The 72,089-nt window shown below is 40.9% G+C and overlaps 1 protein-coding gene across 1 annotated transcript; it reads left to right on the top strand.

The window, feature by feature from the left end:
- Positions 1 to 13,274: 13,274 nt before the first annotated feature.
- On the top strand, positions 13,275 to 48,403 carry SLC16A9 (solute carrier family 16 member 9; the record flags this gene model as incomplete). The annotated part of the gene is made up of 5 exons (XM_082673531.1): positions 13,275 to 13,470; positions 28,320 to 28,463; positions 40,999 to 41,094; positions 46,652 to 47,569; positions 48,216 to 48,403. 5 exons carry the CDS (start codon positions 13,275 to 13,277, stop codon positions 48,401 to 48,403), a joined length of 1,542 nt encoding a protein of 513 aa, XP_082529657.1.
- Between the last annotated feature and the right edge of the window lie 23,686 nt (positions 48,404 to 72,089).

The raw sequence follows: 72,089 nt of genomic DNA, 5'->3' as shown, positions 1-72,089 counted from the left end.
AAATGCTTATAGAATTGTAGATATAGAAATATATATGTTCATGTGTATATATAAAATAAGGATGACAATATGATTTTACAAAGAGTTTTAATAGTTAATTTAGAAGGACAATAGGGTGGGTTCTCTTTCTTTTCCTTTAAAAAATAATACTGGGGACTTTCCTGGTGGTCCAGTGGTAAAGAATCCACCTTCCATTTCAGGGGACACAGGTTCAATCCCTGGTCGGGGAACTAAGATCCCACATGCTGCCGGGCAACTAAGCCCACGTGCCGCAACTACTGAGCCCATGCACTCTGGAGCCTGCACACCACAACTAGAGAGAAACCCGTATGCCGCAACAAAGAGCCCACGTGCCGCAATGAAAGATCCCGCATGCCACAAGAAAGATCCCTAGTGTCGCAACTAAGACCTGACACAGCCAAAAATAAATAAAATAATAAAAAAAATTGATATATAATTAAAATTGTTTTACTTTAGAGGAGAAATCATAAACTGCACTGATTATGAAATGTCATTGGAAAGTGACAAAATTGATCCAGTGACTATAACTTTTGAAGGACTAATGTGCTAATGTGACTTTGTTCTCTAATATATGAATCAACACATAGGTTCACTTGAAAGTTTACGTTTTTTGACCCGGAGGGAATTTATATATTATTTTAAAGCTTTATATTACTCATAAATTATCAAAAATCAGTCATAACAGTGTTGACATTTTTGCTACTGATAACTGCAGATGCTGCACTTTTCATCCGTCAGACACATGGTAGAATGGAAGTGCTTAAGAAATAGGAAAGTGAAAGTAGAAGTGGAATAATAGCTGTGATAAAAAGAGGACTCATTATTTATACATCATTATACATCTTATACATTATACATCTTATACATCATTATTTATACATCTTTTTTTTTGGTAATAAGTCTGTTTTGTATATAAGTTCATTTGTATCACTTCTTTTTTTAGATTCCACATATAGGTGATATATGATATACCTCTTAACTACCTTGCTTATACTGTCTCCCAGTAAATGAAATTTAATTAATTTATGTTCAACTATGAGCTTTAGTATGTATTAGTGTATGTTTGTTTATATTTTAATAGAATTCACAAAGAATTATTTGCTTACCTTCATTTTTATTACAACACCCAAAGAATGATTTGTTTACCTACATTTTTGTTAGAATTCCCAAATAATTGTTCCTCTCAATTCCCAGAATACCTTTTTCCCAAACTGTGGTGGTGGAGAATAAATGATGCATGGCTGGATGGGCAAAAGGCACAATAGGGGAAGAGCAATACTAACACTAGAACAGTTCTGGCCGAGCAGGTCTGCTCTTTAGTTTGAGCAGAAACTTGTTACCTGTACTGGAGTCAGAACTGAAACATAATTTCTAGGCATTTTTGTGGTTTTCTAAAAAAAAAATTTTTTAATATTTAAAAAATATTTTTAATATTTATTTATTTATTTGATTGCACTGGGTCTTCATTGCGGCATGCGGGATCTTTAGTTGCGGCATGCAGGATCTAGTTCCCTAACCAGGGATGGAACCCGGGCCCCCTGCATCGGGAGTGCAGGGTCTTAACCACTGGACCACCAGGGAAGCCCCTCTAGGAGCTTTTGAATGTGTTTTCTTTTGACAGCTTTATCGAGATAAAATTCACATATGGTAAAATGCCCCCACTTACTGTGTGCTGTTGAGTGGATTTTATTCAAGAGTTGTGCAAACTGTACCACAATCTACTTTTTTTTTGCGGTACGAGGGCCTCTCACTGTTGTGGCCTCTCCCCTTGCAGAGCGCAGGCTCCGGACGCGCAGGCTCAGCGGCCATGGCTCACGGGCCCAGCCGCTCCGCGGCATGTGGGATCTTCCCGGACCGGGGCACGAACCCGTGTCCCCTGCATCGGCAGGCGGACTCTCAACCACTGCGCCACCAGGGAAGCCCCTGCCCATATTTATATCAGGTTGTTTTGTATTTTTGGTGTTGAGTTGTATGAGCTGTTTATATATGTTGGATAGTAATCCCTTGTCAGTCATATCATTTGCAAATATCTTCTCCCATTCAGTAGGTCGTCTTTTCATTTTGTTTATTGTTTCCTTTGCTGTGCAAAAGCTTTTATTTATTTTTTTAAATAAATTTATTTATTTTACTTATTTATTTTTGGCTGCGTTGGGTCTCTGTTGCTGCGCGCGGGCTTTCTCTGGTTGCAATGAGTGGGGGCTACTCTTTGTTGTGGTGCGCAGGCTTCTCGTGGTGGCTTCTCTTGTTGTGGAGCACAGGCTGTGGGCGCATGGGCTTCAGTAGTTGTGGCTCACGGGCTCTAGAGCACAGGCTCAGTAGTTGTGGCGCATGGGCTTCATTGCTCTGCGGCATGTGGGATCTTCCCGGTCCAGGGCTTGGACCTGTGTTCCCTGCATTGGCAGGCGGATTCTTAACCACTGTGCCACCAGGAGAGTCCTTGCTGTGCAAAAGCTTTTAAATTTAATTAGGTTCCATTTGTTTAGTTTTGCTTTTATTTCCTTGACTTTAGGAAACGGATCCAAAACATATTGCTGCAATGTATGTCAAAGAGTGTTCTGCCTTTGTTTTCCTATAGGAGTTTTATAGTATCCAGTCTTAGCTTTAGGCCTTTAATCCATTTTGAGTTTATTTTTGTATATGGTGTTAGAGAATGTCCTAATTTTATCCTTTTCCATGTAGCTGTCCAGTTTTCCCAGCACTGCTTATTGAAGAAACCATCTTTTCTCCATTGTATATTTTTGCCTCCTTTGTTGTAGGTTAATTGACAATAAGTATATGGGTTTATTTTGGGGCTTTCTATCGTGTTCCTTTGATATATGTGTCTATTTTTATGCCAGTACCATACTGTTTTGATTACTGTAGCTTTGTAGTATAGTCTGAAGTCAAGGAATTTGATTCCTCCAGCTCTGTTCTTCTTTCTCAAGATTGTTTTTAGCTCTTTGGGGTCTTCTGTATTTTCATACAAATTTTAAAATTATTTGTTCTAGTTCTGTGGAAAATGCCATGGGTATTTTGATAGGGATTGTACTGAATCTGTAGATTGCTTTGGGTAGTATGGTCATTTTAACAATACTGATTCTTCCAATCCAAGAGCATGGTATATCTTTCTATTTATTTGTGTTGTCTTCAATTTCTTTCATCAGCGTCTTATAGTTTTCAGAGCACAGGTCTTTTACCTCCTGAGGTAGATTTATTCCTAGGTATTTTATTCTTTTTGATACAATAGTAAGTGGGATTATTTTCTTAATTTCTCTTTCTGATATTTCTATGTTACTGTACGGAAATGCAGCAAATTTCTGTATATTAGTTTTGTATCTTGCAAGTTTACTGAATTCATTGATGAGCTCTAGTAGTTTTCTAATGGCTTCTTTAGGATCTTCTGTATATAGTATCATGCCATCTGCAAGTAGTGACAGTTTTACTTATTCCTTTCCAATTTGGATTCTTTTTATTTATTTTTCTTCTCTGATTGCTGTGGCTAGGACTTCCAAAACTATGCTGAATAAAAGTGGTAAGAGTGGGCATCCTTGTCTTTTTTCTGATCTTAGAGGAAATGCTTTCAGCTTTTCACCATTGAGTATGATTTTAGCTGTGGGTTTGTCATGTATGGCCTTTATTATGTTGAGGTATGTTCCCTCTGTACTGGCTTTATGGAGAGTTTTTATCATAAAATGGATGTTGAATTTTATCAAAAACTTTTTCTGCATATACTGAGATGATCATATTGTTTTTATTCCTGTATTTTTTAATGTGGTGTACCACTTTAATTGATTTGCAGATATTGAAAAATCTTTGCATCCCTGGGATAAATCCCACTTAATCATGGTGTATGATCCTTTTAATGTATTGTTGGATTGGGTTTGCAAGTATTTTGTTGAGGATTTTTGCATCTGTGTTCATCAGTGATAGTGGCCTGTAATTTTCTGTTTTTGTGATATTTTTGTCTGGTTTTGGTATCAGGGTGATGCTGGCCTCATAGAATGAGTTCTGAAGTATTCCTTCCTCTGCAGTTTTTTGGAAGAGTTTCAGAAGGATAGGTGTTAACTCTTTAAATGTTTGGTAGAATTCACCTGTGAGGCCATTTGGTCCTGGACTTTGGTTTGCTGGGAATTTTTTGGGTTTTTTTTCTTTTTGCGGTACACGGGCCTCCCACCGCTGTGGCCTCTCCCGCCGCGGAGCACAGGCTCCAGACGTACAGGCCCAGCGGCCATGGCCCACGAGCCCAGCCGCTCCACGGCACGCGGGATCCCCCCAGACAGGGGCACGAACCCGTATCCCCTGCATCGGCAGGCGGACTCTCAACCACTGCACCACCAGGGAAGCCCTGCTGGGAGTTTTTAAATTACTGCTTCAATTTTAGTATATGTGCTGCTGAAGTGAGCACTAAATTACTGCTTCAGTTTCATTACTGGTAATTGCTCTGTTCATATTTTCTGTTTCTTCCTGGTTCAGTCTTGGGAGATTGTACCTTTCTGAGAATTTGTCATTTCTTCTAGGTTGTCCATTTTATTGGCATAGAGTTGTTCATAGTAGTCTCTTATGATCCTTTGTATTTCTGTGGTGTTGGTTGTAACTTCTCCTTTTTGTTTCTAATTTCATTGATTTGAGCACTCGCCCTCTTTTTCTTGATGAGTCTGCTAAAGGTTTATCAATTTTGTTTACTTAATTTTTAATTTTATTTTATTTTTTCTTGGCCATGCCACGTGGCATGCGGGATCTTAGTTCCCCATCCAGGGATCGATCCCATGCCCCCTTCAGTGGAAGGGTGGAATGCTAACCACTGGATCACCAGGGAATTACCATCATAATGTATATATTTGTTTTTGTTGTTTATTTTTTCAAAGAACCAGATTTTAGTATCATTTTATGATATTTTCTATTGTTTTTTAAATGTCTATTTCATTTGTCTCTGCTCTGATCTTTATGATTTCTTTCCTTCCACTAACTTTGGGTTTTGTTTGTTCTTCTTTCTTCAATTCCTTTAGGTATAAGTTTAGGTTGTTTATTTGTAATTTTTCTTGTTTCCTGCGGTAAGCTTGTATTGCTATAAACTTCCCTCTTAAAACTGCTTTTGCTGTGTCATAGGTTTTGGATCATCGCGTTTTTGTTTTCATTTGTCTCTAGGTATTTTAAAATTTCCTCTTTGATTTCTTCAGTGATCCATTAGCTGTTTAGTACCATGTTGTTTAGCCAACATATGTTTATGTGTTTTGCAGTTTTTTTCTTGTAGTTGATTTCTAGCCTCAAAGTGTTGTGGTTGGAAAAGATGCTTTATATGATTTCAGTTTTCATAAATTTACCAAGAATTGTTTTGTGGCCTAACATGTGATTTATCTTGGAGAATGTTCCATGTGCACTTGAAAAGAATATATATTCTAATGCTTTCAGATGGAATGCTCTCTCTATATATGAATTAAGTCCATTTGGTCTAAAGTGTTATTTAAGGCCTGTGTTTTCTTACTGATTTTCTGTCTGGATGATCTGTCCATTGGTGTAAGTGGGGTGTTAAAATCCCCTAGTATTGTGTCATGGTTGATTTCTCCTTTTATGTCTGTTAACATTTGCCTTATATATTGAGGTGCTCGTATGTTGGGTGCATACCTATTTACCCTTCAAGACTAGCTGGTTAGGCCTGGCCCAGGCTCTTATCAAATTACCGCTTTTTCCCTGGATCCCAGTGCCTGTGAGAGTCTGTGTTCACCCTTTAAGGGTGAAGTCTTTATTTCTGCTAGTCCTGTGGGGCTGCCAAAATTAAACCCTGGTGGCCTTCAAAGCCAAATGCTCTGGGGGCTCATCTTCCCAGTGCAGAACCCTCGGGTAGGGAGCCCGATGTGGGGCTCAGAACCTCACTCCTGTGGGAGAGCCTCTGCAGTACAGTTATTCTCGAGTTTGTGGGTCACCCACCTGGAGGTATGGGATTTGATTACATCACAAGTCTGCCCCTCCTACCCATGTCACTGTGGTTCTTTCTTTATGTCTTTAGTTGTAGTGATTCTGAAAGCTCGACCTCTGTGCACCAGTGTCAGATCGAATCTCAGAGACAGGGTTTTGGGTGAAGTAGGAAAGAATAGCTTTATTGCTTTGACAGGCAAAAGGGGACACAGTAGCGTCCCACCCTCAAAAACTGTGTGTCCCAACCCAGGGAGATTTGGTGAGGAGTTTTATAGCAAGGGTTCAAGGGTGGGGTTGCTGATAAGACTAAGATGTGTACAGGGCCTGCACTCCTTTAATCTGGTCTCAGGTAATCTTTTAATGAGCTTCTCTGGTTCCTTTAATCTGGTCCCAGGTGGTCTTCTCTGGAATGAAGAATGCTGACATCTTCCATTTGTTGGGGGCTTTAGTTCTATAAATTGCTCAAAGATATTGTTATGTGTATCCCTTCAGGCTGAACCAGGACCCTGCCCCAAGGCTGCACTGTTGTTTCTTAGCTGCTCCTCCTTCGTCTCTGCATCCCCTCCCTTCCTCCTGATTAGCAACTGTTTGAACCTGCCCTTTGGGGCTCAGGGAAGGTCATGGAGGTCATTCCCTACAAGGAATGGGGGAGAGAAAGGGTCCGTGCCCAGGAGCCCCACAGGGTCCTGCTCGGTTTCAGTAGAAGATCTTTTCTGATAGGTTCCAGTCATTTTCATCGATAGCTGTTCTGCAGATAGTTGTGATATTGGTGTGCTCATGAGAGGAGGTGAGCTCAGGGTCTTTCTACTCTGTCATCTTGGCTGCTCTCCAGAATACATTTAATTTTTAAGTTAAAGATAAGAAATACACTTAAATTATAAGTTAAAGTTAATTTTGTGATATCCCATCAGACTCTGTCGTGTGACAAAACTACCCCTAAATTACAGTGCTGTTCAAATTGTCTTTCAAAATGGCTTCTAATTTTGAATTTTATAAGATGTCTTGTCATGCAGAGTCTGAATTTGTTAACACAGGTTAAAAGATTCCAAATTCTCAAAGGATGTACTAGAATATACTACAATGCATGTGTTTCCTAGAAGCATATTTTTATAGAGTCATATGAATACATTCCCAAACCTTTGAATATACTCATGGAATAAAACAACATGTTCTGGTACTTATTGATCTTGCTAATTTTTTAGGGAAAAAACACACCACTTAGATAATATAAATGGGTTATTATTAGTGCCAGGGTTTATTAGAAAAAGTGTAAAAAGAATCCTGTCTTGGGGCTATAAACACAGGCCTCTTGAGACACTTTCCCGTTAAGTTTCAGGAATTTCTAATTTTCCTCTGGGAGCCTTGTAAGGTCTGCCCTCTTCACTTTACATGAAACCTATTAAGCCTTTTCCTGATTCCACACCCATATTAATCTTGATCCTCTTGTCTGAGCCCCCCTTTCATGAGTCTCTACATTATTCTTTAGAACGAACCTGCTTTGTGAGGGCTTCCACTCCTGCTCCTGCCTTGATTGCTTTCATTCCCTCTGACTCCTGAAGGTTTACCATCTACCCACCTCTGTGTCACTTAACTATATACTCTCTTGTGAGCGTATCTTACCTTCCTAACGGGGTTATAAGCTCCTAGATGGCAAGGGCGATGCCTTATCTTCCTTCTGATTTCCTTTGGTATTGAGTGCAATATAATTTAAATTGAAAGTGATCAAAAAACTTTTTCAATGAAGATTCCATTTTTATAACACTGCATTTCTGTAAATATTAGGATAAGTGGGCTTAGTGGAAAATTCAGTTAATTTAGACTTTTTATGTACAAGGATGCCAGGGAAGGCATTTTATCATATTGGATCATAAGTTGTCAAGGAGGAGGATTAATAAGATGAAATTTTCAGAAAAAAAGGTATAGCGTATCTATATTTCCTGTATTTGTGGTCATAGACTATACTCTTAAGCTTAACCTTTTGCCCAAATAGGATCAAGCAGGGTATGGATGGTTAAAATAATCAACTTGAAATTACTGCATACTCACAACATGTTTATTCTGTTGCACTTAAAAGAAACAAATACCAGCTAACTTAACAAAATAATTTACTATGTTAGCTCATAGAATGAAATGGAAGGCTGGAGAAACCAAGCTTGGGTATCCCTAGGGAGCAAAGGTAGTAGGATCTGACAGAGGGTTTCTTTAATGCACCACCACTGGGATCAACAGACTCCAAATATTTTTCTTTTATTAGAGGATTTCACTTGAGATTCAGGATCCTGGGAGAGAGGTCCTACTGGCCTTGTTTGGATCAGGTTCTACTCTATAGGTCAAGATCAAGGAACCTTGATCAATAGTCCCACCAACCATCTACCCGTGAGGAAGATCCACGTGCTCCAAAGGAAATTGAGCACCATTACAGCAGGGAGGAAAGGCTAGTCTATTTGTGAAATCACCTTACAGAACATAGAATATCAGAGGACTAGCAGGTGGGCGACATCTAAGGAATAGCGGAAAGTACAGGAGAAATGTTGCCCTGACAGAAAACAAGAAATCACTAAATGGTATTTTTCGCCATGTTCTCTTCAGGCTACAAGTATCTCAAACTATGTGACAATTAAAGGTCAGAAGCTCTTAGCCAACCCTTTATAAAAACTCGTCTTTCGAGTCTAAGTTGATATATATGGAAGCTTTGTATTTCAAAGGTTTGCTCTCCCAAATATTTACTGTGAGAAGAATTTCTCTGGCTTCTGTCCTATGTGTTGAAATGTCACCTGAGGCGAGGCAAAGCAAAACAAAGCAAGGCAAAGGTACTTGGTGTATAAAGGCATTTCTGTCTGCTTCGGTTTGCAAACTGGCAAGGGAGATGTTCCTCACCCTTTCACTGCCTTCCCCCTGCCCTCCAGAAAATACTGGCTTTATTTATGATCGTGGTGCTGTGCTTTGTAAGTGTACTTTTCCTGGAGTGCTGTAATTTGAAGATTTCAATGAAGGACAGTGTCTTATGCGTTTGTTTTTATACAGCCTTTTAGTCTCATTAGGTGTTTGGCTATTGCTACCATATATTATCTAGTTTAGGAAATTAAGGCTATCTTTTCTTTAAAAGGCATTCTAAACAGGAATTTCAGAGTACTACGTTGTCATTAGGAGGAACAGAATTTTATTATTTACTTTTACAATAGAGTAGGTACTGGAGAGAGTAAACTTCTGATGAAGGGGCATATCTGAACACTTCAGAGGGTTTTGCTATTTGGAAGTTTAGAGTATTCTGCCTGCTAACACAATCGTGTTCTGGGAGACTGGATTTTAGACTCCACGCTTTTGTGCACAAATTGTAATATCTTTCAGTTTTCAGTTATGAAATATTGAAAGTTAATTCGTACAAAATCCTGTGGCAGGTGGTGACGTGATTTTTCCCCAGGGCTTTGAATGTCAAAATGGAGAGATTCACTGAGGCTCAGGTAAATTGATGGGTGTAACTAGGACTCTCTAAGGTAGCCACATGCCTCACCATCTAATTAGGGATATGCATGAACGGATGAATGATATTCCTACTCTCTTTACCTATTATCTGATGAAACTATAGCCAAGGGGATGGTTTGGCAAAAATCTGTGCGCAAAGAAGGCTGTTGAACCTGACTGTAAACCTGGCATGGTGAAGAGAGACAGGAGGTGAGGGTTAAGTGGGAGGCCCTGTTGGGGGCAGGAAGTTCAGGCCTGGGCCTCCAAATCCATTGCCATGTAAACTGTTTCAGAACTTCGAAAGAATGAATGTTTCAAATTCCTTTAAAATATCATTTTGATACCAAAACCTAGTCAAAATTAAAAACAAAAAGAGACAAATCTCACTTATGAATTTAACCCTCCCTCAAATAGACTGACATAATCCAAGTAGGGGATGAACCAGGGAGGATTTAGTCTACTGATTCAAGTATGGTTCACTAGTAGAAATACAGATTTTGTTATATTCAAAATTAAAAGGAGCAAATCATAATTGTCTCCCTATGCACTGGAAATGCATTTCAGAAAAGTTTAATAAACATTCTTTATAATAGGGCTTCCCTGGTGGCACAGTGGTTGAGAGTCCGCCTGCCGATGCAGGGAACACGGGTTCGAGCCCCGGTCCGGGAAGATCCCACATGCCGCGGAGTGGCTGCGCCCGTGAGCCATGGCCGCTGAGCCTGCACGTCCGGAGCCTGTTGCTCCGCAACGGGAGAGGCCACAACAGTGAGAGGCCCGCGTACCGCAAAAAAAACAAAAAAAAAAACAAAAAAAAAAACAACTTTATTATAATACTCAAAAGTAGAAACTTTTTTTCTTAACTTTGTGAAATATATCTATCTCAGCCTCGGAAGCAGCACCATGACACTTGAAGGCTTTCCCATTGAATTTAGGAACTAGACAACGATGTGTACTCTTATTATTTAACGTTATTCTGGATGCTTGTCCCACTCAAAGGCAAAAGAAGGAAGTTAGATAGACGCATAAAAATCCAAAGTTGGGGGTAAAAACTACCACTGTTTGTAGATGGTTATATAACTGTATTGTATTAAAGATTGTATGTATCCAAGAGAATCATGCAAAAATCTACTTCAAACAAGAGATTTTATAGTAACGTAGTGGAGTCCAGAATTAACATACAGATAGTAATAGGTTTTACACATACAAACGGAAGACAAATCAAAGAAATAAGCCCAATTATAATATTAGCAAAAAGGATAAGATATATAAAAATAAAATAAAAAGAAACGTTGGGGAAAATTTTAAACACTAAGAACACAAAAGTAGACTTGAACAAATGGAAAGATTTGAAATGGAAGATAGAAAGATTCAACATCATAAAAGGAGTATTTTTCTTTAAATCAATTTATAATTTAACTCAGTCCTAATGAAAACACCATCAGATTTCTTTTAGAAGCAGACAAAACTGATTCTGAAGTTCATATAAAAATGTAATCAAACAAGAGGAACCAAGAAAATATTGAAAAGGTGTGCAATGATGGAGAGAGAGGGAAGGAACTATTTCCACTGGGACTTAAAATATATTAAAAAGACTTAGGGAATTCCCTTGTGGTCCAGTGGTTAGGACTCTGCGCTCTCACTGCCGAGGGCGCGGCTTCAATCTCTGCTCGGAGAGCTAGGACCCTACAAGCCTCGTGGCGCAGCCGCAAAAAAAAAAAAAAAGACTTAGTAGTTAAACAAATGTGATATGGTGAGTGAATAGACGGATCAGTGGAACAGAAAGAAAAATCCAGAAACACCCATATATTCACAAGAATTAGATACGAATTACAAATGGCTTTTCACCTATGGAACGACACACATCGTTCAGAGAATGTTGAGAAATGCAAGTTAAAACTATAATGAAATACTGTTTTAAAGCGAACAAATTGGCAAAAATCGAGAAGTTTCACAACACACCCAAAGTTGCTGGGGATCTTGTAAATCCGTTTAATCCCTTGAAGTCAATTTGCTAATGCTAACTACAGCTACAAATGTATATTTGTAATTGACTCAGCAATTCCTGACAGGTATGTAGAAAGATAAATGTGTATGTAAGGTTATTCACTGCAGCATTGTTTTTCATTGGAAGCCATGGGGACTGGTTAAACAATTAAGAATTACTGGAACACAATGTAGCAGAAAGAAAGGATGAGGAAGGCTACTATGTATGCATTGCAAGGTATTTGTCAAGTGAACAAAAGCAAGACACACACCAATGTATATAATATGCTATTTTTTTGTGTAAAAAATTAGAGGAGGGCTTCCCTGGTGGCGCAGTGGTTGAGGGTCTGCCTGCCGATGCAGGGGACACGGGTTCGTGCCCCGGTCCGGGAGGATCCCACGTGCCACGGAGCGGCTGGGCCCGTGAGCCATGGCCGCTGAGCCTGCGCATCCGGAGTCTGTGCTCCGCAACGGGAGAGGCCACAACGGTGAGAGGCCCGCGTACCGCAAAAAAAAAAAAAAAAAAAAAATTAGAGGAAATCTGTATATGAGTTAGCTTATGTACTCATAAATTAATTCTGGAAGGATATAAAAGAAACAAGAAGCGTTAGTTACTGGTGGAGAGAATGGAAGTTAGGTGGGAACTAGGTAGATGGAGACTGTATATTCGTTGTCATTTTTTTCATTTTTGAACGATGTGAATGTTTTGCCTATTCAATAAGGAAAACAAACAAACAAGTATACAGCCATATGTGTGTATTTAAGAAAGAAGACTAAGGATGCTCTCTATGTGTTGATAGGGAAGCGTTCCCGAGGATGTTAAGCGAATGAAACAAGGCATGGAACAGAATGTACAGTATCCACTTTTTGTTGAAAAAGGAAATCTAAGACTGTTTGCTTGGTTTTGCTTGCATATTCATAAAGAAACTCTGGAAGGATACTCGAGTGTGAACATTGTGATGTGCTGCCTCCAGACCCCCTTAGGAATGAAAGATTTCTTGCTGAAGCAGCTGAAGGGCTGCTGACAGATGTCCTTCTGGGAACAAACCTCATGGGTAATGATTGCCTCTTTTGAAGAGAGTCACCTTACCTGAGGTCATGCCCCCTTCTGGGGTGGCCTGCAATCAGTGAATTAGCAACATGGGGGTGTGAAAGGCCAGCTTCCCACCCCCAACTCAGGGCAACTCTGAAGGGTCAGCCAGCTTTAGAAATCCCCCTCCTTAAGCTGCATGGTAATTTACCTTCTCCTGCTGCTGTCTGGTTTCTTCCATAGAAAGAGAACACTTTTAGTAAACCTCCCCTTGCTAATAAGTAAGAGTGTGTCCTGGGGAACTCAACGTGCCACAGGAAACCAAAAACAGTGATTTCCTGTGCTTGGGTTGGGGTGGGAACCTGGTGAATGGGGGCAAGTTTGGGAAGAAGACTTTACACCCTACACTCTATGCCTTTTTAAAAAATTGAAGTATAGTTGATTTACAATGTCGTGTGAGTTTCAGGTGCACAGTGATTCCCAGTCTTTTTCCCTTCTAGGTTATTACAAAAATATCGAATAGAGTTCCCTGTGCTATACAGTAGGTCCCCGTTGGTTATCTATTTTATATATGGTAGTGTGTATATGTTAATCCCAAACTCCGAATTTATCCTTTTTATGATATAAAAAACATCTTTTTGGAAACATGTGGGTGTATTACGTATTCAAATCAGAAATCAAAATTTTAAAGTTAACTTGGTATATCGATGATATTTTATCCTTTTCCTCTTATATTTTTAGAGAACTTTTTTTATGTTTCAATTTGGGAGGAGATATTTTTAATCTAAAATACCATGCCTCGCTACACTCTAAATATGCTTTTCTTTTTTTCTTTTTGTTTTTGCTTAGGACCTACAGAGAAACACCGCCTTGATCTCACATTACAATGGAATTTAAGAAGCCACCTGACGGTGGCTGGGGCTGGGTGATTGTACTGGCCTCCCTCTTTACTCAGTTTTTGTGTTACGGATCTCCGCTAGCTGTTGGCGTCTTGTACGTAGAATGGCTGGACGCCTTTGGTGAAGGGAAGGGGAAAACAGCCTGGGTCGGATCCCTTGCAAGTGGAGTTGGCTTGCTTGCAAGTAAGTGGAGAAACTTATGCTTCTCCTCACTCGTTAATCATTTAATTACATTTGCTGCATCGTTCACATTGTGCAAGACATAGGAGGCTATTTTCTTTTTTTAAAGTATAGCACCTACTTTGCTGCCTTCACTGAGATTATAAACCACTCTTTCACTGTCATAAATCTATGTGACAATACAGGAATTCCATCAGAGATTCAGTTGTCCATTCATTCATTCCTTTATATATTTATTTGCTCCTGTGTGCCAGGCAGTGTTTTAGATGCTGGATATGAAAGGATGAATGGCAAACACATCATTTCTGCCTTTAAGTCTAGTGAGACAGTCTAGTGAGACACACGTTTCCACAAATAAGAAAGATACAGGGGTATGCGGGCAGTGATCCAGGTATGTCCGATGAATGCTGGTGACCAAAGGACCAAATATTTTTCAGCAGTCCTGGGAACAGTTCCTCTGTGATTCATAATTACTCCTCTCTGATTCGGATACACCGTGATCACACTGCATGTCCTACATTTGTGTCACCTTCTTAAGAAAAATTTGATATGGCAAAGAGTAGTCCCTTCTCAACAATGATCATGACATTAAGGATTTAAATATAGTGTTATGTGTAAGATGTATGTGATGCATTTTGTGTGACTTTCATAAAATGTCTCCAGAAGTAATATTCTTTTTTAAAAAATTTATTTTATTTATTTATTTATATTTGGCTGCGTTGGGTCTTCGTTGCTGCGCGTGGGCTTTCTCTAGTTGCAGCGAGCGGCGGCTACTCTTAGTTATGGTGCGAGGGCTTCTCATCGCGGTGGCTTCTCTTGTTGTGACTCACGGGCTCTAGGCACGCGGGCTTTAGTAGTTGTGGCTCGCAGGCTTAGTAGTTGTGGCTCATGGGCACTAGGCGCGCGGGCTTCAGTAGTTGTGGCTCGTGGGCTTAGTTGCTCCGTGGCATGTGGGATCTTCCCGGACCAGGGATCGAACCCGTGTCCCCTGCATTGGCAGGCGGATTCTTAACCACTGTGCCACCAGGGAAGCCCCAAAAGTAATATTCTTGATAAGCATTTATCAAGTGTGATATAATAGTGATTCTTAACATCTGTAGACAGCACAGTAGAGCGGCTTTTTTTTTAAGGACTAAAATCGTATGCACTTCAATTTCTGGAGTCATAGTTTGAGCTCTGCAGTAGTATTTAGTGATCATCAGTCTAACTTACTTGGAACTAGTTAAGAACAGACATGCTGTATACACACTACTGTATATAAAATAGATAACTAATAAGTACCTACTGTACAGCACAGGGAACTCTGCTCAATACTCTGTACTGGCCTATATGGGAATAGAATCTGAAAAAGAGTGGATATATGAATATGTATAACTGATTCAATTTGTTGTACAGCAGAAACTAACACAACATTGTAAATTAACTATACCCCAATAAAAATTTTTTTAAAAGAACAGATATGCTAAGATGTAGCCCTGGCGTCTAATCCTGAACTATGACCTTTACATGATTCACTGAGCAAATCACAATCTCTATTCTTATGGGGAAAATAAGGACAGTGAATGTGGTGATTTATAAGGTATTTTTCAACTCTAAAATGATTTACAAAGAAAATGCATTGGCCATTCCTTCTTTTAAATCTGTTATCTTTCCTGATCACTAAAGGGGACTTATTAAAACAAAACAAAACAAAAATCGTTGCTTCCAACTGATGAATTACTTTGTTAAATTAAAAAGAAGACTTGAAAAACAATGCTGGATCATGTGGCCATGTCAGATAAGAGAACGAAACGTAACTAAACAAATGAAAATAACACTGTCATTATAAGCGTCAGAAAAGCAGGAAACATTTGCCAAGATTTGTTTGAAAGAGTTTTTCAAAATGTGGATTATTTGTAAAGCTGTCAAAGTACAAGTGGATGATGATTGATATGTTTGAGAATATAATTTTTAGAAAATGATCCGGTGAGAAGGGAATTTTTAAATGTCCTCCAATTAGTCATCATTTCTTTTCTGGCTGTGTCGGGTTTTAGTTGTGGCATGCGGGATCTTTGTTGAGGCATGCAGGATCTTTCACTGTGGTGCAGGCTCTTCGTTGTGGCGCGCAGGCTTCTCTCTAGCTGTAGCGGCAGGTTTTCTCTCTCTAGTTGTAGTGGGCAGGCTCCAGGGCGCGTGGGCTCTCTAGTTGTGGCGTGTGGGTTCCAGAGCCCATGGGCTCGGTAGTTTGCGGCACGCAGGCTCTCTCATTGAGGCGCAAGAGCTCAGTAGTTGCAGTGCGCGGGCTTAGTTGCCTCGTGGCATGTGGGATCTTAGTTCCCCGACCAGGGATCGAACCCTGAATCCCCTGCATTGGAAGGCAGATTCTTTACCACTGGACCACCAGGGAAGTCCCAATTAGTCATCATTTCTATTAACAAATACAAAGTTAAACAGAAATTCAATTACCTTGCCTTCCAGCACGGGTCAAAGGGTAATTGAAGTGCTATCTCTGTCAGCACATACTTGGAGAACAAAGCTCTTTTTCAGGAAGTCTGTCCAGGTAAGACTTGAGGGTTTGAGGTGTTCAGGGAAGCTGAGATCTTCTTAGGGATGGATGGGGTATTGGTGGTCAGAGCCGATGCTGAGACTCTGAAAACTGAACTGCAGCTCTCTACTTTCTGCAAGTTCCTAAGTGGATGGACCAGTCTGTCTCAGGGGCCACAAGCAGCCCCCTTCACTTGTAGGCGGGACCAGCTACATAATTTACAATACCACGTGCAAAATGAAAATGCAAGGCCTCCAGTTACAAAAGTTAAGAATTTCAAGACAGCAGCAGCAGGGCAGCAGACCAAGTGCATGGCCCTTCACAGAGCTGAGTCCAGTGCAGCTGCATTGGTTGCGTGCCCACGAGGCCAGCCCTGCTTGATGGGCTGGAGAGAGAGAGCATCCCAGCAAACGTCCAGGGAATGAACAAGTACTGGGGGAGTGTTGGGCCGAAGTCAGAGCTAATCTGAGTCCTGGCTGTACCACCCTGTAGCTGAGGGACCTTGTGCAAGTAACTTATCTTCAGTGTCTTCAGCTAGATGAGAAGACACTCGAAGCAGCTAATCAGAGCTTTTGCAAATAAACATAGAATATGGAGACCAAAGGGTTCCAGAATGAGGAAGCAGTGAGAAAAAAATGATGACTGGAGAGCTAAGACTTATGGGTGTGTGTTTGTGTGTGTTTGTGCACATGCCTGTGTGCACTTTAGTTAGTGGCCACTGAGTATCTGTGTTGTTGGCTTCCCTTGGCTCTTCATAGCATAAATGAAGGGACACATCCTGAAAGCTATGTCATACAGTATTAGCAAGAGGGGTCTAGCGGTGTCTGAGCCACATTCATCATCTACTCTGTGGACAACTTTCGTCTACACAAAAACAAACGGATCGGTCCTACCTTGGAAATAGGAAAAGTACATCTCATCATGATTGTCAGTGATTCTTAACCAGGGAGAGAATCAGAATCATCTGTAGAAAGATTTCAGCATATAAATGCTTGGATTTGACCCTCAGACATTCCAATTCAGTCAGTCTATAGTGGGGCCCACACACGTGAATCTTTTTCAAGCCCCCAAAGTGATTTTCAGTTGGGAGCTACCACTGGCTTAAGCCCTCTCTACTTAGATTGCAGTCTTGCACTCCTTGGTGGTTCTCAAATGTATATTGGTGTCGACATATTTATAAAGGGAGCTCTTGTAGGTTTCTGCTTGAACGTGTCACTGTGTATGCCATGTAAACCATGACAGATTGTGTCCAGTGGCCCCAATTCTGGGGAATGAACACATAAACGGACATCTTTGCATCCTTTTTGATAAAAATGAATTTAACTTATATATATATATATATATATGTATGTATATATTTACATAAATACATCTTTGATAGTTGCTCTTAAAATCAGGAGTATATATGAATGACTTGAGCTTGTCTAAAAAGCCAGTTTCTTACTCATCAGTGCTGTGGGGTGGGGACGGAGGGTGGTCCCAGGAATCTTCTTTTTAACTAGCTCCCCTGATGATTCTGATGCAGCTAGCCATATCGTAGCTGCGGAACATGAGTTGTTTTCTTTACGCAGTTCTGTCCAGAGAAGACCTGGTAGGTGTCATCCTTGACTAGTTCTGTGATCCAATCTCTGGAGATTTATAATTGAGTAAGCACAGCACAGGTACATTTGCTAAGCAACAGACAAAGTCTGCTTTTCATGTACTTGTCCCTTTAGTTCAAAAAGTGCCCCTTGTGTGCCTGGCTCGATACCAGCCACCTTCACTTACTTGATCCTGGTTGATCCTCATAATAACACACTGAAATAGGCATTCTTGTCCTTAAATTTTAGTGACCTGCCCAAGATGAACACATTGTCTAAGAGGAAGATTGGAAAAAAAAAAAAAAAAAAGGAGAGAAACATTGACACCCAAGCAATGGTTTTTCTAACCTGTTAAGTCTGTTTCTTCATCTTTAAATTGGAGATCATAAAAGTACCTACCTGGGACTTCCCTGGTGGGCCAGTGGTTAAGACTCCACACTTCCACTGCAGGGGGCGTGGGTTCCATCCTTGGTTGGGGAATTAAGATTCTGCACGCTGCGCGGCACAGCCAAAAATATAAACAAATAAAAAATAAAAGTACCTACCTTATATGATTGCCACGTAGAATACTCGAGATGGTGCTTGTCATGTGGTAGGTACTCAACAAATATTAGTTATTAAAGAACAACAATCCCCCACAAATAAAATTACTCTCCCAACCAAACTGGAATCTGCAAAAGAAAGGAACCCTTCAGCCTGCAAGACAAAGACATTTCTAGGGGGATGGGCAGGAGGGAGAGCTGTTAATATTGTATCTAAGCGTCTGGAATTTAAAGGCCCACCCATTGTCTTTAACAAACCCAGATTTGGACAGTAGCTAAGAATAGCGGAAAGACATGCAATTCTTAACTTTATACTCTTTATAACCTTAATTCTTTCTCTTTGAAACTTGAGTAATTGAGAAAATACTAAGAAGTAGACCTCTCATCTGAATTGTTTTTCCAGACGATCCTTAGGATGAATAAAGCTGGATATCAAGGATTCGGCCTCCCTCAGTTATACATCGTCATCACGCACACTCAGAGAATCTCTTCTCCTGTGTGTTAGGGAGGCCCAGACATCATCTCTGCTATAAGAGATTTAGAGTCTCAGGGCAGAGACAGGAAAAAAGGGTAGTAATGCCTTGAGACTTTACCACAAATACCAAGAATAGCAAGAACAAGGCAGTCTCTGGAGTTTTATAGAGATAGGCTGTGAAGTGGGCCAGAGGGGAGGGTGGGCTGGGCCAGATGCATGGGCGTGGAGAGGGCAGTCCACGCAGAGTCCCCGTATGCACAGCCCTGGCATCGCGCTGCAGGTGATGCCGTCTGGTAGAGTACGTTTGGCTGGAGAAGGAGTGATGTGTTAGGAGCTGTGATCGTCTGTGTCTACTTGGCTAGGGCTGCATTCCACGGTTAGTCAAACACTCATGGAGGTATCACTGTGAAGGTATCTTATAGATGCGCTCCAAGTCCATAATCAATTGACTTGAAGTAAGTGAGATTATATTAAATAATCTAGGTGGATCGGATTCAATTCACTGAAAGTCTTTATGAGTAGAAATGAGCTTTTCCAGAAGAAGGAATTCAGCCTACGGCTATAGCTTCATCCTGTGGGAGAGAGTTCCAATCTGCCCTTCCTGAGGCCTAGTCCTGTGGATGCTGTCCTTGCCTAGCCAGGTCCCAAAACCACGTAAGCCAGTTCCTTGCAATAAATCTCTTAATGGAAGTCTTCTTCTGGTTCAGTTTCTCTGGTCGAAACCCGAAGGATTCAGAAGGAATGGAAGGTAACTGAACTAAAGGGCGATCATGGCCTTATGTTGTTTTAAGTTGGGAGAAAGCACGCTTTGGTTGGGTGTTATGGTTCACATTCAAGGAGAAGGGTGGGACCGTTTTTCTGACCACAGAGGTGCTGATACAGCAGGGAGAGCTTTTGTTCTGTAGTTTTGTACTCCAGATAGATTTAACAGTCCCCTCCCTCTCTCTTTTTTTTGTCTTTAATTCCTCCAAAGATCTTCAAATCCCTAATGAGTCAGTACCTCTATCTCCAGGTTAATATAATGAGTCAGTATAGCCAACAGGCTTGCTGCATGAGTTGTGAGTGTAGGCAGAGCTGGCTTTCAGCATTATCTGTACAGTTTTACCCCCTGTTAACTCCTTGCGTAGGACTGAATTCCTGCCTCCTACAAGGACGCTGTTACATTGGCCCATTCCCAGTGTGTTGGGCAGGCCTAGGGTTTGGTGAGAATCTTGGCAGGTTTTGCTGACTTGAAGAAGGCAAATGGACATGATACACCAAAGCAACCGATAAGCAAGGTGATCGGTATACTTGAGAGCAAGGATTTGAGTGGATGTGGTTCTGTAGTGCCTTTTTCTTCCTCAGGAAGATGAACTTAAAATTCCTGATCTCAGGGACTTCCCTGGCGGTCCAGTGGTTAAGACTCCGCCTTCCAGTGCGGGGCGCGGGTTCCCTCCCTGGTCGGGGAACTAAGGTCCCACATGCTGCGGGGTGTGGCCAAAAATTAAAAAAAAAAAAACTGGGGGGAGTAAGAAGTGAGAAACCTGCCAGTTTGTTGGGCTCCCCGCCTTGTAAGTAGAGGGATAGGACTCGTGGGCCTAATCAATCTGCTGTCTTAGGAAATCCTTGCAGTACTACAAGCACACAGCCTGGTTACTGCTATAATTTATTTCTCATTGTACCGTCAGCATACTTACGACAGTAGGCCTGGCCATCCTACCACTCTGGGGACTCTCTGAAACTTTTTGGGAGAGAGAAGTGCATGGAAGTTGATTTCTTTCCCAAAGGGAATAATTTCTTTTCCAAAGCTGTTTATAAAAATTACAACTTGGAGAACCACATTATGGTTCTCTTCTCTGCATTTAGAATGTATTTTCATCTCTTTTGACAATACTTCACAGCCCAGTTCAAGGCTCAGTTCTTTGGCCCATGGTGATCTCTCTTTTCTGAAATCCCCAAACACATGATCTGAACCTTTCTTTTGTGCTTATTGCCCATGGCCTTAGGTTTTGATATGTGTTTGTTTTGCCTTTTGGTCTAGGTCAGAAATTTTGCGCCTTCTTCTCTGTGTCCTTATCTACCATGATATGGGCCTCCAGTGCTGTGTGGTCCAGTACAGTAAGCACTGGCCACATGTGGCTGTTGGACACTTGAAATGTGGCTAGTTCAAGATGAGATGTGCTATAAGTGTAGCAAATACACAGTGAATTTCAAAGACTTAGTACAAAACAAAGGAGTGTAAAATCTCTTTAATCATGTTGAAATGATGATGTTTTCGATGTATTTGGTTAGATAAAATATATTATTGAAATCAATGTTACCTCTTCTTATTTATCTAATGTAGCTAGTAGAAAGTTTAAAATGCCATGTGTGCCTCCTTATCTTTCTGTTTTGCAGCAGTGCTGTTCTAATGGAGGCTTGGTAAATAGTGAAGGAATGGTAATGGTCAAATATTTACTCTTTTGTTTGATTAATGCAGACCTAAATTTATGTTACTAGCAAACTTTTAAAGATGTGTATTCTTCCTATTAATTTTTTTTTTTTTTTTTTTGCGGTACGTGGGCCTCTCACTGTTGTGGCCTCTCCCGCTGCGGAGCACAGGCTCCGGACGCGCAGGCTCAGCGGCCATGGCTCACGGGCCCAGCCGCTCCGCGGCATGTGGGATCTTCCCGGACCGGGGCACGAACCCGCGTCCCCTGCATCGGCAGGCGGACTCTCAACCACTGCGCCACCAGGGAAGCCCCTTCCTATTAATTTTAATAGCCAGCAAAAATTTAACTCCATTTCTTCCCACATTACCCTGAAGGGCTAAAGGAAACAATTTCATCCCTTAACGTGTACATCATTCTCACTTCCTTAGAACAACTCATCCTTCTCATTTTCTTTCTTTTTTTAAAAAATAATTTTTATTGGGGTATAGTTGATTTTCAGTGTTGTGTTAGTTTCTGCCGTACAGCAAAGTGAATCAGTTATACATATGCATATGCATATATCCACTCTTTTTTTAGATTCTTTTCCCATATAGGTCATGACAGAGCACTGAGTAGAGTTCCCTGTGCTATACAGTAGGTCCTTATTAGTTATCTATTTTATATATAGTAGTGTGTATATGTCAATCCCAATCTCCCAATGTATCCCTCCCCTCCTTTCCCCCTTGGTAACCATAAGTTTGTTTCCTACATCTGTGACTCTGTTTCTGTTTTGTAAATAAGTTCATTTGTACCATTTTTTAGATTCCACAAAAAGCAGTATCATATGATATTTGTCTTTGTCTGACTTACTTCACTTAGTATGATAATCTCTAGGTCCATCCATGTCACTGCAAATGGCATTATTTTGTTCTCTTTTATGGCTGAGTAATAGTCCATTGTATACATGTGCCACATCTTCTCATTTTCTAATTCACCCTTGATCATAACAAAACACTTTTTCCACAAGAGTTTTCATTTTCATTTCCTTCATTTAATTCCCCTCATTGGCTGAGAATGATATCAATCAGTCTGATTTGCAGATGACCATTAACAAATGATTTTATGTTTTTGTTTCGTTTTGTATTTAAGAGGTTGTAGGGCTTGAAAGCCCGACCGCATCCTCCTTTCGTTCCTCATTCATCACTTTGGTTTATAGCAACAGTCCCTGATCTTTTTGGCACCAGGGACCGGTTTCGTGGAAGACAATTTTTCCATGGGGTGGGAGATGGTTCAGGCGGTAATGTGAGCGATGGGGAGTGATGGGGAGCGGTGGGGAGCAGCAGATGAAGCTCCGCTCGCTCACCCACCACTCACCTCCTGCTGTGTGGCCTGGTGCCTAACAGGCCTCAGGACCAGTACTGGTCTGTGGCCCAGGGGTTGGGGACCCTTGGTTTATAGAGTTACTCCCTAATATATAGGTTCTTACCTTTTTTGAGGGAACGTGTCAACATTGTGCCAAAGATGTTGCCAGGCTACTATGCAGGAGAATAGAATATCATTTAAGAGCCCTGCATACGTCTTAGTGCCCCACCTGCCACCTGCCATCCTCAGACCCGTCTTCTGTTCTGATTGCTAGCTCTGCTACTTAGCATTTTCCGTTCATCCAACCAATCAAGATTAATCACCCAGACAGAAGGAAGTAATAGTAATAATGGCCCCTAAACCCCAATACACATACAACCGTGAGTTCAAGAAAACTTTTTATGAAAGGCAAAATGAATATAAAGGCAGTGATATGTAGTGTGTGTGTGTAACTATCTTCTTTTTTTTTAGGAAATTTCTTCACCTATTTATAAAAATCCTCAAATAGAAAAAAAACACAAGGAAAATTAGGCAATCTTTTGAACTGATTGATAATGAAAATAATATATTATTTTTTTCATTAAGCCAAAGTTGTGCTTAGTGGACAATGTAAGCTTTAAATTTGTATACTAAGGAAAAGTTATAATTTCTATAACCGTTTTCCAGGACAGAAGTCTGGCAGACTTGGCTGGGTACGCTGCTTAGGGCCTCAGAAGGCCAAAATCAAGGTGTCAGCTGTTCTCGGCCCTTATCCGGAGACTGAGGGAAAGTCCATTATAAGGCTCACTAGGTTGTTAGCTAAATTCAATTCTGTGTGGCTGTAGGACTGAAGTCCTCATTTCTTCACTAGCCTTTGCCCAGAGGTCATTCTCGGTTTCTAGAAAGGAACACTGTTCAAACTCGTTTATAAGGTTAAAATTATCCTGACTCTAAAGCCAGACTGATACATTACAAAACAAACAAACAAACAAAATGAATATAAAGGCAGTGATATGTAGTGTGTGTGTGTGTGTGTGTGTGTGTGTGTGTGTGTGACTTCTTACTGGCTTCCATTTTACGCTGAAATTGTATCCTTCTCACTATTTCCTTATTAAAATATTCCTTCTTCCTCTTTAATGAAATGACAGTGATAATAGATAGTTATTACATTTAAAAATGTCTTTACTTGTCAAAATAGGAAAATTGGCAACCCAGTGATGACGTTCCTCCCTCCCTTTTTTTCTAAAATTTTATAAATTCCAAGCAGTGGAGTTACTGGTTCATATTACAAGTTAAGTACCTTTTGTTCCAAAGGTCCCTTCTGCAAAGTAAAAGACCTGAAGCCTCATAAGAAATCTCCCCTGAGAGTAGTCCTTTGATTTAATGAATCTCTTGAATTGAAACTAGTCCAGTGCCGAGGAGTAATCTATGGTTTATCATCTTGGAGAACTTGCCTGTTACTAGGAAGAGCTAAACACATAAATGTGTCAGTTTTGTCGATGTGACTTACTGGTCACTTCCAGTTATACTTTGCCCTAATTGTTATTGATGAAACCTGGGGCTATTGTGGTTTAAATCTGTGTCAATCAAGTCTAGAAATACCCTGGTTCTGAGGATGAGAATAAAATAGTTTGCTCTAAACTTTTAAACACCAAAATGAACATAAATCTCATGTTTTCATCTTCTGTAAATTCATAAAATTACTTAGGCTGTAAGATATTAAGAAAAGTACATAGGTGTTTTTTAAATTGATATTTCTAGAAAAACATTAAGGTGCCAATGGAAATACATCTCAATTGGGAAGAATGCTGGGCTGACTTTGGCCTTAGCCCTGTCATTGATTAGCTATGGATTCTTGGTCAAATCACATGATCCTTCTAAACTACAGTTTCATCATTTTTTAAATAAGGTCTTTGGACCCTTTCCAAGGCCCCATTCAGCTCTAAAATTCTTTGTCTTTAACCTCTGACATCAAGATTTTTTCCTCTAAGTAAGCAGCAGGTGGTGGCGTGAAAGTAGAGAATTTTTTTTCTTCTAGTTTTGTTGAGATATAATTGACATACAGCACTGTATAAGGTTAAGGTGTACAGCATAATGATTTGCCTTACATCGATCATGAATTGATTACCACAATAAGTTTAGTGAACCTCCATCATTTCATATAGGTACAAGATTAAAGCGATAGAAAAAAATATTTTTTCCCTTGTGATGAGAGCTCTCAGGATTTACCCTCTTAACAACTTTCATATATAACACACAACAGTGTTAATTATATTTATCATGTTGTCCATTTCATCACTAGTACTTATTTATCTTTTTTTTTTTTTTTGCGGTACGCGGGTCTCTCACTGTTGTGGCCCCTCCCGTTGCGGAGCACAGGCTCCAGATGCGCAGGCTCAGCGGCCATGGCTCACGGGCCCAGCCGCTCCGCGGCATGTGGGATCTTCCCGGACCGGGGCACAAACCCGTGTCCCCTGCATCGGCAGGCAGACTCTCAACTACTGCGCCACCAGGGAAGCTCGTACTTATTTATCTTATAACTGGAAATTTATACCTTTTGACCACTATCATCCAAGTCCCCCTCCCCCATCCCCTACCTCTGGTAACCACAAATTTGATCTCTTTTTCTATGAGCCTTTTTGTTGGCTTGTTTGTTTTTGAAGTATAACTGACTTACAACACTATATTAGTTCCAGTACACAACATAGTGATTTGATATTTCTACACATCTTAAAATGATCACCACAATGAGTGTAATTACAGTATGTTACCATACTAACACATTACATAATTCTTGACTATATTCCCCACACAGTACATTTCATACCTGTGACTCATTTATTTTGTAACTGGAAGTTCTAACCTCTTAATTTCCCTCATCTATTTCTCTCTCCCCCTACGCCCCTCCCCTCTGGCAACCACCTGTTTGTTCTCTGACTCTGTGTATCTATGACTCTGTTTCTGTGTAAATATGTTTTTTCATTTGTTTTGTTTTTTAGATTACACATGTGAGTGAAATCATACAGTATTTGTCTTTCTCTGTCTGACTTATTTCACTTAGTATAATATTCTCTAGGTCCATCCATGCTGTCACAAATGACAAGATTTCATTCTTTTTTTATAGCTGAGTAATATTCCATTGTATATATATACCCCATCCATTCATCTATTGATGGGCACTTAAGTTGGTTTCATATCCTGGCTATTGTATATAATGCTGCATTGAACATAGGGATGCATATATCTTTTCAAATTAGTGTTTTTGTTTTCTTTGGATAAATACCCAGGAGTGGAATTGCTGGATCGTATGGTAGTTCTATTTTTAAGTTTTTGAGGAATCTCCATATTGTTTTCCATTGTGACTGTACCAGTTTACCTTCCCACCAACAGTGCATGAGGGTTCCCTTTTATCCACATCCTTATCAACACTTGTTATTTGTTATCTTTTTGATAAAGGCCAGACAGGTGTGAGGTGAGAAGTTTTTTAAAACCAGTTTTCAATTTGCTGTTTTCATCTGTCAAAGAATTTCTGCTCATTTCTTCCTTAGGCTTAATGTTATTCAAAGAATCATGTATTAGGCAAACATGATTTAAGAATTTATCACAAAATTGATGATAATATTATACATTTTATAAAATAGTGGTTTTGGTTGTACATGCTGTGAAACTTATTACCCTTCACCCCACCCCCATCTTCCCAAACTTTGAGTTTCCTTGTAGAGTTAACATGCCTTAAGGAGCATAAATTTAAAGTCCTGCTTCGAGGATGAAACTTGAAACTTTTCAAGTATGCCAGTAACAATCTCTATTTCAATTCCATGTGCCTGTTAAATTTGTAAACACTGACTGTCAGTGTCAATACAATTTGGTAAACAACATAGAAGGGTCATGACTTTATGATGTCAACATCCATTTATGAAATTTGACTCTTAAAATCATTTCTATTTTTGAAGTATCTAAGTGTTTCTCGTTGGGTATACACATAGCTCAACTGTCAGATAAGTTTGGTCTTTCAAATGGATTTTCCTCCTAAAACACTGGAGTAGAATATTCCCCTCTGTCTTGTAAATATATCAGTCTGCTCTTCCATACTGGCTCATACAAGAGGGCTTGAAATGACAGGGGCCAGTTCATGACCAGGGAGGAATGTGGGATGGCTCTAGGCATTGAAAGCTGGTGGTATCTCAGTGGTCATAACCTGGTCTTAAATACGTGCTTAAGAGACTCTCTGTTATTGGTAAGAACGGGCTTGGGATCATCAGATCCTGGCTCCACCACTTGCTAACAGTGAGACTGTGGATGGATGACACTATCTCTCCATTTGAGGTTTTCTAAAATGTTTTAAGATATGTACAGAAAAATGTGCATATCATGAGAGTATAGCTCAGTGAATTGTTTTTACAAACCAGACACACCCATGTAATGAGCACATTCACACCCAGAAACAGGACGTTAGCAGCACCTAGAAGCTGGGCTGTGTTTCCTTCTGGTTATAGCTTCCTACCCCCTACCAAAGACCCACTGTCCTGACTTCTGACTGTAGATTAATTTTGTCTGTTTTTTACTTCTTATGATTGGTATTACACAATGTGTCCTTTTTCTTGTTGTATCTTTCACTCCACATACATTTGTGAGATACATCTGCATTACTGTGCGTAGCTGTAGGTCATGCATTCTCATGGCCATATGGTAGTCCATTGTATGAATACACCAGAATCTACTTATACCTTCCACTACTGAGGAACATCTGGATCTGTGGGTGCTGGCTACTATGACTAGTTCTGCTATGACCATTTATGTCCGTGACTTTGGGTGTAGGTGTACATAGAAGTAGAATTTCGGAGTCATACAGCGCTGTGTTCCGCTTTGGGAGATCACGCTTGCAGTTTATGGGAGGATTGCTGCACATCCTTGCTCACACTTATTGTTGTCTGCCTTTTGCCATTCTGGTGAGCATGCTTTTTAAAAATTGGGAATAATGATTTGTACCTTGAAAGGTTGTTGTGAACTCAATGAAGATGTTTCTCTTTGCTTTTAAACGTTGGGCTCTTTCTTCTAACCATGGCATGGACAACCCTTCTGAGCTTCAGTTTCCTTCCATGTAAATAAGACTACTGGGCTGAGTAACCCTTCATGTCCTTTTATTTCTAATATGGTAAGCTCCGTAGTTGTAGATACTGTCAAGGTACAGTGCTAGTGAGAGAGAATTTCACTATCACTTAAATCCCAGTACATGAGCAGTTGCCCACTTCCACAGAGAACTGGTCCAGGTAATGGTCCCTTTTACCTGTCAGTCAACAGTGCACTTCCTCCCCCAAATTCCAGGTTACATGTAGTATGTAGGACAGGGATACTGACAAAGTCATGCCCGGGTGCGTAGGATAGAGGCATTTGCCCCCACCTGCCAAAATCTTCTCTAGGAAGGGAGTAACTACCCTCACTTTATCCCTTTATAAGGATGTTATGGATAGCATTGAGTCAATCATTAAGTTTATTTTTACCGTCAATTATATGACAGGCCTTGTGCTGAATAGGAGCTCTGGGTAGAAAAGATGCATGGCAAGTACAGGAGACCAAAATCCTCAGAAGGGTGTGGCGGTTAAGCTGATGGACTCAACAGCCAGATGGCCTGGGTGTTTACTTCTTAATTGTTACTCTGATGGTGGCTGCCGCTGTTACTCTCATTGAAAATTTAATAAAGTCTGACTCCAGAACCCCAATTTCTTAGCTATGTGACCTTCGTCTTCTGACACTTTAATTTCCTTATCAGAAAAGCGAGGATAACGAAAGCACCTACCTCCCAGGAAAGCAGTGAGATTATAATGAAGGGACATTGTTTATGTGAAGTAGCAGGGTGTCCAACCCGTAGTGAACACACAGTAGCTTATTATTGCTGTTGTGGTTTTACGATGGAAGGAATCATTTTAAATTTCGGATGGATGATAGGATGTGGAGAGGAGGTTACTGTTAAATAAGTGAAGGTTTCGTTTATGATTTTAGGTCCCGTGTGCAGCCTGTGTGTCTCATCTTTTGGAGCAAGAGCCGTGACAATCTTCAGTGGCTTCATGGTGGCAGGAGGCCTCATGTTGAGCAGTTTTGCCCCCAATATCTACTTTCTGTTTTTTTCCTATGGCATTGTTGTAGGTAAGAAACTTGGTCCCCGTGACGCTTTTCTGAGCTTTGAGAGTTAAATGTTTTACCCGTGTGACGTTTCTTATTCAGTTAATGTAAGGAGTGAAAATGCTCAGGAATAATTCACTTTCAGCAACCACTTTACCAAAAATTGTTGCTTTAGTAAAACGTCCACCCAGTGAATCAAAATACTTCAAAGGATAAATGTGTTTTTTGTTTGTTTGTTTGTTTTTTTGCAGTACGCGGGCCTCTCACTGCTGTGGCCTCTCCCGTTGCGGAGCACAGGCTCCAGACGCGCAGGCCCAGCAGCCATGGCTCACGGGCTCAGCCGCTCCGCGGCACGTGGGATCCTCCCAGACTGGGGCACGAACCCGCATCCCCTGCATCGGCAGGCGGACTCTCAACCACTGCGCCACCAGGGAAGCCCGATAAATGTGTTTTAACAATGCCCATTTTGTTTTCTTGCAAGGCATGGGGAGGTTTTTTTTATTTCAGCACTTGTCTCTCTAGCACAAAAAAGGAAAAGAGGGAGAGAAGCATGCAACTTAGATGTCACTGACACCTGCCACTTCTCACTGATGTAGGAAATGGTCCCTTTCCTATTGGGCGGTTAAGCAGGGCTCTGTTGAACTGTTGGTGTTCTAAACATCCTTGCTGTTCCACAGCACCTGTCACCAGGGCCCCAACCACAAGGTGATAGCAGAAGTAAAAAGCAGAGTTTAAAGCACGTAATAATAATGATTATTTTTGTTAGAGGTAAGGCATGAGTGAAGAAAACTGAGCGGTGGGGATGATTAATGATGATCTTGGTTACAGAAGAGGAAAGGGTCCAGGGCTCAGGGCCTGAGAGCACTGGCAATTTTGGGGGGAATGCTTTTGTGATGTATTGCACTCATTGTATTCAATGTCAAACATCACCAGACTCAGGATCCCTAGGAGCTGTTGGTGGGGAATTTTTAAAAGACTCCACCTTTCAAAGTTTCTTCTTAATGTCTGAAAGAACTGAATTCTTTTTTCTTTTAAATAATAAAAATTTATTTTGTAAATCAAATAATCACTTTCAGATGTATCCTCTATGTAAGTCCAAATGTTTAGGAATTAGAATTTTTTAATAATACACCAATGTTATATACAATTGGAGGGAATAACAGTTGAAATACAGTGTAGGCAGAAGTTGTTCTAGTTTTTCATATTCAATTTGAACAAATAGAAAAGTATATTAGTCACATAGAGAGAATGAAATATTTTATTTTAGATCATAAAAATATTATGCCCACTCTATTATACAGTAAAATGTAATTGAATATTTGCTTAAGTAATGAAAGGGTTAAGAAATGATTTGGGTTATAATCAGAGGAACATAAGTTATAAATCTGTAGAAGGATTGCTATTTTCCAAATGAAATTCCGATAAAAGGCTAAACAGTTTCAAACATTTTATATAAAGAATGAATTAGGGCTTCCCTGGTGGCGCAGTGGTTGAGAGTCCGCCTGCCGATGCAGGGGACGCGGGTTCGTGCCCCGGTCCGGGAAGATCCCACATGCCGCGGAGCGGCTGGACCCGTGAGCCATGGCCGCTGAGCCTGCGCGTCCGGAGCCTGTGCTCCGCAACGGGAGAGGCCACAGCACTGAGAGGCCCGCGTACCGCAAAAATAAATAAATAAATAAAAGAATGAATTATTCCTGATCAACATGTTTTTTTTGCTTTAGTGTCAGAAAAGTCACAACACATTTGATAAACGTATGTTAAGAGCCAGTTTTCTAGACGTGAGCTCCGTAGTACCATCTATATGACATTTGTTCAGAAATGGTGGCAAAATTCTTAGAACACAGCATATTAGGGTGGAGGAAGAGCTGCCTGCCAGCGCTGACACAGCTAATTAACAGGAGGAGAAGCTGCAAAGGAAAAGACTGGAACAGAGCAGATCTCATTGCTACATGTGGCAGCGAAGGGAAAAGCACAGCTGAGCCGGACACAACCCAGGCAGGGACACAGACGCTGCGGCTCAGGATTTTGGTGTTTAAAAACTTCAGAGACACATTCCAGCAAGATGGTTGGTTTGAGTCAAGCCTGAAAGAATTTAATTTTTTTGACTACTAATATTCGTTTTTTTCACATGGGGATATTTCCCCAATAATAAATAATAGAAATTATAGCCGCTAATATTCCAGTAGGTAGTGTGTGCTAGGCTCTGCTTTATATGATCTCATCCAGTCTTCATGTGAGCCCATTTTACAGAGAGGGAAAGTGAAGCTCAAGCAAAGTGAAATTACTGACTAAAGCCACATAAGTAGGAGATTTGGGGTTGAATCCATTCAGTCTGACACCAGATCCTGACCTCTTTTACATATTTGTAATTATTTGTAGTGCTTTTAGAACTGTTGAAGTTTATTTTAAATTTAACTACATACCCAAATTCTACTCAGATCATAATCTAAATAAGCAGGTCACTTGTTAGTTCTTTGAGAACAGGTTATATGTTTGGTATTTTATATTACTTATTCCCCGTAGTGCTTAATACAGTTTAAACCTATACATGCAAATATGTTAATCTCTGGTGTAGAATTGGAAGGTATTCATTGAATAGTCATCTTGCATTCTTGTCTAAAATCATGAAAATAAAAACGTAGATATCTGTGCTTGTGTATGAGCATCGAATTATTCCTTTTAGGTCAAACCCCTTTTTACATAGAAAGTTGAATCCTTATGCCCTTGACATGATTTGGGCATTTCCCCCAAAATTTGGACGAAGCATTTGAAATTTCATGGGGTTTTACTCCTTCACATGGTTTCAAGGTTAAGGTATAGCCTTTGTGAGTACATATCCAGAGTTGTCACTGACTTAAAAATTGACCCAAAGTGAGTGATACCATAGTATTTGTATTCCCCATAGATAAAAATGAATTTTTTTTTTTTTTTTTTTTTTTTTTTGGCGGTACATGAGCCTCTCACTGTTGTGGCCTCTCCCGTTGCGGAGCACAGGCTCCGGACATGCAGGCCCAGCGGCCATGGCTCACGGGCCCAGCCGTTCCGCGACATGTGGGATCTTCCCAGACCGGGGCACGAACCCGTGTCCTCTGCATCGGCAGGCGGACTCTCAAGCACTGCGCCACCAGAGAAGCCCAAAAATGAATTTTTAAAAAGAAAAAAAATTAATGTACATTGTTTAAGATTTTATGTACATTTGATTGTGTTGGAAGCATATCTAAGGGTATATAGAAAGAAAAAGACAAAATTAGGTAACTCCCATAACTAAATTTCAAAATTTCTATAGCAATGGAGAGAGCTTTACCAGCTTGTGAAACTGATTTTGATTTGGCTTATGGTGTTGGAACCTTTCAATAGCTAACCCTGTCCCTTCTCCCCATGAACCCATGATCTTCTGTTAATGAGATAGGATTTGATACTGGTCTTGACTTACTTTACTAGCTGCTGCTGGCGGTGGGGGGCGTACAGGGCTTCCACTTGGCTTTCCCCACTATGGTAACTTTTACTTCACTGGCCAGAAACAATGTAGATAGAAGGTTATACCAACTACTATGTACATGTGCTCCAATTAATTATCAGGAACTGGGGAAATGACTAGGATGGGCCCATGGACTCAGTGGACCCACTGTGAGCCAGACCTGGGCCATGATCCCGTATATTACCTGGCCCTCCTGTGACCCCCCTCTAAGGGTAGGCCATGTAAGTGCCTCAGGCCCCTAGTTAACAGTGCCAGTTCATTTCCTGTGTCCTACAGTGCTCAAAAGGCATCCCACTCTCCCTTGCGTATGATACCTAAATAAGTGACCGTAGTTCTCTTTGGGGCAAGATTCAGGATATTATTGTCTATATATTTGCCATAGTGGTTTTTGCAACGTCCTTCCTTCTGGAATCCTGGCCTTTCCTTCACTTAATGGAATCTGGGTCAGAAAACAGGCTCACGTCTGAAGATTGTATATGACTCTGATTTGGCAACAGGTTCTGAATCCCTGTGGCTAGGAGGAGGCTGTCAGCTCATGGAGAGAGCCCTGGGCTTCGGGTCAGGAGACATAGGTCCTGTGAGCTTGAGCAAACCCCTTGGTCTCCAAGAATGACTGTTGCCTCTTCTGTGAAGGCGGACTCAGAAACCTACCTCACATAGCTCTTGTAAGGACTAAGTGAAGTCGAGCAAAATAAAAATAAGGTAAATGAAAGAGTTGAGTTGGATTTCCATAGTAAAAAATCAATTTAATTTTAATTTCAATAATAATTTTACAGGTTCCAGTAATTTTAAAGAAGTTTTTAAAAGTTTAAAGTTTTAATGTCAATACTTAAAAAGTCACGCACTGTAGTAATTATTGGGCCCCCTGTGAGCTACTTCTTGCTAGGAGATTATTAACACTTATTATCATGGTTGACTTCTTTGTGGTTTTATTTTGTCAGTAGGCTCAGCATATAGGGCTCGTGGAATATTTGTAGGGTAAATAAATGGGAATTTAATGAACAATGACACTTCCATTCTGTCGCCATTGGAAGTAGAGTATCCAGTTGAAAAGGAAGTGACAGGAAATTATTACACCGTCTAAACTCCTCCCTTCTGTATTATGAATTCCTTAGAAAAAACAAGAAAGATTCAGTCTAATGATAACATATATTGAGCATGCATTCTGTGCAGTATTCTAAGCATTCTCCTCTGTCTGGAATGAACTAGATGGTCTCTTAAGATAATCTGGCACAGGCAGGAGCAAGCACTGACAGTCCAGCTCTGGGGTTGGGCCGTGTGGGTTAATCTTATCTTACTCACTTGCCAGCTGTGGACTGTAGACATGTTACTTGCATACTGTTTTCTCATTTTTTAAAGTGAACATAATAATAGTAACTACCTTCTAGGGTTTTGTGGATGGATGAGTTAAAGCCATAAATATTCACCAGCATCACCATCATTATCAGTTTTGTGACCTTGGGAAATTATCCAGCCTCTCTGAGCTTCCGTTTGTATTTCTTGTGAAATGAGACTAACGCGACTTCACAGAGATATTGTGACTATTCGTGAGATAATGTATGTAGAGAGGCACACGGGTGTTTAATGAATGTTTGTTCCCTTCCCCTTAAGTTCCTTTCTGATCTCTTAGTTCAAGAGCACAGCAGCAGCTTTTTGTAACTGAAGAAGCACTATTGAATCAGAACTATTTGTATAACAGATTAAATAATATAGAGAAAGAAAATTAAAGTTATATGGTATGTTTATAATAGAAAACATCAAAAAGAATAGTGAAGTGTATTAGTTGGCATAATTCTCTTTTACCATTTTTTTAAAAATACTGTCTTGAAAATATGATGTTATCTTGTTTGGGTTTTGTAGCTAGAATAAAATGGCAGCTTGCTGGTTTTCAAGTGACTGTATGTCCTACTGCCAAACCTGGTAATTCAGGCTCCTGTGTTCTCAATAACTTTAGTAAAATCGGGAAAAAGAAAATGTGGTGGGAGACTGGGAGGAATGGGAAGAGGGGCCGCAGGAAATATGCCCTTAATGATTTGCTCAAGCTTCTTCCCAATCATTTCCCATTGCTTTTCTGAAAAGCACAACTCAAAATCAATTTCTTGCTTTCTCTTTTCTTCAGATTATATTGTTCCTTAGCTGCCTGATTACTGTTTTCTTAATAATCTCTTCTTGATTTTGGAAAAATTCAATTTTCTCTTCCTTCATTTTCTTGTTAGTATCTGCATATCCATTGAGCTTGAGGAGGGCATAACCCACTTTCATAGACAATCTGATTCTCCTTCTCTAGTGATGGCAAATTAGATAAAGGTTGTTTTCTGATATTCGCTTTAGCAGTTAGTTTTATAAGCCCTTGTTTTTTGTTGTGCCGTTAAAGATCGCCTTTTGTCTCTCATGGGTGTTCAGTTATAAAAAGGAACTATGATTTTCTAATTAGTCTGAGGCTAGAGCTATATAATACCATAATACTCAGGTGGAAAAGTGAAAAAATATTTCAGCATAAGGACTATTTTTGGTACTTTGTTATATTCCAAGCACAGATACTGAAATCTTTCACATTTTTTCTGTCTCTTAATCTTTACAACTATCTTATGAGATTGTTTTAAAGATAAGGAAACTGAAAGTCACACAGCCAATAAGTGATAGAGTTGGGACTTGAATCCATGCCTGCCTGATCCCAAGCCTGTGCTCTTGACCATCCAGTGTCAGGTTCAAGGTACTCATGCTGAGCGTATAAAGTTTGTGCTTTAATCAAGCCAGTGTCAAAGCTATATGCTTTTGTAAAGCCATGTCAATCAAAAAGCTAGCCAGTTGCTTAAACTTTTTCTTTTTTAATTAATTTTATTTATTTTGGGCTGCGTTGGGTCTTCGTTGCTGCACATGGGCTTTCTCTAGTTGTGGCGAGCTGGGGCTACTCTTCATTGCGGTGTGCGGGCTACTCTTCGTTGTAGTGCGTGGGCTTCTCATTGTGGTGGTTTCTCTTGCTGTGGAGCATGGGCTTAGTTGCTCCACGGCATGTGGGATCTTCCCGGACCAGGGATTGGACCCGTGTCCCCTGCACTGGCAGGCGGATTCTTAATCACTGCGCCACCAGCGAAGTCCCTGCTTAAACTTTTAAACTTTTTCCATGCAGATGTTTTAGGCTAGAAACATAAACAGTAATTGCATTTGGATGCTCTAAACTTATCTTTTTCAGCATCCAAATTTCCATTCTCACAATTTTATTTCTAGAAGTAGATACTTCTGGAATATCATAGGCTATTGCCTACCTTAACCTTTGGCCAAGATGATAAATCCTACTGGCTCAGCTATTCTAAGAGGTGATCAAATACTTGTTTCAGACCATAGAAAAGGGAAATTCTCCCAGATGACCAAGAGGCAGGCCCAAGAGGCACACCCAGTGACCAGCTGTTCTGGTTTGCCCAGGACGAAGGGGTTTTCCAGGATATGAGACTTCCAGTGGCCAAAGCAAGAAAGTCCTAGGTGCTACACCTAACCCCTATTTTACACATAGAGTCTGGATTCTGTAAGTTTACCCTCATCACTTTTTAAGATTGCCATATTAGAATGCACTATTAGTAAAATATTCCCTTTTCATAGAGATAATACTGCAGGGGGAAATGTTCATATATAAAAGTAGGGGCTTGATAGATGTCTGTTTAGTTATATACACAAAAATATGTATATAATGAAAGAATATTTAAAAACAATTCATAGACAATTTTCAAAATATGTACACAATTTCCAATGTTTACTGCTTGTCCGTTTTGTGTGATTTTATTCATATGCTGTTTCCTTAGAGATGCTTGCTTTATATTTCTGAATTACATGCATTTTATCATATTAGAGTGTTTTACTTCAGTTATATTTTCTTCTTATATCTCTCTTATCAGTTTAATAGATCTGGGTGTTCTTTAGTTACAGATAGAGATTAAGAAAAATGAGGAAATGAGGCTGTTAAGTGTGATTTGCCCAAACCATCATCCTGTAATACATACAAGTTGTAAATTAGTTGTATCTTTTTTTTTCAAACCATATAATTCTAATTCTGTATTGTAATGATGCCATCCTGTTACATGAATTATTGTGAAAGTAAAAAAATCTGAAATATTTTTACAGCTAAGATTTATTTTCTGGTCTAAGTGAAAAAAATCAGCATCATTTAATTGTAAAGCAGATGTAAAGATATATTTTTTAAAATATATATTCACAAGCATACATACATACCGTGTGTGTGTGTTTGTTATATGAATAGAGGAAATGAGACACAGAGAGGAAGAGAGAAATGCAAGAGAGAGTGGCAGCCAGAGTAAGAATAGATAGAAATGGTTGAAATTAGCCAATGTGACTTAACATTGGGGAATTCAAATGAGGTTTATGGGAAAAAGTAGTAGAATAACTTTAACACTCTGTGCCAGGCTCAGACCTGGAACCAGGATACTCAGATGAATAAGACACAGCCTGCCCTCAGGTAGCTCATTGTCTAGTTGGGGGAGGAGACTTGTACATATGTAACTTGTAACACAGTAAGATAAGTGCAATTATAAAATGAAAGCAGCATTCAGTGTGGGTATAGTATGTATCTGTGGGAGAGGGGCTGCAGAAGAAGACTTCATGCAGGAATTGGTGCTTGAGCTGAGTCTTGAAGGGCCGGTGGGATGTGATCAGGTGGGCATGAGTTGGAAAAGGAGTGAGGGTGGTAGGAGAAGGACGTTCCAGGAGCTCAAATGCTCAGAGGCATTTGAGTGGATAATAGGGGTCTTTTCAGAGATATTTGTTTAAGGAATGCACACGTCACGAGGGGACTTGCAAATATGTCAAAGCTTGGTTTGCAACAGAGACCTGATGATGGAGGGTTTATTTGGACGTTATTGCAGGAGAGTAATGTGATGAGAACTGTATAACAGTGGGTTAGACAGTAGATTGGTGGGAAAAGTACTGGAGGCTGAGATGGCGATTAGGAGGCCGTTGTTCAGAACAGAAAAGATCTGGAGGAGGTAAACTGAGGCAGTGGTAGTTCACACGGTGGGAGGTTGATGATTGAGGCAGTGGGAGTGATAAAGAGCGTGATGTATGGTTTGATGGGAGGAGATCAGGGAAAAGAGGCCTCTGAGGTTGTGGTCTCACCCAGAGTATGTGGAATGAAACATAAGGTATGGAAAGGAAATGCTAGAACAGGTAAATATGTTTAGTTTCACCTATGTAAGTAAAGGAAAACAATTATATTTTGCTAATGATTATGCTTTGAATCGTTAGTTTAGGTATTTCATTTTAAAAATGATTATGCTTATACTGGAGATCGATTCTCAAAATTTTTTCACTGATAGGAGTCTGATCAAAAATGATTGGAGGGGCTTCCCTGGTGGCGCAGTGGTTAAGAATCCGCCTGCCTATGCAGGGGACACAGGTTCGAGCCCTGGTCAGGAAGATCCCACATGCCATGGAGCAACTAAGCCCCTGCACCACAGCTACTGAGCCCGCGAGCCACAACTACTGAAGACTGCGCGCGTAGAGCCCGTGCTCCGCAACAAGAGAAGCCACCGCAATGAGAAGCCTGTGCACCGCAAGGAAGAGTAGCCCCCGCTCGCCGCAGCTAGAGAAAAGCTCGCGCGCAGCAACAAAGACCCAACGCAGCCAAAAATAAATAAATAAAATAAATTTAGAAAAAAAAAAAAAAAGATTGGAGACCAGGGAAGTCCCTGGCAGTCCAGGGGTTAGGACTCAGTGCTTTCATGGCCATGGCCCAGGTTCAATCCCTGGTCAGGGCACTAAGATCCCACAAGCCGTGTGGTGTGGCCAAATTAATTAATTAATTATTTAAAATGATTGGAGACCAAAGAAGGCTTTAAGGCCGTGGTTTCCAAACTTTATATTCCTGGAACCCTTTACACTCTTTTTATTTAGGACCCCAAGGAACTTTTAATTATGTGGAATTACTTATTTATATTTATTCTGTTAAAATTTACTGTATTAAAAGGTGAGAAATTTAAAAATATTTGTTTAGTAATTCATTTAAAGATAATAATAACAAACTCAGTACATGTTAGCATAAATAACATACTTATTATGAAAAACAATTCTATTTTCCAAAAGAAAAAGTTTAGTGAGAAGGATGGCCTTGTTTTACATTTTGGCAAATCTCCTTAGTGCCTGGCTTCATGGAAGACATCTGGATTCTCATGTCTTCTCTGTACTCAGTCTATTGCAATGTGCTTTTTTGGTTGAAGTTTGTGAAGGAAATCTGGTCTCACACAAAGGAAAAGGGAGGGGTTTTCAATAGTCTTTTCAGGTAACTGTAGAAACTCTTCTTTGATACTATCCCAAAACTTGATGTATGATAATTTTCCAAGGGTTAATTGCAATATGGAACCTGAAACCACATGAATATACTTTCCGTGCTCTGTAATATTAAATCAATTTGTTTATTCTGTACTTTGAATAGGTCAGCATTCAAGTCTGATTTTGTAACATCATGAATTGGTTATGTGAAAAATATTGGTCCTCTGAGTTATACAAGAACTTTAAAATGTTGACACATTTTATTAAACAGCTAAAAAATCACTTTTGTTAGTATCGCCAATAGGCTTATCAGAAAATCTTTATGTGTTGGGAATCTGTCAAATCATAGTGTTGATAAAAGTTTCCAAAAATTCTAATTTTTGCTGGAAAGCTCAAATTTTATCATTGGTAACAGTTATTGTCAGTTATTTTCCTTGTTTGTTTTCAAGAAAATGTCTGCCAAATACTCAAGTCTGAGTAACCATAGTTTGTGTCTGTCAGACATTCTTTCAAATACATACAGGGTTACATAGAAAAAGTGGCTACTTTAGCTGGCTACTAAAACAATTGCATACATGCTTTTTCTCAGCAACAATTGTAATTCAGATGAAGCATTTTTAAAAAATTTGTTTGCTTTTACTGTGAGTGAGTGAGTGGTGATGAAACATATAAGGTATGAAGTTGGATACCAATATCTTGATTTGTACTAAGGCTCTTGAAGTTTTTCTCACCATGTCTTTTGCACCAATAGCATAAATGGGAACACAGTGAAAAAAGCAGGAAACGTGTCAGTATCGTGAAAATAGTTTTGACTTCATGGACTCCATTGAAAGACCTTGAGGACCATCTTTTTAATAACTGGTGGTTTAAGGTCATCCTAATACAGATGTGGGAAAGCATCATGTCACCTTCTGCTTTTTGAAAAGTTTAGAGAAAAAGCATTTCAAATTTCTGCTACTTAAAAAAAAATGAGATGATCTTATCTGAAACCCATGGCCTTGAAATAGTTTTTTAAATTTTCTTTCTTTTTAGTCTAAGGTAAAATGTTTAAAAGTTACTGTTTTAACTTTTCTAGCATTGGCATTTATTAATCAGAAATGCCTTTTTTTTTTTTTCTTGTCCCTAATGCCTACCATTTGACAGAGCCCTGACAACCAAATCACACAAAAGTAAATTCATTCCCTCTCCAAAGGCTTTCTGAAATATAGTTTTAGTTAAGGGTGACATTTTTTGGCTTCACAAAATTGATTGTTCAGGAACAGGTCTTATTTCATCGAAGTATATTCTATGTAATAATGATAAATGTATAAATCCAACTCATGTTTTAATGAGATAGTATCTCTTCCCTTAAATCATACAAAAGTGTGCTATATTTTAAAAGGTTTATTTGAAGTATAATTATTTTCATCTATCTCATTTCTTTAAGAATACTTTTTTTTTTTTTTTTTTTGCGGTACGCGGGCCTCTCCTGTCGCGGAGCACAGGCTCCGGATGCGCAGGCTTAGCGGCCATGGCTCACGGGCCCAGCCGCTCCGCAGCATGTGGGATCCTCCCGGACCAGGGCACGAACCCGCGTCCCCTGCATCGGCAGGCGGACTCTCAACCACTGCGCCACCAGGGAAGCCAAGAATACTGGGTTTTTTTTGGACCAAGAATACTTTTTAATGCAATCACAGATGATCATCTGGGTCCTGAGTTAAATGCTAATTTCCTAAAATGTTTATGCGTTGTATTTGTTAAACCCATGTATTCTTTCTAATCATAGTCCAGGTCGCAATTTGAAAGTAATGAAAATGACTTTAATAACTCACCTAATGAGTCATAGTTAAAATTAGTTTTTAGACTACGGCTTTTGTGTTGTTTACAGGGTGATTCCCCAAGAACAGACGATGTTGCAGAAGAAAGGCAAATGTTACGAGTTAGAAGCCAGAGGAAATTTTTATGAAAAACAAAACTGGGGTTATTAGATACAAGATTAAGCCAACAAACAGCCTTAAATATTGCCCTGTGGTCTCAAGAAAGGGATAGTGAGTAGTAAGGGTTTTTCTTTCTAACTGTAAAAGAATTTCAAATTTACAGAAAAGTGGAGAATAGTATAGCAAGCAACCATATGGTCACCACTTAAATGTAACCGTTGCTAATATTTTATTGCATTTTCTTCCTCTTTTTTTTTTTCAAAGATATTGTAAACTAAAGACATGATGTTTTACTCCTAAATGAGGTAGTTTGCATCTCTAAAAGATAAAACCTTATAAATATACATTTTGCGATGATGGGATGATCTGAGAGCGCCAGAGGGCCTTTGTTTTGCAGACTGGGGTGTACCAGGCTATGAAGTCCAGCAAAATACCTTGGCATGTGAAGGGGATTTTATAAAATTGTTTAGAGGACCTAGAGGAGGAAGAACACTGAACCAAGGGTAAAGGTGTGGAAGAGAGACAGAGATATTTTAATGGGCAAGTTTGATTAAATTTTGCTATTTGGTGTGTGATTTAACCATTTTCTCTATCTCTCCATAATGTCTTAATTTAAATTTACATTATTCATTCATGCTTTAGAAATTGGATTATTTTTTTGACTTGGCCCTGACCTTAGGGTGGGTGTGGAGTGAAAACCAAGGCTGCCCAATGTGTTCACTGGAACTGCACAACTAACATCAGAGGGATCTAGGAACCCATACTTTGAAGAGTTTTAGCCAGTTAGTAACAGAATGTCCTATTAGAGTTATTTAATTACACCTCTTTTTTTTCTTGCATTGAAGTAATACCGTCTGGCTTAATTTGTGCAATGTCTTCTTGTGTTTAGGTCTCGGATGTGGTTTATTATACACTGCAACAGTGACCATTACATGCCAGTATTTCGACAGCCGCCGAGGCCTTGCACTTGGCCTGATTTCAACAGGTACGTTTTCAATATAAGTACAGCATTGCTACTCTTCAGCCTTCTAATCAAAGTTAGAAGTTACAAAGCACAGATATGTTTAACCAACCATGCCCCCGCTGCCATTCACGTAGCACAATTTATTTTACTCTAGTCCTAGAAGGAAATTTTATTTTCCCCTGTAAATATGGGTGTAGCTTTCAAAAAACCCTAAAGATACATGTATGAAAAAGCTGGGGCATTAGATGTCCAGTATAATATAGGAAAAGAAAACTTATGGGTCCAGTAAATTGAGAGTCACATGCTGGTGAGAGCCTTGCTAAAAGCAGCAGAGAGCACTTAAGTAAAGCACCTGATCCCTGGGAAAGAGAGGAGAAATGGAAGGAAAATGGGTCCCTTCAGGCCATTGTCGGGAAGAACAATGCTGTGACACCTCTCCAGCTCCATTTATTGTGGAACTTAGGGTTTTTCCAAAGTACTGGTTTGTGAATACATCTCGTTGCTCTATTTGCATATCCAAACAACAGACTGTTTACACTGGTTATTCTTTTAATGATGGGGTGGGGCGGGGAGCGGCTGTGTGTGTGTGTGTGTGTGTGTGTGTGTGTGTGTGTGTGTGTGTGTGTAAGTGTAAAAGCCTTCTGGACTCGCTCTGATATTGTAAAGTGGTGTTTTACTTTTCAGATGGATTTTTTTCTAGGCTATTTAGAGAACTTATCCAAATTTCTGTGGCCAATGCTTTAGGAGTTTGCTTAGGAGATAAGGCTGCCAAGCTTACTAAAACTTGTGTTTAAGTTTACATTGCTACTTGTTCATGGGTAGATATTCCTGGGAGGTCAGACGTTCAGATAAGCTGAAGTACTTCAGTAGTGTATCTGGCAGCGGGATCCAAACTAATGTTTCGTTCCTGAGGCCAATGCAGTGGCAACAGAGTGCTTCCACATCAAAATAAATCGAGCTGGATATTTCCCCAAGGTGGTTTAAGGAAGCATTGCCAGGAAAGAAATGTGAATCATGCCCTAGGAGGAAACAGGACCGGAGTCTGAGGGCATGGCTAAGGCAGAACTAGGAGAAGAAAGAGAAAAAACAAAAGATGGAGAAGCCAGAGCAGCTGGAAGGCAGTTTAAAGAACCTGACAGCCGCATAGCACAGGGAGATCAGCTCGGTGCTTTGTGACCACGTGGAGGGGTGGGATAGGGAGGGTGGGAGGGTGGAGATGCAAGAGGGAAGAGATATGGGAACATATGCATATGTATAACTCATTCACTTTGTTATAAAGCAGAAACTAACACACTATTGTAAAGCAATTATACTCCAATAAAGATGTAAAAAAAATAATAATTAAAAAAAAAAAAAAAAGAACCTGACAGCATCTCCCACAAGTGTGGGAGGGAGTGTGAGAGCAGGGCTGGCAGCTTAACGGATAATAGGCCTTACCTATACTGTATTTTTTGTAGAGGCACTATAACGTAGTGACAAGCCCAAGACCCTGGAGCCAGTCTGCTTGGTTTTGAATTCTGTGTCACTCAGTAGCTGTCTGGTGATGGACAAGTTACCTGTTCTGTGAAATTAACTGTTACGCCTCAGTTTTCTGAACTGTAAAATGGGGATAATAATAGCACCCATCTGTTGGGCTGCACCCTGTAAGGCCTGTGCTTGCCCAGCTTCAAGACAGAAGAAAGAGCTTGGAGTCAGCGACAGAGACATCAGTGGTTTAATGGAAGGGGGGAGCTTACAAATCCAAAGCAAGATCCTGGAGTGATGCCCCAGGTGTGTGGTAGAGGGTGGGCAAGACATGGATGCGGGTTTTCGCTCCCGGGGTGGGGAGGGGAGATTGCCAGTTATAGGGGAATTGACATCAGGTTGGCTCATTGGTTACCAGGAAACTAGCAGAGAGGCACACACCTCCCCACCCCTTGGATAAGAGCAATCCCTAGGTGGGGCCTGGGACCAGTATATAGGAAGGTCAGTCATGCGAGTAGGTGTAGGTAACGCAGGCACTGGTCAGGCAGGGGATGTACAGAGAGCAAGAGAACAGCCATCTTGGGTGGCCTGACCATACACCATCACATTGCGTCATTGGGAATATTGAAGGAACATATGTGTAAGGCACATGGCAGGGGCTCTAAAAGTGTTAGTCATTATAATTATGACCTAGGTTTCCTTTAACGTCCGAATTTATTTGTGATGAAGATGTTGGAAATTGTATGCTGAGAGAGCTGCTCTTGCTTTCACTCAGTCTAAAGACGAGAGCATGAGAGACTGGGCTGTGGCACACTGAACCAAAATGGATTGACTGTGGACAATCTAGATTTGGCGGAATCGGAGTTTTTAGTTGTAGCACATAGGAAGTTAGATGAGGCAAAGTTAAGGAGCAGCATGAATCCACTGTCTTTGTCTATTCAGACTGCTGTAAAGTTGCATAGATTGAGTGGCTTGTACACAATAGAAATTTATTTCTCATAGTTCTGGAGGCTGGAAGTCTGAGATCAGGGTGTCGAGGTCAGCGTGGTTAGATTCTGCTGAGAGCCCTCTTCTGGGTTACAGACTGCCACCTTCTCCCTTTGTCCTCATGTGGCAGAAGGGAAGAGGAAGCTCTCTCAGGTTCTCTTTTATAATGGCACTAATCCCATTCAGGAGGGTTCTACCCTATGACCTAATCACCTCTCAAAGGAGAAACCTCCTAATTCCATCACACTGGGGGTTAAGATTTCAATTTACAAATTTTGGAGAGACACAAACCTTCACACTGTAGTATCCACCTTCAGTGAAAGTGGTGACGAGAAAAACAGAACTCACAGTAGAGTTTTTCTTTAATTGAAAAAAAAAACCCAAAAGCAAAATATAGTTGAAATAATGTGACCTGGGACTTCCCTGGCGGTCCAGGGGTTAAGACTTCGCCTTCCAGTGCAGGGGGTGCGAGTTCGATCCCTGGTTGGGGAGCTAAGTTCCCACAGGCCTCGGGGCAAAAAAAACAAAGCATAAAGCAGAAGCAGTATTGTAACAAATTCAATAAAGACTTTAAAAATGGTCCATGTCAAGAAAAAAATCTAAAAAAAAAAAAGAAATAATGAGACCTAGTTGAAATATTGTGATCCAGTTGAAAGAAAGAAACATGGGCATGAAATGGAGGTTTTGGGGAAACGATCTTAATCCCTGGTGAACAGGGATTGATAAACTGATGCCCGTGGACCAAAACTGGTCTATTACCTGTTTTTGGACAGCTCGTGAGCTAAAAATGGTTTTTACATTTTTGTTTCGTTGAAAAAAAATCGAAAGAAGAATATTTCATGGCACATGAAATTAGGTAAAATTAAAGTTTCAGTGTCCATAAATAAAGCTTTATTGAAACACAACCATATTCGTTCCTTCATGATTCTTCTCTGGCTGCTTTCACGCTTCAAGGGCTGAGTTGAGCATTTGTGACAGAGGTTGTATGGCTCACTATGCCTTAATTATTTACTCTCTAGCCCTTTATAGAAAAAGTCTGTTGACCCCTGGTCTTAATCAAAGCATGAGTGTATCTCTTATTGTTTCAGGCTCCCTGAACATCAATTCATGTTCTCCCTCTTTGTGATAATGTATACTTTAGGCATGCATGGAAGCATAATTAGTGTTTTATTTCACTTTTTCCTTTATCGTGTTGATTTTTAAATTGGGATTTTATTTTCGAAGATTAAAAATTATGGTTTTACAGTTTACACAGTTCCACAAGAGAGCTCTAATTACTCTTCACTGCCCTGAAAGAATCCTGCATCTTTTTTTTTTCTCTTCTTTTTGGCCAAGCATCGTGGCTTGTGGGATCTTAGTTCCCCCACCAGGGATCGAACCTGGGCCCTCTTCAGTGAGAGTGTGGAGTCCTAACCCCTGGCCCACAGGGAATTCCCTCCTGCATCGTTCTAAGCCATAACTACATTCTCATGGGCTGTGGGCTAAAGAAACTAGTGTCCAAAGTGGAATTTTATTTCGCTGCCCTGTCGTACACTTAGCATATCATAGGTGTTTGATAAAACCTATTGAATTGATCTTATATGTTTCCCTTATATTTCATGATGTTGACAGATAAAGTTAGTTGGTGAGCAAAGGGGAATTATCTATTTTCTTAACTTAAGGTCAAAATACAGAACTTTCAAAATACCAAGAATATTTTTAAGTGTCTAATTATATGGCACTTTGTTAGAACTTCTACAAAGAAATGGTGTTGGAGAAAAAGATGAATTAATAATGAATGGATGCTAATGCAGTATGGAATTATATGAAAGGTCCTCTTTTCAGTTCTTTCAGTTCGTTTTCTGAAATGCTTTCAACTTTTGAAGTATGTGCCACTTTTAAAAAGATAAGGCAGAATTCAATTCATCTACTTTTATAACTTCTCAGTAGTCAGCAAAGAGACACTTTCTTGGTAGCCACAAAAAGATACTATTTTAGCTGTCATTACATTAATGTGAGCTATTAATTAACGTTTGCAAGCGAAGTCTTTTTTCTTTGGGGATGAAGGAGTTAACTTTAAATATATTAGGAAGGGACAACTGTGGTACCAAAAAAAAAAAAGTTTTCTTATAACTCTAAGACAAAGCCATTTGGTTATTTGTAAGAATTTTTGATGGGTTTTTACCGTAAGCTTGGCATCCTGTTGGCGTTTTGATATAATTTGGTATAGACCATTTAAAAAGTATGATCAACCTATTTAGACTATTTTTTTATTACAGATCTACTTATTTCTTTCCTGTGTTTCCACGTGACATTTCTCAATGGTATTTAAATGTTAAAACAATCAAAAACTTGAAATCAGAGCCATATAAGAACACTGCAAATTAATTGGGCTAATGTAACTTTCCATTCCAGTGTGGTTAGTGTGATCTATGCTTAAAAAATGGAGTATTTACAGTGTTGCCCAAATGTGCAAACCAGGCATATTTTGTAATTTTAATACCCTATCAGAGTTCACTTTACTCTTCTCATAGTTTATTAATATCAAGCATCCATTCTGGTGATTAGCAATGGATTTGAGCTATCAAACCACTATAAATATCCTAAAACTAAAATATATCCTTCATCTCAAAAAATAAAACGTGAGAACTTTTCTTTTCCAAAAGGAATGCATACATAACATGGAGCCAGAAAAGTACTTTTTTGGTACTTTTTTAAGTACCCAAAAAGGAGTTGCATAGGTATTTGTTAAGGACATTGGGCTCCTGGTGTCAGACTGGGTGTGAATCCTTCTTACGGCATTTACAGCTCTCTGATGTGTGGCAAATTTCTCAAACTTTCTAGCCCTAGGTCACTTCAAGTGTAGACTGGGAATAATAATAGGACCTACCCAATAGGGTTATTGTAAGGATGAAACAAGATGGTGCGATGTAATGTGTTTAACGCAGTGTCTGACATACAAATGCGAATTCTTAAAATAAATGGTCACTATTGTTGTTACTATCTTCAGCATTCTTGCTGTGATTTTAATATGAAGGCACACACATGAATGCCAGTGTAAAAAAAGAAATCAAATTGTAATACTAATAATGCTTGTCCTGAGAGCCCCAAATGATAAGAGATTAAACAGTTACCATTTCCTTTTTAGGTTCAAGCATTGGACTTTTTATATACGCTGCTCTGCAGAGACTGCTGATTGAGTTCTATGGACTGGATGGATGCCTGCTGATTGTAGGTGCTTTAGCTTTAAATATATTAGCCTGTGGCAGTCTGATGAGACCCCTTCAGTCCTCTGATTGCACTTTGCCTGAAAAAATAGCTCTGGAAAAGGTACCAGGTAGATACTCGATTTACAATGAAAAAGAAAAGAACCTGGAAGAAAACATAAACATTCTTGAAAAGACCTACCGTGGTGAGGAAACATGTAAGAGCACTTTAGCCAGTGGTGACTGGAAACCAGAGAGTCTACTTCATAAAAACCCAACAACAATGGCACACACAAAAGAGACTGAAACGTACAAAAAGAAAGTTGCAGAACGGACATATTTTTGCAAACAGCTTGCCAAGAGGAAATGGCAGTTATATAAAAACTACTGTGAAGAAACTGTGGCTCTTTTTAAAAACAAAGTATTTTCAGCACTCTTCATTGCCATCTTTCTTTTTGACATCGGAGGGTTTCCACCTTCATTACTTATGGAAGATGTAGCAAGAAGTTCAAATGTGAAAGAAGAAGAGTTTCCTATGCCACTTATTTCCATTATTGGCATTATGACAGCAGTTGGAAAACTCATTTTAGGGATACTGGCTGACTTCAAGTGGATTAATACCTTATATCTTTACGTAGCTACCTTAATAATTATGAGCCTGGCCTTGTGTGCAATTCCATTTGCCAAAAGCTATGTCACGTTGGCACTACTTTCTGGGATCCTAGGGTTTCTTACTGGTAATTGGTCCATCTTTCCTTATGTGACCACGAAGACTGTGGGAATTGAAAAATTAGCCCATGCCTACGGGACATTAATGTTCTTTGCTGGACTTGGAAATAGCCTTGGACCACCAATTGTTGGTAAGATATTTATCTTAAAGTCAATCCACTGTACTGTTCTTCTTTGTAACATCTCTGGATACAGAAATTCATAGTGTAAGAATAGCACAGATTTATACAACATAAATCTGCGTGGAATGTCTCCTGATCGTGATTTATTCAAAATCACTTTGATGTAGTTGGAAAAGCCAGTACGCTTGCTCAGGAATCTGTGTTTATTCTTCATCTGGGAGAAACCCAAAATGCCTGCTTATTCTTGTCCAACTATTTGAGAAATTCTCCTCCTCTAACTCCCATTAGGCCACTTTGGGAGTAGATTGGGTAATATATATCCTAATCTGCACTGTATATAAATTTTTTTAATTAATTTTTTTATTGGAGTATAGTTGGTTTACAATGTTGTGTTAGTTTCTGCTGTACAGCAAAGTAAGTCACTTATACATACACATATATCCACTCTTTTTTAGATTCTAGTCCCATATATAGATCATTACAGAGCACTGAGTAGAGTTCCCTGTGCTATTCAGTAGGTCTTTATTAGTTATCTATTCTATATATAGTAGTGTGTATATGTCAGTCCCACGAACTGTATATAAATTGATGAACTTAGAGTATTCCTATTCATACTATGTCTATCAAACTCACTGTTTTCTTCCTCCCTTTTCAGGTTGGTTTTATGACTGGACCCACACCTATGACATTGCATTTTATTTTAGTGGCTTCTGCGTCCTGCTGGGAGGTTTTATTCTGCTGCTGGCAGCCTTGCCTTCCTGGGATACGTGCAACAAGCAACTCCCCAAGCCAACTCCAACAACCTTTTTGTACAAAGTTGCCTCTAATTCCTCTAATGTTTAGAGGAATATTGGAAGGCACTGAGGACTGTTTTCTCATAGCAAAATTGCACCGTGCGTGATCTGAATGAATTTTTTTTTTTTTTACATATCCTATTCTCTATGTACTGTGTATGTAGCCTCTATCTCCTGTATTTTTTTTTTTCCTCTTTTTTCCTTTTTCCAAGAAGTGGGACTATTCTGTTTTACTATTATTGATGAGTTCTGGACATTGTGATCATTTTGGCCAGCCTCAGAAGGCTTTCTCTGTGTAAAGAAATATGATTTCTCTGCAGACTCCATTAGTTCCATTGCAAGGCAGCCAGAGGAGACTCTAGCTATTTCAGAACTGGTGCAAGCAGCGTGACGAGATATGTGTGTAGCCTGCCAGGGACTAAATCACTCTCTCCTCTCTGCTAGCCGCGCTAGTAAATAGAAGACTTCAAGCCAGTCAGGAAATGAAAGGGGTTCCTAAAACAGCGTTAAGAATTGCGGTGGCACAATATTGATCATTTTTTAAAAATGATATTTTAAACTACCGTCACCAGTTTTCATTACAGTAAGTCCCCTACCTATGAACCTTCAAGTTGCGAACTTTCAAAGATGGGAAGTGCGTTCGCATGTCTAATCACGTAAGTTACTTCACGTGTCTGGCGTAGATTGTCATGTGCGTGCATCCTCTACAAGTGGTTGTGCTTTTGTGTACTTGACTGTACAGTACTGTATAGGGTACAGTGGTACAGTATCTTTATTTCAAGCCCAGGATGTCCAGAAGCAAGCGTAAAAGCAGTGATGATGTAGCTGGTACTACTGTACTTTTCAAGGTAATGTACTGTAAGATTAAAAGTGTTTTCTTTATTTTTTGTGTTTGTTTTTTATGTATTGTTTGTGTGAAAAAGTATTATAAACCCATTACAGTACAGTACTATAGAGCCGATTGTGTTAGTTGGGTGTGTAGGCTAACTTTGTTGAACTTACAAACAAATTGGACTGCGAATGCACTCTCAGAATGGAACTCATTTGTGTGTAGGGGACTCATTGTACTCTGTTTACCTTGATGAACCACCCACATGTTTGGTGCCCACTGAGGATACATCCTTTCAATTCCTAAGGTGTTTGCTGAGTTGCAGGCAATCTCCAAACAGAGGAGTAGAGTTACTGTAGCCTTTCTTCATGGTTGGCCGCTGGAACCTCGCTCACTTTTGTTTGTCAGCATCCGCTCAGCTGATGTTTCCCAAGAAGTGCTGATTTTACCTGTTTCCAAATTGGAAATGCATATTTAAACCATTCCGTTCTGGCAAATGGGAAACATCCATTTGCTTTGGGCACAGTGGGGATGAGTTGCAAGTCCTTACATGTCTTGTCAGTGAAGCATTTATTTGCTACTATCAGATTTTATCACTATCCAATTTTAATTCAAGGGCAGAACTAAAAATTTGTGTGTGTCTGGATGTGTGTGTGGATGTGCACACGTTGTGCTCCGAGCCTGTGTGCTATTCAGTACGTGGGAAGGGAAAAAGGCAATAAGAAATTGATACCCTCCTCCAACTTTATTCACTCTTAAGCAAAATGTTCTAGGAAGAAAATCAACATTTAATATGTTGACATTTTTCTAAGGAAATGTTTTAAAAACTTTGCTATGCATCAGAATCTTCTATAGATCCTTTTTAAAATGTAGTTGCCTGAGTACCACTAGTAGAGACTTTGATTATGTAGTTCTAGGTTGTGGGCTAAGCATCTGTATTTTTAATGAACTCTTTAAGTGATTCTGAGAGCACAACCTGAGTTGAGAATGACTGTTTTAAGATTGACAGCAGAGAAACATTTTTTTTTCTCTTAAATAAAGAAACAAACCAAAAACCCATTGAGGTGAGGGGTTTTTAATAAATGGACAAGTTTGGTTCTTTAAATAGGAGTCACTCTTCCCACTGTGCCAAAATTGTCTTTTCATTTCTTTTGAAATATGTAAGGTTATTTTATACTTCTATGTTGCCTTTCTTCAAAGGCACGTGAAGCACTTTATAAGCATGAATCCCCACAACACCTCGGTGAGGTCGGTAAATAGTGTTTTTCCAGGCAGTAAACCTGGAGTGCGGGGAATTTCATAACTGAGTGAATCCTATTCAATAACCCAATAATGGGGCCCCAAAGCACTTGGACTTCTGCTCCATATTCAGACTTCTGGAAACTTTTCTATGCCTCACTCTTTAGTCACTGTCAAGGTTAGTAAGTAAAATAAATAGCATTCAAAAAAAAATTAAAGGAAATGTTTTTGTGATAAAAGTTTCTTTTTGCCAATATCATGTTCGGGAAATCCAATAACCTTTTCTTAACTTTTTTTTTTTTTTGCGGTACGCGGGCCTCTCCCTGTTGTGGCCTCTCCCGTTGCGGAGCACAGGCTCCGGACGCGCAGGCTCAGCGGCCATGGCTCACGGGCGCAGCCGCTCTGTGGCATGCGGGATCTTCCCGGACCAGGGCACGAACCCGTGTCCCCTGCATCGGCAGGCGGACTCTCAACCACTGCGCCACCAGGGAAGCGCTTTTCTTAACTTTTATGCCATCCCCACATTCATCAATGTTGATACTTGTCCAAGTGCGTCTTTACCATGTCTACTATTGTCTTCCAGTGTGTGCATTATCCATTGTCTAGGGAATGAATTTTAAGTTACAATAAAATACTTTTTGTTTGTTTTGCCTCAGTGTGGTTGCCTTTTTTCTTCTTAGCCCCCCGAATTACAGTCATACTTTACTTGAATGTAAGAATATGAATTCTCTGATTTCACTTCAGATCCAGAATCTGGTGATATAGATATTAGCATATTCAAAAGTCAATTTGCTAAACCATTTTGACCATTGCCTTCCAAAAAGCTAAAATATCAGTCCTACAGAATCCTTTTGAGGAAAGGGAGACAGACGCCCCTTTGGAATTATTAGTATTGATCTTGCTACTCATTAATGGAATTCTTGGTCTGTTCCAATCACATTATATTATTCATCCCTCATAATAGCCCTGTGAGATGGGGTTTATGACCCTCTTTGTATGGTATGAAACATAATTGCCACGACATAAACAACATACACAAGTAATTTCCAAAAGCAAAATGAGAAAGGTTTCTAGCAAACCCTTTGATTTCTAACGTGGCTAGAAAATGGGGCCTAGCTGGGAGGGTTGCTATAAAGCCAGTCCTTTAGGGAATAGAAGAGTCATGTTTATGTAAATAATTATTCTTAACTTGCCTATTTCCTAAGCATTTAAAAAACCCATTTAATAATTAAATTTTATTGATTAGAATACGATCTTTCTTTTGTGACTCAAGATATTTCTTGACATTCCAAGTGCCTGGGGCTGATTTGGGGAAATATATGAAATAAGAAAGTCTTCACTGACTCTAACATCTCACTTCTGCTTTCTGCTTTGTCTCCTTCTCTCTCTCCTTCTCTCTCTCTCTCTCTCTCTCTCTGATGGGCCTCCTAGAAGCCGGTTGGTGATCTAATTTTCTCTAGGGTGACCGTGTCTTCAGGGGAGAAGGTTCAGCCACCAACTTTTAAAGTCCCCATGAGAAACAGTCCCAAGAATCAGGAGTTCCTGCTCTGGGAGGTCATGACCGAGCAGGATGGCAGTTGTCTTGTACTAGCCAGAAAGGCCCATGACCTCAGACAGCCTCAGCTTCTAGTAATCACTGTAGGATTATCTCAACTCAGGACGTTACAGGAAATGAAGAGCTCTGTTTTTTTTGTTGTTTATTTTTTACTTATTATTATTATTTTTTTTTTGTGGTACGCGGGCCTCCCACCGCTGTGGCCTCTCCTGCTGTGGAGCACAGGCTCCGGACGCGCAGGCTCAGCGGTCATGGCTCACGGGCCCAGCTGCTCCACGGCACGTGGGATCCTCCTGGACCGGGGCACGAACCCGTGTCCCCTGCATCGGCAGGCGGACTCCCAACCACTGCACCCCCAGGGAAGCCCAAGAGCTCTGTTTTTAATAAAAGAATGTCTCCCTTTTTCTTTGACTTGGAAGGAGTGTTATATTAAACACATAAATACACAACTTACATGAGCAGTGCCATATAATTTCTCCTTCATTAATATTAACAATCTTGGGACCTTTTGTTCTATAGTTGATTGTGTCTGAAGAATGCCAGTGAGTAAGATGCCTCTGAGTAAGTTTAACTACAATCAGTTAAAATGATCTGAGATCTGTGAATAATACATGGATAATACTTGGAGAGACAGTGTACGTACTTATTAGGGTTGATTCCTGGGTTCAAATCCCAGCCCAGTTCCTGTGGCTGGGTGATTGTCAGCAAATTATTTAGCCTCTCAAATCCTGTCTTCTCATTTGTCATACATGTCATAGGGCTATTGTGGGAATTGAATAAGATAATCCATATGTATACCTGGCACATGTTCAGTAAATATTAGCTATTATTATTTTTGTTGTGGTCATTATTCTTTAGTGAGTGTGTGGCTTCTCAGTATCCAGTGTTCCTGGGCCCAGGTGTGGGGTACGTGTTTGCCCTGAAGAGTCTCATTTAGAAGAAGGAGAATGAGCCTTCTGTCACAGCTCTTGCCCTCCCCCATGCATGTTCTTGTCAAAATCTTGCATCCTTAGGGATTCATGACTCAGCACATTTTTCTGAAATTGCCATTCAGAAGCCCTGACACAAAACAAAACAAAACACGCTTTCCTCCACAAATCACATAGAATCCACTTTGCAAACTGAATTACTATGGGAATTTGAACTTTTATTTTTTTCCTTAAGAACTGATCACACAAGCTGCTTGGAAGGCGGGACTGAAACTGGGCAGAAAGCAAAATGCTTCCGTTTGTTTACTGAGCACTAATTGTCTTCAGCTCAGGGCCCTTACCTCACTGCCTGCCAGTGTGCCTTGGAGATTTACCCTTGAGGGAGTGGAATTCCTTGCCAGGTCCTCTGGGATTCTATTCCTAACAGTCATGTTAGTTGCTTTTTACTACATACATTCCTTGTCCCACCGAGTCATTTACTTTTATTTTCCCTTCAAAAAGAAAAAGATATATATCTTTAAAAATTTCATCAGTTTTCTCTATGGGATAGTCTAAAATCTTTGGTAAGCAGCATGTTTTCGGAAAAGAATAATGAACTGCTGTCAAGGTGCTGAACTGCTGTAGGTCACCTTAAAACTACATAGCCACAGAGATAAGCCTGGTTTTTCTTCCTGGGAACGTCCCTAATGTGATAATAAGGCAAGTTGTCATTCATCCAGCTTACATCTGAAAACTCCCGAACATTACAGCGTTAAGAGGGCATTTCTAGGACTAGCCCAGATGACTCTAGCACCATAACAACAAAGGAGACCAGGTGGGACTGGTTAGATCAACCTCTAAGGAGCGATGGACCAGGGTCAGCAGCTCATTTGCATACAGTCGCCAAGGCTGCCGGGAGGGTGCCATTTTGAAAAGTCCTGGGAAATGTATCTCCCTAAAGGTCAAAGGTGAACAAGAACCAGGTGGAGGAATCATTTGAGGCCGGTGAGAGGGCCGTGGTGCACACAGAGTCGGAATGAGCTCAGACCCCTGGACAGAACTGTATGTAGAGTGCAGGTTTGTTCCATTAAATGGGACCATCCATTGTAAAAGGCTAAAAACGACTGTAACTGTCCAGGGGCATTTAGCAGTCACCAGGTGAGAGGCATAAGCGGATACAAGAGTTCTGTCTGTGCCTAATTCCCAAAGCTCTGGGAAGTGGTGTGAACCAAAGAAAGGTGACAACAGAAGCACCAAGGAACCGAAGCAGTCAGTTCTGATGGGACTGGGAACGAACGTGCCAAAGAAATCTGAAAGTGTGTGTGTCCGTGCATGCACATGTGCGTGCGCGCGTGTGTGTGAAAGAGAGAGAGGTTGAGAGAAAGATGGGGAGAGATGTGTCTTCATTATCTCAGCCCACAGCCCACTATGAAACATCTCAGGAAGCTCTTGTTTCAGAACCTGGGGCATCTCAGTCTTTCCAGAAAGACCTGAAAATTGAAAACCTCTGGGTTGTTTTTAGGCAAGAGGAAGATTCTTTTCAGCTGGGCTTCTTCAGGAAGTTCGCGGTAGATTTCCTCTGTGGCTTATTGGCTGTGCCTTAAAGGGGTTTGCCTAACCCCGCCCTCCTCAAAGGAACTTCGGGAAGGGCGTGGGCTCTCCGTAATGAGACAGCAGGTCAGTGCCTAGTTTGCTAGGCCGTGTCTGTGAGTGCGAGCGTACCCTTAGGAAATCCGGTGGAACGCCAAGGGCTGCTGTAACTACCTGGTAAGCTGGACATCAAAGATAGGTGGTAATGGGCTTCCCTGGTGGTGCAGTGGTTGAGGGTCTGCCTGCCGATGCAGGGAACGCGGGTTTGTGCCCCGGTCCGGGAGGATCCCGCGTGCCGCGGAGCGGTTGGGCCCTTGAGCCATGGCCGCTGGGCCTGCGCGTCCGGGGCCTGTGCTCCGCGGCGGGAGAGGCCACAGCGGTGAGAGGCCCGCGTACCGCAAAAAAAAAAAAAAAAAAAGGTGGTAATAAGAAAATAGCCTGGCACGGGGGAGGAAGCATGGGCTCCGGAGTCCAGCAGAGCAGGTTTTGATTTACTAGCTCCTCCAGTTACCACCTCACTTCATAGGTAATCTTTCGGTTTGTTAAACTCTCTGAGCTCCGTTTTTGTTATTGCTGAATGTATTGTTGGAACGTTTAGAAATAATAAATGTAAAATGTCCAGTGTGTAGTTGTTTCTAAAAAAATAGAAATTGGGCCTCCCTGGTGACGCAGTGGTTGAGAGTCCGCCTGCCGATGCAGGGGACACGAGTTCGTGCCCCGGTCTGGGAAGATCCCACATGCCGCGGAGCGGCTGGGCCCGTGAGCCGTGGCCGCTGAGCCTGCGCGTCCGGAGCCTTCTGCTCCGCAACGGGAGAGGCCACAACAGGGAGAGGCCCGCGTACCGCTAAAAAAAAAATATATATATATTTTTAACCCCTGCTCCCGAAAGGGGCATCTTAGAAAGTGAACCCCAATATCATAAAAGGAGGAAGTATATGGTAAAATAGTAGATACACAATATGTAGTAGATTGAATTCTTGTCTCACTGGGCATAGTATCAAGCTGTTGTTCTGCTAACAATTTTGTGTGTGTGCTGGTGGCGGTAGGGGACAGTGTATCACTACTAGGACTTGTCCTAGATGCTAGAAATACAGGAATAATTAAGAAAGCCTCTTGCCCTGAGTAGTTCATGATTTAACAGGAGCAACTAATATCCAATTAAGTATAAATGCATCAGCTGCTTTTAAAAACTTACTTGTTAACCAGTTTATGTATCCGTTCAACAAATTTTTATTTAGCATACACCATGTGCCAAGTACACAAGCGTTGAAGTAATGCTGATGAACAAGACGGACATAGTCCTTGTGTTCACAATGATTTCTTAAAACAAGAGGTAGATCCCATGGTACTCTAACTAGTATTGGGGGTTTAAGGGCAGTTGTGTCTATGAGGTTGTTGGGGGAGAAAAAGATATCCATGTTTGCTGTTGTAGTGGGTGCTGTGGTTTGTCGCCCTAATATCCCTGCAGCACTTTGGCACTCCTTCCCTCGGGGGCTGGGACTGGCCGCTGAGGGCTCACAGCTGAGCCGTGCTCCGGGCACTGCCTTCAGCTGAAGGGATTATACTCCCTCCTCAGGGGAAACCAGACTCCCATAACCCTGGCCTCAATACTAATGAATGGCCTCCTTGACTCCATTGGGACAACTCTGAAATGCTGTTCTCTCTCTAGAGTTTCCTGTAGGAACTGAGGCCTCTTGCAGTTGCATCACAGCTCAACTTTTCCTATTGCCCAGTGCTGCTTCTCCTGCTCTCTTAAAGATGCTTTTCTGGAAAGCACACTCCAATCAAATTCATGTGTGTAAACTCCCTTGCATAGTCAGCTTTTCAAAAGGAAACCTGACTGAAGACACCTGTGATCCCAAGACAGTGGGATAATGCTCTGCTCATCAGAGCAGAGGGGGAAGGGAGACATCTTTCTTGAGGGCCTATGTGTGCCCAGTATTGTTCCAGATACTTCACAACCAAATCTTGTCCTGTTTAAGTTGCAAAGACTTTGGCAAAGATTGGGTGTCATCAGGCAATACTGGCTATTTATCAAGATGCCACAGAGATGCCTTTTAACCTGGTACATTTAGGGCCCATCTTTCTTGTGGCAGATCCAGATTCTTCATTTCTTATTCACCCAACGCATATTAATTGAGCATCTACTAGGTGTCAGGCACTCTCCCAGGGACCAAAGATATAATTGTGAGCAAGATGGGCAAGGTGCTCGACCTCTGTGAGCTTGTCAGGACCCCAGAGCTAGTTTCAGCAGAAGCCTCAGATCTTATGGGAAGCTCTGGATATGAGATCGCCCTTCAGCATTGTCCCAATTTAGTTAAGTCACCTCTGACTCACAGGAAGATTCCCAAAAGAATGGATATAGGGGCCAAAATGCCAATTCATTAATTTGCGTGAGAACTTTCCAGTTCACTTGCTAGTCACCCTTTCCTGGTAGGTAAGTTCAGTGGGAAGCCATATACTAATCAGAAGGTGTTTGAGGTTCTTGGGATCAGGGTCATGGTGGCTCGTTGAGTGACATGAGTGTTTAATAGCATCACGAGAAGATAGCCAGGTTCAGCTTTGGCCTCTCTAAGGCACTGCCTCTGGACCATGCATAGTTGAGCACAGAGACTGTTTGCCTCCATGGCAGTCAGCACCATGGCTGACCAACCCCTGTTCTCTCCCCTGATGTGTTCATACCTTTAATCAGGCTACAGCCAGGTGCTGCTGGTCAGAACCACTGTGCACATGTCTGCTCAGAGGCATGATGTTTGATTCATACTGCTCAGAGGGGAGTCTACTTAGGCAATACATAACTTTTGCTGAGGGAACCACCATCACCACGAGACAGGTGGGGAAACCGAGGAATCAAGGGAATCAAGCCACGTGCTCCAGGGCAGCCTGCCACTGCTCAGGCCCAGCTCCTGTGCAATGATGGGGGTGGGGAGGTGAGAGCACATTCAGAAATGATCTGATCCACCCGTCTGAGCTCACGGAAGAAAACACCGTGGGCCAGAAAGAGACAGGTCCAGAACAGAACTCTTCTGCCTCACTCTTTACACCTGGAGATTCATGACATCACTTCCTCCCCTTGAAAATATTTACTAGGTAACCAGAGGCATTTACTAGGTAACCAGAACTTTATGATTAGTAAGAAACTTTTTCTATGTTGTCCAATGGCGTAGCCACTGGAAACATAGCTACTGAGTGCTTGAAACGAGATTTACCTATTGATAAATTGAGATGTGTTGTACGAAGTACCCACCAGATTTCAAAGACTTAGTACACACAAGAAAAGTAAAATACCTATTAATAATTTAAAATATTGAGTATATGTTTATTTTATAATTAGATAATATTTTGGCTATATTAGGTTAAATACATTATTAAAATTAATTTCACCTGTTTCTTCCTTTAATGTGGCTATGAGAAAATTTAAGATTACACATATGGTTCATATTATATATTTATTGAGCAGTACTATTCTAGATATTATCATCCAAAAGCATATTTAAGCAATCTTAACACACATATTTGGTTGATATGAATCTTAAGTCTTTTAAGATTTTTCTTCGATTTATTTGTTAAAGAAATCAGATCTTTTTGGCCTGTAGTGTTTCCCACATTCTGGATCTTGTTGATTGCACACTCCTGGCGTCATTTAAAAAATATATTTATTTATTTATTTGGCTGTGCAGGGTCTTCGTTGCAGCCTGAGGGGTCTTTTAGTTGTGGCATGTGGGATCTAGTTCCCTGACCAGGGTTCGAACCTGGGCCCCCAGTTTTGGGAGCTCAGAGTCTTAGCCACTGGACCACCAGGGAAGTCCCCTGGTGTCATTTAATATATTCCTTTGTAGCCTGTATTACCTGGAAGCTGGGAGTTATATCTAGAGGCTTGGTCACATTGAGGTTTGATTATTTGCGGAAGAAAAATTCATTGGTGGGTGTGTACTTCCTTCGAAGCGCACTGAGTATCTATCTGGTTGTATCATTTTTTTGGTGTTAAGATTGACCAGTGAGTTCAGCATGATTATCCATTATACATTTTCCCATAATACTTTCTTCACGTAATGGTTTTTGTAGCTGTTTATGATCATGGCTTATGCTCATTATGTCATTAGAGGTTGCAAAATGGTGATATTCTATCATTCCTTCATTTATTAGCTGACATCCCTCTATAAAGAGATGATCTCCTTGTCAACTACCAATTGCCCCAAGGAACAGCAGATACAAGAAAAGTAAGGTACATATTTGATTCTTTCTCTATATTTATCAGTTTCAGAAAAATAGGTTGGTTTTCTGACATCCTCCAAATGTCACCAGTGAGTCCCCCTTCCCCGCCTTGAGGGAAGACCTCATTATGAACTCATGGATTTAATATTTTGCAGGGTGGTAAGTTTACAGTAATTGCAGTTTTTTCTTTTTTTCCTTTTTTTTTTTTTTTTTTTTTTTTGCGATACATGGGCCTCTCACTGTTGTGGCCTCTCCTGGCGGAGCACAGGCTCCGGACGCGCAGGCTCAGCGGCCATGGCTCACAGGCCCAGCCGCTCCGCGGCATGTGGGATCTTCCCAGACCGGGGCACGAACGCGTGTCCCCTGCATCGGCAGGCGGACTCTCAACCACTGCGCCACCAGGGAAGCCCAGTTTTTTCTTTTTTGATGCTCAAAACTTCCCATCAAGTTGACTCCTGAGTCCTAAGGACACAAACTCAGTAGTCTTCGCTAGTTTCTTTACTTTTTGAGATGCCACGATATTTTAGGCTCATCTTGTACATTTTCTGTCCCAGATCTGGAATTAGTCATTCCTCCAAGGAGCCCTGCAGGATGGTTTTTAGACCACAATCTGGGCACTAGGGTTGTTCATCACTAGTGGGTTGGAGATCATTTCTACAAAATAGATATTTTGTTTTTCAACAGAGAATGCATCATGAGTTAATACCAATAATTCTAATTTAAATTGAGAATCACATATTTTTACCTAACTTCATTTTCTTTGATGCTTTAAATCCTGATTTTCTTTTCTTTTTTTTTTTAAATGAAGTATAGTTGATTTCCAATGTTGTGTTAATTTCTACTGTACAGGAAAGTGATTCAGTTATACGTATATATGTATACATATATATATATATATATATACACACATTCTTTTTTAATGTTCTTTTCCATTATGGTTTATCATAGGATATTAAATATACTTCTCTGTGCTGTACAGTAGGACCTTGTTGTTTAACCATCTTATATATAATAGTTTGCCTCTGCTAATCCCCAAAACTCCCAACCCATCCCTCCCCACTCCCCTTCCCCCTTGGCAACCACAGGTCTCTTCTCTATGAGTCTGTTTCATGGATAAGTTCATTGATGTCACGTTTTAGATTCCACATATAAGTGATATATGCTATTTGTCTTTCTCTTTCTGACTTCACTTAATATGATAATCTCTAGTTGCATCCATGTTGCCACAAATGGCATCATTTTGCTCTTTTTTATGGTTGAGTAGTGAAAATCCTAATTTTCTAATGACAGTATTTGTTCTACCATGTATATAACATTTTCAAAATAATTATATAACTATTATGAATAACATGATTACTGAAAATACTTTAAAACTGCTTTGCAGCTCTTTTTGTCCTTAGGGTAACCTATTCAGGATGTGAAATCAGATTGTTATGTTTTAGTCCCTTGAAATAATTCCTCTCCATGTGATTAAGTCACAACTTGATACTAGGTTTACTTGTGCAATACTAATTTGCATTTCTCCTATTATGAACGAAGTTGAGCATCTTTTCATATGTGTAAGACACATTTTAATTTCTTTCTTTGTAAACTCTGTTTTTCTATAGGGTTATTGACCTTTTCATTCTCTATTTTTAGAAACTCTGTATGTTAAGGATATTTGCCCTTTGTGATCTTTCCAGTTTGTCATTGTTTCTTTACTTTGTTCATGATGTCTTTTGCCATGGTGAAGCTTTAAAATTTTTATGCGTGGCTCATTTTTTATTGTATGTTTTCAAATTGATTTTAATTAAGAATTTGTATATTTTAGATATAGCTATGTGCATGTTTTAAGTTTTTTATTTACTTATTTTTGTAATTATAGTATCAAGTTTATGAGTTATGGAGTGAACATTATGAATACTTCCACTTATGAGTTTTGTGTCATGCTTAGGAAGGCCTTCTCAATTTCAAGATGATAAAAAAAAAGGATGAGAATATTTTTGGCTACAAGCTATAGAATATCAAATTAAAGGTTGTGAGTATATTAAAAATATGTATTATTTTGCATAGCAAAAAATCTAGAGCTAGGAAAATCACAGCATTGATTAATTTCGTAGCCCAACAATGTCATCAAGGACCCAGTCTCTTTTCATCTTTTTGTTTTGCAATCATAAGCATAACAGTTTATCCTCTTAGGCTGAGTCTTCTCCTGCCCTCAGACAGCCACCACTTTTCCAGGTATCACATGCAAACAATTACAGACATAGGAAAAGGAGGTACCTCCTCAGATTTCAGGTTTTGAGAATACAGAAAATCGGTCTGAAGAAGGGAAGCCCTGTGGCAAGTCTTAATTCTGAATTGTGTCCTGTGCTCATTTCCAATGTAGTCACTGGCATTGGTGGTAAAACTGGCAAGAACGGCTAATGAAGATTTAACCCTGGGACTTGAGAAAAGCCTAAAGCAAGTGATCATTACGTATTTGAGCCTGATCTGGATTTTGTGAGCGAGGAAAAAGGAAGGAATCACTCCTGTGTAGTTCTGCAGATTTATTCCTTGCATATAAACCTTCGATCCACCTAGAATATATGTTGGTATAAGCAGTAAGCTAGGGATCAAGCTTATTATTTTTTCCTTGAACAACTAGTTAAGTGTCCTACTTATTAAATCATTTATCTTTTTAATCGGCTATCTTGTGACAGTTTCTAAGAGGAAACATTGAGGAAAATCTGCTGACACCATGGGAATTTTGGGTCAAGCTTTTTCAGTTCACAGTCTTATATAAAACTCCGTGAGACAGCACTTTCAAATCACATTCTGACACCTACCAAGTCCAAAATGTAGGAACTTGATAACTGATGTTCTCTCTCCTTCTAAAATCTGGACAGACAGTATGGAACTTAACTTAAAAATCTTGACTCCTCTGCTGAGAAGTCACATGATATGCTGGCTTTTAAAAATATCAAATCTTTAAATGTACCTGTATCTTATTTATTATAAAAATAACTAAATGCCCACTATGTGCCAGCCACATGGTGTCCTTAAAAAGCTTAGACTTGGGCTTCCCTGGTGGCGCAGGGCTTCCCTGGTGGCGCAGTGGTTGGGAGTCCGCCTGCTGATGCAGGGGATGCGGGTTCGTGCCCCGGTCCGGGAGGATCCCACGTGCCGCAGAGCGGCTGGGCCCGTGAGCCATGGCTGCTGAGCCTGTGCGTCCGGAGGCTGTGCTCCACAACGGGAGAGGCCACGACAGTGAGAGGCCCACGTACCGCAAAAAAAAAAAAAAAAAAAAAAAAAAAAAACTTTAGATAAGGAAGAGAGACAAGAGCAAATATATTCCATGTGTGTGTGTATGTGTGTACATTGTACATATACAATGGAAGAAAAGCAGAGTAAAAAAAAAAAAAGGGATGAGAATGCTAGAGGATGGGGAGTGTTTTAAAATATGATTGTTAGGGAAGTTTCCACTAGGAGGTGACATTTGAATAGAGGTGTGATGCAGAACAAGTTACATGGCTATTTAGGGAGAAAGCAGTCTGGGTGGAGGAACCAGGTGCCAAGGCCCTTAGGCAGGAGTGTTCTCTGGACTGGTGGGTGGAGTAGCGTGAATTGAAGAGAAGTGAAGGAGCTTATAGGCTTTCATTCAGGGCCTTATAGGCTGTTGGAAGGATGTTGGCTTCTCCTCTAAATGAGGCTGAGACAACTCAAGTGATGAGGGGAAGGAAGGAAGGGAGGAGGGAAGGAAGGAGAGAAGGATGGAGGGAAGGAAAGAAGGGATAGATCTGAATAATCTTTCAAGAGGATCTATCTGGTTTTTGAGTTGAAAATGGAGTATAGGGAAGGCAAGGGTGAGAAGCCGAAAGATGAGGTAGGAAGCCGTTGTAGTCATTCAGTTGAGAAGTGACTTGGAACAGATGAGAGGTTGGGAGAAGGAACCAGATTCTGGTTTTAGTTTGAAGGTAGAGCTAAGAATAAATGTTGACAGGCTTGGTGTGGGATACGAGAGAGGAGAGAGAGGGAGGGAGGGGGAGGGGAGGGGGAGGGAGAGGGAGAGGGAGACAAGGATGATTCCAAGGCTTTTGGCTTCAGCAGCGGGAAGGATGGAATTGCCATTTGCAGAGATGTTTTGCAGGCTGTAAAATCAGTTCTGCTCTGCACACGTCAAGCTTGAGATAGCTACTGTACGTTTGTGTGGAGGTGCTGAGCGGGCAGTTGGATGCACAGGCACGATGTTTAGGGCCGCTGTGTGTGCAGTTGGAGTAAAGCCAGGAGTCAGGGTGAGATCTCTAGGGAGTGGATGTAGTTAGAGAAGAGGGTGAAGGACTGGGCCTGGATATTCCATCCCTTAAAAATTTGGAAGATAAGATGAAACCCACAAAGGAGGCTGGTAAGCAGCAAGTCTGTAAGACAGGAGGAAAAAGAGAATAGTGTCCCTGAACCTAAGTGAAGGAAATGATTCAAGGAGGAGGGAGTGATCAGCTGGGTTACTGATGCTGATGGGTCAGGCAAGGTGAGCACTGCAGGCACCTTGTTGGCTTGATCAGTGTGGAGATCCTTTGGTGGTCTTCTTAAAAAAAAAAAAATTATTGAAGTGTAGTTGATTTACAATGTTGTGTTAGTTTCTTGTGTACAGCAAAATGATTCAGTTATAGATATTCTTTTACTTATTCTTTTCCATTATGGTTTATCACAGGTTATTGAATATAGTTCCCTGTGCTGTACAATAGGACCTTGTTGTTCATCCACTCTATATACAATAGTTTGCATCTGCTAATCCCAAAGTCCCAAACCCATCCGTCCCCAACGGCAACCACAAGTCTGTTCTCTATGTCTGTGAGTCCGTTTCTTTTTCATGGATAAGTTCATTTATGTCACGTTTTAGATTCCACATATAAGTGATGTCAGCTGCTATTTGTCTTTCTCTTTCTGACTTCACTTAGTGTGATAATCTCTAGGTCCATGCAGTGTTGCTGCAAATGGCATTATTTCATTCTCTTTTATGGCTGAGTAGTATTCCATTGTATGTATATACCACATCTTCTTTATCCATTCATGGACATTTAGGTTGTTTCCATGTTTTGGCTATTGTGAATAATGCTGCTGTGAACATTGGGGTGCATGTTTTGAATTATGGTTTTCTGCAGATATATGCCCAGGAGTGGGATTACTGGATAATATGGTAGCTCTATTCTTAGTTTTCTGAGGAACCTCCATACTGTTTTCCATAGTGGCTGCACCAGTTTACATTCCCAGATCCTTTGGTGGTCTTGATAAGTTATTTGGAGAAGCAGTCAGCATACAAGGGTATTATTAGAGTAGGTTCAAAAGAGAATGGAGAAAAGTGATGGGAGACCATGAATATAAATGACTCTTAAGGAGGTTTATTCTTATGTATGATGAAAATATGTTAACTCTGTTGAGTGACTTGGGCCTGGTGCTAATTAGCCCCAAATTACTGTTTCTGTCCCTCTGTGAGCCTTAAAGACAGGGCCAATGTGTTTTGCTTTGTTTCATGGCCAAAGAAAAAAATTCTTGACTTTGATCATGCATGTTAATCACCTCTGGGGATGACCTGAGAGAGTGTGGACACATCACTACAGACTCACCCACAGTCCTAGAGAAACAACTGAAATGTCTGTCTGACACGCGACTCCTGGCCTTTGCTGTGCAGGTTATCTCTGCTAGGTGAAATAAACTGGGACAAGGCATTCACGCTGGGGCTGCTGGACAGCAGGTGCTCCGGATGAGTGTGGAAAATGATAACCCCCTTTGATTGTACATCACTGCCTCGTTCACAAAGTGCTTTCTTATCTGGTATCTCCTTTGATCCTCATAAAAACCACGTGATGTTGGCCAGGCAGATGATGCTCTCACCATTTTACAGAGGAGGAAACTGAAGACTTCGGTGGCTGAGGCATTGCTTTAGAGCTGGGATGAGCACCTAGGACTTCTGACCATCTTATTCAGTCAGATTCCCCTGGCTAAGTCAGCTCTATTCCACTTAGCTTGAGTGATCAGCAACCTAGATCTGCTTCCCTGTGTCATGTGTTCCTGCTAACAGGCAGGGAAAGAAGGGCAGCATTTAGCTCTCACCGTCGTCCTTGAACAGCCTGAGGCCGCCCTGTCCTGCCTCGGTGTCTGGAAGTCATCAACTCTAAACTCTGCTCTCTTCTCTTGGGCCCTTCCAGATTGTTTTTCATGGGTTATGTCTCAAAGTTTGATGGGCTGTAACAAGCCTATCAGATTGTGCTGGATGACATCCACTTCTATTAAAATCAAGTGTAGCTCCTTTTAAAACCAAGAGATTAAAGCATTAGGTGAAATGACCTATTAGATGAAATGACAGGGGGCCCTTCATTTTGTGTTTCTGAAATTATGTAACTTCTCTTCCATTTCCAAGAATGTTCCAGAACTAATTTTAGAGAGTGTAATTCACTTATTAATGTTCCTAGTCAAAACAAATGAAATGCATCTATATGTGGTGCTTGGATGGGGGGCATTCAGGGGCAATTTGGAACTGAGGTGGCAGAATTGATGAAGCTGAACTTTTTTCTGAAATGGATCATGCCTCCTTTGAGATGTTAGTTAAAAAGACCTCAAGGTGAGATCGCTAGTATCCTGAAGTGGAAAACCCATGTAGAGTGTCTGAGAGTCTGTAGAATGTGGGGCACTGGTCTGATTACTAATTACACAGTAAGGTGCATTTACACATGCCAGCTTTCATTATTCCAGGTTAACTTCCAGTTTTCTAGCTCTAGACACCTGATGGAATTACTAAGGGCATCCTGAACTCTGAGAGGAGAGAGAACAGATGGAAATTCCTTCACTAAACACACTTGACACTGTAGCCCTGAGGGCCAAGCATCATAGGTCAGTCTACCAGAATGAAAGGCAAAACGACGGTGGGAAAATGGGTGGTGAAGCCATGCTTGTCTAACAGTGGTCGCTCTCCGGCCCAGCAATGAGCATGTATCCAAAGAGGCATGTTGGCTGGGGGTGGAAGAGAAGGGTAAGAGGATGCATGCACTTGGGAGACCTCTGATCCAACAGGCTGCCTTGAAAATAGTGAACACACATTTGATGAATAAGTGCTGATATAGCCACTCTCATATGCTTATGATAACAGATAGTGAAGTAAACTCTTCATGGACAATTTGGCAATATCTATTAAAATTAAAATGGACATACTCTTTGATCCAGCAAGTTCACTGTGGAGAATTTATCCTTTTCTTGTTGACGTGTGCAAAGATGTACACAAGTGCTTATTGCACCATTTTTTGCAGGAGCAAAGCTGGAAATAACCTCAGTGTCTAAGAGAAGTTGATAATTGCATTATATTCTACTGATGCAGTGAATCATAGTGTGGCCATTGGATAATTATAGACTTAGATGGAATGTGTTTCAAGACATACTAAGTGAAAGTGTAAGTGTATGTGTGTGTGAGTGGGTCGGGGCTTGCATGTGTTTTGTGTGTATCAGTCAGGATCCCACTGGGAAACAAAATTTGCCTCTGATGTTTCAAATATTGAGACTGTAATGAACGGACTGTTTACAGAAGTGTGGGCAGAGACACTTAGACACCAGCACCAGTGGAAGAAGCCACTACCTCCCTATAATGGAAACTGAGGTTCTCCACCCAGATTTCCTTTCCAGGGCTGATGTACCCATTCCCAGGGACTGGGAATATCAACTGTTGTTGACTCACAGCTGACCCTTCACTGGGTTGCCCTCAGCCACCACAAGGGACAGCTTCATTCAGGTTACACTCCCTCCTGGGGGTGGCCACGGCCAATGACTATCTGACGGAGGAACACAAAAACCCAACCCCCTTTTCTCAATTTGGGACATTTCTGAAGGGCCACCTCAGCTCCAGAGCTCCCTGTAGCATCATCTGAGGCCTCACTGACCCGTATTTCATGTTAGCCTCTCCTTCTGGCCAGTCCTGCTTTCCTCCTTTCCTTACAGGTATGTCTCCCAAGACATTCCTCAATAAGCTACGTGCATGCACCTCTCCATCTCAGTCTGTTTCCAGGAAACCTGGATTAAGGTACATCCTTGGAGCTGAAGGGGCTGAAGCGCTGGAGCCTGGAGTCGGGGCTGTGTGCAGAAGCTTTAGGTGTGGAGGCGTGCAGCTACCATCAGGGACATGGGGCCAAAGCAGAGGAAGAAGAGATACCCAAACTCTCTCTCTTCCCATCCTCCAACCCCCTTCCTTCCATGTCATTCACTGGACAGACCCAATTGGAAGCCAGCCAGCAAGGGAGTCTGAGTAATGAAGTATGCAGGGGCCACCTCTTGGGGACAAATAGGACATAAAATGGATTGAGAATAGGAGTGGCAAGTGGAGAATAAATAGCACAGTATCCTCCATTAATATTAACAGGAGGAGGGCTTCCCTGGTGGCGCAGTGGTTGAGAGTCCGCCTGCCAATGCAGGGGACATGGGTTCGAGCCCTGGTCTGGGAAGATCCCACATGCCGTGGAACAGCTAAGCCCGTGCGCCACAACTACTGCTCCTGCACTCTAGAGCCCGTGAGGCACGGGCATGGGCGCTCCTAGAGCCCATGCTTCGCAACGAGAGAAGCCTGAGCATTGCAACAGAGAGTAGCTCCCACTCCCCTCAACTAGAAAAAGCCCGTGTGTAGCAACGAAGACCCGATGCAGCCATAAATAAATAAATTAAAAAAATATTAACAGGAGGATATGTAGATATATGCACATATGCAGAAATACATATGCATATAATTCATATATATACATAAAATATGCTTATGCATATGTTTGTAGAATGATCTAGAATAAAATAGTGACTGTTTCTGAAAGTTAGGGCAACTGTGCAACTAGGGTATGAAGGAGACTTGCCCTTCATTAATTCTTTTCTGACCATTTGAAAATCTTTTATGTATGTGCATGTGTTTAATATTGTATTTGAAAAAAGTTTAAAATGAAAGTATTGAGCCTCTTGGGAGGAAATTAAGAAGAGAGGTTGGAACATGTTTGGTTCGTTCATTTGTGGATGGTTATTAGGTGCTTTACGTTTATTGTATTGCATGAATTCAAAGAGGAGAGGTCTCTGCCCTCCAGGAATTTACAGCTTAGTGTGGTGTATACGGTGACAATAAAGCAGTGGTGTCGCCCGAAGGGAGACCTCTTCCAGGGCCCGAGAGTGGGCTCTTGTCTAACACTGGAAAATGAATTGTCCGAGGAGGCATATGTGCTGACAAAGCAAAAGACTTTATTGGGAAGGGGCGCCCGGGGGGAGAGCAGGAGGGTAAGGGAACCCAGGAGCACTGCTCTGCCTCGTGGCTTGCAGTCTCATGGTTTATGGTGGTGGGGTTAGCCTTCTGGGTTGTCCCTGGCCAATCATCTTACTTGTGCCCATATTTGGTCCGACTCAGGGCCCTTTCTGGTGGCATGTGCACCTCTCAGTCGAGATGGAGTCCAGCACAGGGGTTTCTGGGAGGTTGGCAGGACATATTATGGGCTGATGTCTCCTCCTTCCTTTTGTCCCCTCCCAAATTCTTTCAGCTGGCGGTCGCTTGTCAGTTCTGTGTTCCTTACCGGGACCTCCTGTTGTGAGATAACTCTTGAATTCGGTTATTATCGTGCCTGGCCAGGGTGGGTGGTTTCAGTCAGTGATTGCCTAACAATGGGACAGGACTGTAAATGGAGGTGGACTGCAAGGTACAATGGACCAGAAAAGAAAGTGGGTCTAAATCTCTGTTAGCAAGTCTTCATCTTAAAGGAGGTAGAGCCAAAGCTGAAACGATGGATACCAGTGTCATCACACTTGGCCAGTAGAACTCATTAAGGGTAAGGGGAGGGTAGCGGATAAGTAATGGCAAGAGGAAGAAGAAACCTGGTGGTATAATCAAGAGTTTAGGTATTGAGAATCCTTGGAAAACAGTTTTTGTTTTTTTATTTTTTTATGATTAATGTTTTGGCTGCACTGTGCAGCACTCAGGATCCTAGCTCCCCAACCAGGGATTGAACGCGCGCCCCCTGCCCTGGAAGCGCAGTCTTAACCACTGGACCGCCAGGGAATTCCCCAGTTTTTGTTTCTTTTAATTGAGGTAAAATTAAGTGTACAAGTTAATGGGTTTTGCTAAATGTATACACCTGCCTAATTTCCAGCCCAATCTACATTTCTATTACCCTGGAAATTTCCTTAGCCTCCCCTCCACTCAAGCCTCACTACCCAGAAGCAACCACTGTTCTAATTTCTGTCACCAAATATTAATTTCACCCCTTCATGAACTTCATATAAAAAGAATCATTTAGGATCTATGCTTTTGTGTCAGACTTCATTTGTTTAACATAATGTTTTTGAGATTAAGCCATGTTAAGTTTGTGAGATAAAGTGTAGGATGCTCAGTTAAATTTGAATTTCAGGTAATAAATAATTTGTAGTAAAAGTATGTCCGATGCAATATTTGTAATTTGATACAAATTATATATTTGTAATCCATATCATTTTGTTTTTAGTAGTTCATTTTTTGAAAAATGATGAGTAATACTCTATAGTATGAATGTACCACAATTATAGCTAATTTTTCTCCTCTCAGTGATTATTTAAGTTGCTTTTGGTTCACGTGAATTAAGATGCCGTGAACATTCTTGTACAAGTCTTTTTGTGGTTATATGTTTTTATTTCTCTTGGGAGAAACATCTAGAAGTAGAATTGCTGGGTTGTGAGGCAGAAATGCATTTTTTTTTGGTTATAACAAACTCCCAGTTTTTCATTTTGTTCTCCATGGAAGAATTTTGAGCATTGGAGTGATGTCAAATTTGCATTTTAGAAATATCCCTCTGGTAGCAATCTCAAGCAGGTGGTAGAAGGCAGGGGCAATACTGGAGGCAGGGAGGCTGTCTGAGACCATTTCAAGAGTCCAGATGAAGATGATGGCTGCTTGCATTGTGGTGGAGGAGAGGATGAAAGGAGAGAGATTTAGGAAGCTGATGCAATAGGTTTCTTTCTTTTTTTTTTTTTTTCAATCCCAAAGTCCCCACCCCTCGCTATCCCCTTTGGTAACCATAAGTTTGTTTTCAAAGTCTGTGAGTCTATTTCTGTTTTGTAAATAAGTTCGTTTGTATCACTTTTAAAAAATATTCCACATATAAGCGATATCATACTTGTCTTTCTCTGTCTGACTTACTTCACTTAATATGACAATCTCTACGTCCATCCATGTTGCTGCAAATGGCATTGTTTTATTCTTTTTTTACGGCTGAGTAATATTTCAGTAGGTTTCTTTTATTAAAAAATATTTATTTATTTACTTTTGGCTGCATTGGGTCTTCGTTTCTGTGTGCGGGCTTTCTCTAGTTGCAGCGAGTGGGGGCTACTCTTCGTGGTGGTGCATGGGCTTCTCACTGCGGTGGCTTCTCTTGTCACGGAGCATGGGTTCTAGGCGCGCAGGCTTCAGTAGTCGTGGCTCGCGGGCTCTAGAGCGCAGGCTCAGTAGTTGTGGCCCACGGGCTTAGTTGCTCTGCAGCATGTGGGATCTTCCCGGACCAGGGCTTGAACCCATGTCCCCTTCATTGGCAGGCGGATTCTTAACCACTGTGCCACCAGGGAAGCCCCATGGACTTTGAATTTAGAAAGACCACAGCACCGATTTGCTGTGTGATATTAAGCAAGTTGTTTAACCCCTCTGAGTGTCAGTTTCCTCCTCCGTAAAGTAGGAATAAATAGTCGTACTCATCTCTTCGCTTGGAATGATGATTAAGGTAAGGTCTGGAAACACCTTAGCATAGAGCTTGGGACATCATGAGCATGTAGTAAAGGGTAACTGTGAGGCTGGCCACAGCCAGGGGCTGTACTCTTGGAAGGCACCATGTTCCTCTTTAGTCAAGTCCATGCTACTTTTGTCACTGTGGGCTTGTATCTGCCGCTTCTGCCTCCTCCTCTAGCGGAAGCCCTGAAGTCTGGGGGGATCACTCTAAGTGCTGATGGGCAAGACGTTTCCTCTGCAGCCTCCTTCAGCTCCAGAGCAGCTGTGACTAGAGGGCTGAGAGAAAGCCCTGGAGCAGAGTTCTTGTTCTCCACAGTAATGAAAGCCTTGCTGAGCTTGCCAGGTGTAGGGCCATGGGTCTGATTCCTTAAGATGTTCAGACAAGTTTCCATGTACCCCAGGGGGCACAGTAATCCAATGCCTTGTCCTCTCAAGCTGACAAGGGATTCATCACTGGTGAGCCAGGGCATAAATATCTGCTCTTCCTCCAAAGATCTAGGTAAAAATGGCTTCATTTCCAAGGTCTGTCGTTGCAAGGATTATGTAAGAGCTACAATCCAAGAGGTGAAAATTTAACTATCCTCTACGCAGGAATTTTTGAGTCCAGTAACAGCTTGGAGATGTTACCAAACCGGACTTGGGTCTGCTCGCCTGACATGCAGCAAAGCCAATCTGCTGACACCAGGTTGTGGTGAAGAGAAGTACAGTGTTGACTGCAGGGCAGCAAGCAAGGGAGTGGAAGACAAGCTTCAGATCCAGGACACTTGTTCTTCGAGTGAAGGGTTTTTAAACAGGGAAGAACAAAGAGGCTGGGATTAATCACTGTCTTGTGACATTTCTTAATTGTCATTTCGGGAGTCAGGGTTCTCTGGCCAGGTAGTCTATGGCTCGGGGGCCTGTTAGCTCATCTTGCCCTGGAGAAACAACCTGAGTTTGTGCATTAATGATATCTGTAATAACAATTTTAATACGTTAACAGTGTTATCAACAACAGCAATTTCGTTCATACGACTCTGATTGATTAGTGTTCGGCACAGGATTGAGGACCAGAAAGGGAATAAAGTTTTGGATAGGGAGGATAATCATAAACACAGTGAGGGAACTCGGTTTTAGGGGGACTTGGGTTCGGAGAGACAAAGACATCTATAGATGAGAAACAGAATGAATGGGGATTTGAAGAATCAGATTGAGACCTTGAAGGACAGACTGAAAGTGACTTGGTCATTTTACACCATGAGGATTTCCGACAAAATAAACTCTAGATTCAGGCTTTCTTCACCTTGCAGACCGTTCAGAGATTTCCTGCTCCTCGTTTTTCCCAAGTAGCTTAACCCCCGGGGGAAACTGTCCTCAGAATCTCTTTGGGAGAAGTCAGCCTCCTTTCTGGATGTGGAGGCTGGTCTGAGGGCCACTATGTGGCCTCCCGACACTGCTCAAGAGTTTTTCCATTTCTTACCTTCAACCAACATATATACAAAGGAAATACGTGCAACATACATCTGTGCATTTTCTCACAGTACTGCGAGCAGGGAATAAAGGTCTGGTTAAGACTTAACCTGCCACCCATGACCTCACAGTGTCCTTGGGGAAACCAACATACAGATACGTAGAACACAAATTGAGGAATATCACTGATACAGAAAATGCAAGCTTTATAGGCGTGGGTGAGATGCAAAATATTTGACAAGT

The sequence above is a fragment of the Grampus griseus genome, assembly GCF_964374135.1.
Source record: "Grampus griseus genome assembly, chromosome: 16".
Classification (NCBI taxonomy): domain Eukaryota; kingdom Metazoa; phylum Chordata; class Mammalia; order Artiodactyla; family Delphinidae; genus Grampus; species Grampus griseus.
This window is presented reverse-complemented; position numbering and strand designations above follow the sequence as displayed.